The 60,330-nt window shown below is 30.8% G+C and overlaps 5 protein-coding genes across 5 annotated transcripts; 4 read left to right on the top strand and 1 right to left on the bottom strand.

Annotated features, from left to right (window-relative positions):
* Positions 1-6,085: 6,085 nt before the first annotated feature.
* Positions 6,086-11,670, top strand: LOC100808825 (WAT1-related protein At1g09380). The gene is made up of 7 exons (XM_014766886.3): positions 6,086-6,347; positions 7,935-7,997; positions 9,239-9,355; positions 9,449-9,680; positions 9,975-10,133; positions 10,569-10,720; positions 11,382-11,670. Exons 1-7 carry the CDS (start codon positions 6,118-6,120, stop codon positions 11,578-11,580), a joined length of 1,152 nt encoding a protein of 383 aa, XP_014622372.1. The 5' UTR covers positions 6,086-6,117; the 3' UTR covers positions 11,581-11,670.
* A 7,809-nt stretch (positions 11,671-19,479) lies between these two features.
* On the top strand, positions 19,480-23,456 carry LOC100778903 (protein NTM1-like 9). The gene is made up of 6 exons (XM_006596349.4): positions 19,480-19,907; positions 20,349-20,626; positions 21,299-21,604; positions 21,737-22,030; positions 22,245-22,619; positions 22,709-23,456. The coding sequence occupies exons 1-6, from the start codon at positions 19,706-19,708 to the stop codon at positions 23,024-23,026; spliced, it is 1,773 nt and encodes a 590-aa protein (XP_006596412.1). The 5' UTR covers positions 19,480-19,705; the 3' UTR covers positions 23,027-23,456.
* Positions 23,457-28,228: 4,772 nt separating this feature from the next.
* LOC100778363 (fructose-bisphosphate aldolase, cytoplasmic isozyme-like) lies at positions 28,229-31,263 on the bottom strand. The gene is made up of 3 exons (NM_001255438.3): positions 30,999-31,263; positions 30,008-30,235; positions 28,229-29,432 (listed from the first exon to the last, which is right to left on the bottom strand). Exons 1-3 carry the CDS (start codon positions 31,024-31,026, stop codon positions 28,612-28,614), a joined length of 1,077 nt encoding a protein of 358 aa, NP_001242367.2. The 5' UTR covers positions 31,027-31,263; the 3' UTR covers positions 28,229-28,611.
* A 6,495-nt stretch (positions 31,264-37,758) lies between these two features.
* Positions 37,759-38,094, top strand: LOC102666296 (uncharacterized). Its single transcript, XM_006596839.1, has one exon. It carries the CDS (start codon positions 37,759-37,761, stop codon positions 38,092-38,094), a length of 336 nt encoding a protein of 111 aa, XP_006596902.1.
* An 11,973-nt stretch (positions 38,095-50,067) lies between these two features.
* On the top strand, positions 50,068-53,211 carry LOC100779431 (heavy metal-associated isoprenylated plant protein 9). Its single transcript, XM_003544812.5, has 5 exons — positions 50,068-50,505; positions 50,637-50,829; positions 50,921-51,093; positions 51,306-51,396; positions 52,462-53,211. The coding sequence occupies exons 1-5, from the start codon at positions 50,485-50,487 to the stop codon at positions 52,941-52,943; spliced, it is 960 nt and encodes a 319-aa protein (XP_003544860.1). The 5' UTR covers positions 50,068-50,484; the 3' UTR covers positions 52,944-53,211.
* The last annotated feature ends 7,119 nt before the right edge of the window (positions 53,212-60,330 follow it).

Raw genomic sequence — 60,330 nt, forward strand, 5'->3', positions numbered from 1 at the left:
TTTGTTACAATTACTCAGCAATAGAGACAACTCGAGGCAACAATGTTTAACACAAGAAAGGTGTGAGACATTGACAAAAGAACGCTGTGATATGTCAGTCACTGGCATTAAACATGTGATTGTGCATCTTAGGCCATCTCCATTGGACGATGCTTGATGAGTTTCTTAGAATATATATTTTTTTAAAAATATTTTTTTGTCGTTGTTGAAGCAAGTAGTTTGCATTGTGAGTTTCTTAAGTTTTGGCCTGAGGATCTTATATAAGCAATCAATCTTCAAAGTTTTTTAAGAATAAAAAATAATTAAATATGCTCTAAGACACACAAAGTGAGTATAATAAGCTTTGACTATTAGAGATGTCTTTAGATAGTTTCTCTAGTGAATATTGGCATCTCGGGCTATCAAAAATATTTTCTCTCAATTTTAGCTTTACAACTTATGTCTAGACCCTCTCCAATGTCTCATTAAGTCTGCAAGGGTTGTTTGTCTTCATTATATTATTAGACATTAAACATACAAAAACATAACTATAAAAATATCCTTCTAGAAGTATAAAAACATAAATATGAAAAGGCCTTTTGGAAGTATAAATACATAATTTTGGATAGGTCTTCATGGAACAAGATCAAGTTTTACAAATTTCTTTTGGGCTGTTTCTCAGCTTAAGAGTCGTCCTATGTATGTTCATGTCTTTTGGGACGTAGAAAGCAAAAAAAGTAGATACAGGAAGTAAAAGCTCTAATCTTGTGTCCGAACCATAATTGACTCTTGGGTTTGGGGTATTGACCCGTTTGAAAAAAAAAATAAAAATTGAGCATTGCTATTGCCCTGACAGAATTGTTATTAACACTATCAAACCTTAGCAAATAACCATTTTATCCTTATGAGTTTTCCTGTCCTCCAACCTTTTTCCCTTCCTCGCTCAGTTCTCCATCATGACACCCACCATTTTCTTTCTTCTCTCACTATTTCCTTTCCCTCCATTTTTAATTGTAATCAAATTAATTATGATACAAATTAATATCATAAATTAATTTGATTACAGTTAATAAAGGTAATTTATATAATAATTAATCATATTACGTTTGTAAATGATAATTTCTAACTAATTAATTCAATTTTAATTAAAAAATTATATTGATTACTATTGAAAATGATAAACTATATCACAATTCATCTTGTTACTTTTAAAAAAGGTAACTTGTAATTAAAATTAATTAAATAGGAGTATAAAAAAGTGCACAACAAAAGAATGATTCCTTTGTGTATATTTTACAAAATATACTACAAAAATCATGTTTTCGTTATGTATTTTTTTGCACCCCTTCTATGCAGTGAAAACATGATTTGTTGTGTTATTTAATGACAAAAAAAAAATCAACCAAATCATAAGTTTGTTGTTGAGCAATACAATAAAATCATGATTTGTTTTGCATTTTTTTACACCCCTTTACACAAAAATATGATTTTGTTGTGTTATTTAGGGACCAGAAAAATGCACAACAAAATTGTGATTCCTTTGTTGAACATGTGTAGTGTGGGAGTGAAAAAACATATGTAGCGAAATCATGATTTTGGCATATAATACATAGTAGAGGTATGTTTCCATGAAAAACACAATTTTGGAAATAAAAAAATTACCCACCTAGGTAGTTTAAATAACAATTGTGGTAGTGAAAATACTAGTTCCCAATAAAATTTGATGTTTGTACCCTCTAAACCAATGAATGATTTTGTTGGTGAATAGACCGATAAATGTTTTACAAAAGAATAAAAATTTAACTTGTGAACTATAAATAGTTTTTCTTTAAGAAAAGCTATAGTGTAAATTTTTTTAAAATCTTCTGGATCAAATGAAAAAAATGGTAAATTAATAGGAATGTTCACAAGCATGGATCACCCATGAATTCAAGTTGATCCAAACTAATCAAAATAATTTGGATTGAGTATTTTTTGTGTTTCGATCAAATTCGACCCAATCCATTCAAGTTTGAATTGAGTTGGGTTTGACTCAAACACAAAAATATTCAATCCAACATGTTGAATTTTGGATTGAGTCACATGTTTTATATCTGAGTTGATTTGTATTAAATTATTATTATTATTATTATTATTTATTTTTATATATAACATATATAATATATATTTTTGGATTAAAAAAATCAATTACTATTATGTTTCAAGTTTTTGTGGTTCAAATATGTTTCAACAAAGAGGGTTGTAGAACATCTATTATGCTTTTCAATTTGATCCAAATTATTTTAGATTTAGTTGAATATTCAACATCACTATTCATTTGACTATTTAACAAATATAATATATATTTTTGAATTAAAAAAATCAATTACTATTATGTTTTAAGTTTTTGTGGTTCAAATATGTTTCAACAGAACTAGTTGTAGAACATCTATTATGCTTTTTAATTTGATTCAAATTATTTTAGATTTAGTTGAATATTCAACATCACTACTCATTAAACTATTTAAGAAACATTAAAATTGTAAAACTATATGTTATAATTTTAGTTTTTGGATTTTTTTGACTTAGTGGCTATGGTGCTCAGTTATTATATTACAAGTTTTAAACCATGTGCTAACATAGTATGTTAGTCTATTGGGTGAAGATGACAATAATATGATTCTTACTCATATCTTTTTTCCACTATTTGACTATATAATACATATAAGTAAATAATGGGTATTCAATTTTAAAAAAATAGTATATAAAATATTAAATTTTAAAAAATAACAAATAAATTTAAACACTTTAACTCATTGATGATCATACTCACATCTAATCACAAAAAGATATACTCATAAAAAGTCTCATATATATATATGCGCGGGTGTGGCAACTTGCTCACCAAAAGAAGAAAAAGATATAAACAGTAAATTTAATTTTTTTTACAACAATAATCTTTTTTTAACAACTATAGTTACCTTGATTTTAAGAAAATCTATCATTAATTCATTATTTCTGATTTTTTTTGGTGAAGATATTTTTTGGGTGCAGGTATCATGATTTCTGATTGGTTGTATATTGACAACATATAGAATTAATTGAACTCTTAAGAGTGAAAGAGAAAATCAACAAGTTGAATGAATTCAACAAACTAATTTGTAAGCCGTTTTACAAAACGGGCTTCTTACGAATTATACTTCCCGTACGTTCTAGATCATTGACCAATGAACATTTCTTTAATTAAATCATTAGCATAATTTGTTTTCTAATGGCTTTAACACAAACTACGTCAAACTCCTTTTTTCTGTAGGTTGTTATCATTTGAATATAAAAAAATAGCAAAAAATAAGAACATGTCAAATACAACCTATTCTAACGTATACCCGTGATGACAAATCATCACGTGCGGGTATAATAATATTGTTCAATCAGAAGCTCTGTGCTTCATCGTTAATACAAGGTAACATGCATTCCAACTATATGTTTTTTTTTTTCTTCCTTTCTTTCCCTTGTATTATAGGCTGCTGAAGATTTCGTTTTACATTTTAAAAAGGGTCCAATAAACCTTGGAGTTGCAGAGATTTGTATTCTGATTATTCAGTTTTCTATAGCTCTTTGAAGGTTCTATCAGAAAAGGTATCTCTCTAGTCTCTCTCCCTCTCAATTTATGTATCTTAATATAAACGTTGTTCATACGTATACAAGTTTTAATTTATTTTATTTTCATACACAGAAGTGACAGAACAAAGAGAGAAAAAATAACCAAATAATTATGTTTAAAAATGCAAAATGAAAAAACTCATTAATTAAGTTAGAGATTGTATTTTTTAACATTTTCTTTTTTGATTCCCCAGTTTGCTGCTTTAATTGATTTCATTAACTTGTTGTTTTAACATCTTTCTTAAATTTACTATAAATATAATTATCCTGCACATATGCGAATTTTTAAAAATGCAATTAATAAAGATATAGAGTTGTTACGCTACCCGATGAAATCTAAAGGTTTTGGAACTGAGCTAATAGTTAAATGAGCTCGAGAATGATAAGGGAGGGAGAGATCGAGAGTGAGAGAGACAATAAATTTCATGAAAAAAAAAATCTGAGATTACTCAGATTAGTGAAAAGTCTAAGGGTTTGTTATTCAGTTAGAACTCTAGCTCGTGGTTTGTTGTGGCATTAAACATAACATATATATTTGAAAATAATATTAAAAATCTGTTGGATGATAAAGAAAACCCACTGCCGAGTGTTTTCAGCAAAAATAATTTGTATTTTTAACCCTTTTTTTATTTGAAAAAAAAATGATAAAGTTTAAAATTATACCACAACTCATTAATTCGAACAAAAAATGAAGTTTTTTATATTGAAAATTTGTTCATCAACTAATTATGATGTTAAAATTTTGTCTTTATTCTTAATTTTCAAGTAATTTGTTTTAATTTAATAAATAATTTATCTGCTTGTCTTAATTATTATAGTAAAATATTTTTATATACTGAACAATCTTTTAAAACTTAAAATATTTTTTCTTTGTTTTATATAAGAAATACACTAATTTGACAGAAATTTGAATCCAAAAAGATTACGAGATATCTTAAATGAATGTCGTAAACATTCTTGCAAATAAACATAAATTGTATAAAAATGACAAAACACAAGTAACCTGTGCATTCTAAATATATGTTATGTATGTGTAGAAAATGATTTTTTTTTCTTAATTTGAACCTTGCCTATATATAAGTCATCCAATTAATCTAGCTATGAATATTAGTGTACATTAACCTACTCAAATAGCTGTACAAAATCCACTTAGAAGAAGCTACAGGACATAATCTTGAGTCCGAAGATTAGTGTTGGTAAATTTAAATTTCAAAGCACAAAATGCATGACACCCTTAATTCGAGAGACTTCTTTACATGTTGCCCTAGTAAATATGTATATAAGAGAGATAGCAACAACAAAGGAATATAGAATTGAAATAGTTTAACATCCCAAACACCAAGCTTAAAGAGTAAGCTTACTCTTTAACATGAATGAATTTTAGTAAGATATGATGTTTATGAACCCTCACCATATGGGTTGCAATTGTGCTATAAGTCTATATATATATTGGATTGTCTGACCAACCTTTTATGTTTAATATATTTTCACTATTATGTTAGTCGCTAGTTTATGCATAACATAATATGCTAAAATATTTTGAGTCTTTTTTTAACTTTAAGATTCTTCAAAGAGTGTTATCCATCGTGCATATATAGAAGTTCAACTTAACATTTTGTCTAATAAAATTCATTAAAGTATTTTCAATCTCTCTTTAACTTTAGGATTCTTCAAAGTGTGTTGTCTATCGTGAATAGATACGATTCAACATTTGTGTTGTTTCAACATGAAGATTTCATGTTGTCACATCATCATAGTTTAACTGAAAAGAGTATGAAAAAAAGCCAAAAAGAAATAGAAAAAAGAGGTAAGTCCAAATAGCTATTTAGCGTACCTCTTAATTCCTGCGTTGTTATCCTACATTCGGCCATAAAATTCAATACTGGCTCTAGATGCTAGCAAGACTTGTTTTCATCATCTTTCTTAACTTACCATGGTTTCTTCACACCTGAACTTTCTCACAAGATATTTGCTCAAATATTGACACTTCCTTATATAGAAGATATATATTAACTGCTAGCACTCGAACACGGCACCAACCTTATTACCTCACGAAATGTCCCAACCCAACTATTTAATTTAAAGCATATTCTTACTATTATTATCATGCCACAAATGGCATACAGTACAACATGTAACGGTGACAACCTGGGAGAAACCATTAGCAAGTTGACACATAGAGTTTCCTAACATGATGGTTTTGCTCAGATGTGTGGCATCTGTCACCATGTCCATTTCCCTTAGAAGTTTTCAAGTTAGCTTTTCTTCATTTATTTCCGCACTTCAGTTTTTAATTTCACTAGTGGTTTGTTATGTGTTTCACAATTCACATAGTTACATAAGTTGCCGATCGCCTAAACCGTTTCTTTATTCCTTTTATATACACACATATTTGTTAAGTATATATTTGTGTCTCTTGTGGTAAGAGATAATTTATAGAACTAGTTCACACCTTATTAATTTGCTTTATTTCTTTCTTTTCCTTAGAGAGAGACAATGAGTGACACAAATAGAGCAACGGAGGAGAAGAGCAAGAGAGGTTTAAAGGAATGGTTTAAATCATCTCAGGTTCTATTGAGCATGATATTAGTGCAAGTGTTTGTTACTGGATTGCAACTACTATCAAGGGTTGTATTAGTTCAAGGCTCTTTCATCTTTTCTCTCATTGCATATCGTTTTATTGTTGCTACCATTTGTGTTGCCCCCTTTGCACTTTACTTTGAAAGGTATGTTTTTCATTCTAGTTATTTGTTCCTCATAAAATTTGTTTCACTCTTAATTATTCAAAGTTTTAAGAAATGATTTGCGTGTAGCCGTAATTTAATACTCATGCGTCAATTGTGTTTGTTCAAAGTTTCTTTCAATGTCAAAGATTGTAATGAAATTACAATAATCTAGCATATATGTAATCTAATACTCAAGATTTCTAACTAGACATGGCAAGAAAACCCGTACCCGTGGGTATCCGTCCGAATCCGTCCCGACTTTGACGGGTAATACCCGAGTTGACCGGGTATGAGTTCGGGTTCGGGTTTTCCCCGATAACCAAAAGTCGGGTACGGGTACGGGTATGAGATTATTAGACTCGTCCCGACCTTAACTCCGAACCCGTCCCGCCACTTAAAATCTTTAGAATTTTTGCATAATTTAATCAAAAGATATATAATTTTTTATTTCTAGTTAATTTTATTTTAGAATTTTTACATAATTTAATATTATTTTCTGAACTATTTATGTACACACACGTTATAATAAATTTATTGATATATAAGTAGTTAAAAATAAATGTTTAACAATCAATTTAGTTTTTTCTAAAATCAAATTTTAATTATTTTTTTTACAAAAAAAAATATATTTTTCTAAATGGTGTGTGGAACGGGATTGGGGATACCCGATACCCGTCGGATACAGGGATGGGACCATAAACTCAAACCCGTCGGGTATCGGGTACGGATATGGGGATATGTTGAGGAGTCAGGGTAAGGGATTGGGAAGACAATACCCGTACCCGACCCGCCTCATTGCCATGTCTATTTCTAACATTATGTTTAACATAATTTTTTAATCTAAAATTTATTTTAAAATTATAATTCATAAGAGTTTTAAAAATAAAATAAAAGTTTTTATGATTTTTATTTTTTTCAAATAAAAGATTATTAGAAAGATAGTAAAGAGGAAATGATAGGAATTATTAAAGAGATAGGGGGAGAGACAAGAGAACAACACGAAAGAGTGAAAACATAGAGAGAAAGAGAAAGAGAAAAAAAAAAGATGATGGGGGACACATAGAGTGTGCACAGAAATAAGGGGAGTTAGATTTTTAAAATTTATTTTTACCTAATTTTATTAAAAAAAGTTCTTCATAAAAAATAAGTTACTTAGTTTTTAAAACCTTTCAGAATGTGTTTGCATTTTTTCTTTTTAAAAAGAAGAAATTTCAAAATAAATGAAGCCAAATTATCTTTGTTGATGTTATGTTCTCATATTAATTCTTCTAATACTTTATAATAATGTTAAATAAAAATATTTTTGTTAACATCAGTTTTGAAGATGATTTCAAACCATTAAAAATGTACTTTATTACATATATTTTTGTAGTTTTAATATGATAAATCTTCTTTCCTAATAATGTTTTCCCTTAGTTGCTTAAAACTAACTCTAAAGACTCAAGTTATAAATATAATCTTCTTTACTACAAATATAAATATAAATAAATTAATATCTTAACACATAAAAAATAATATTATATTCTTTTAACCACTCTTTTAATTCTTGATATTTTGACTTGGAAATCATTTTGGTTGTGAATGTAGAGGCCGCACAAAGGATTTTACTCCGAAGGTTTGGTTTTGGTTGTTCGTTAACGCATTGATGGGGTACACATTCTTTAATTTAGTTCCTCAAAATTGGATTAACCAAATATAGAAGCATTCATTTATAAATGACATTGTGCACTTTTGATCTTAGGAAAATATATAATACTAAGTGTTCTAAAATAAAAAGATTTTATAAAAAGAGAGAGAGAGGGAAAGTAACATTTAACATTTTTCATGGATTCATGTATTTTTAACTGTAATTTTTAATTATTTTTAAAAAAATTATTTACTAACTTTTTTTAACTAGTATCCTTAAAAGATTTCTTAACAATATCGTTATTTTTAAGTACAACGTAAAATGAACTTCTTGAAATGTGACTTTTTTGTAGAGGATTGAAATGTGACTTATGAGACTATATTTGACATGGCTATATATGTTGCAATGTATTGAAACTTAGTGAATTGGTTTGACTGTGATGGGAATAAAAGTCAGTGCCACATTCAAATTGACAAAATATGGATACTACAAAAAAAGAAAAAAATAATAATTAATTGCAAATCAAGTTTTGTTTGATCCTTTGGGTGTGAATTTGTACTATCAAATTTTATATATTTTTTACGAAACTTTACATAGATTTTCATGCAAAATCCTATCATCTACACTTGTTAGTAAATCTATTCTTTGTTATGTTGATAACAACCAATAAATGTTACTTTTTTAAGATGATGAGGCAAAAATAGATGATAATTGAGTCGGTTCAACCATAATATTACACATGCAACCAAAATAGAACCGTTTTTTTTTGTTTTTAAGTTGATGATAAAATAGATAGGTGTAGCTCTTCGTCTAAGAAACAAAAGAAATTACTACTACTTTTATCTCATATTACACACTAATTATTTATCATTTAAAAATATTAATTATTTTTCAAAGCTCACAATTTCATGGTCTATTTGCCTAACACTTGTGATTATCCCTTAGTTTGAATTCCTAAGATAAAAACTAAACATTCTCCCTAAACGACCTTACAAATGAATATTGTTAGCAAGAGCAACTCCATATGAGTTAAGTACTTTGTCTTCATTTTACTTTCAACTATCAATTAGTGTTCTATACTTAATAAATAGTGTGAACTACATGGAATTGTGATTTCAATACAGATACAACATAGGCATTATGACATTGTTTACCTTGAAAGGATTAAATCATATAACTTTTACAAGTGCTATAAAGTGGATATTTATAATAATTGATGGCTTGTTAATATGTTTTTCTAACAATGTGATGGCATCACATGCAGGATGACTTTGGCTCAAGGATTATTCTATTATGGTCTCAAAGACACTTCTGCTACTTATGCTGTCAACTTTCTCAACTTGGTTCCTATATGTACTTTCTTTACCTCTATCATATTCAGGTATCTAGAATTTATACCAGTTTATATGTATAAATCTAACAAATATTTCCTAGCATTATTGCATAACTAGCACTAGTTGATGAATCAATGTAGATTGGAGAAATTGGGGCTGCATACTTGGGCTGGTAGAGCTAAGTGTGGAGGGGCAATTTTGTGTGTTGGAGGAGCATTAGTTACCAGTATTTACAAAGGGAAGAAATTTTATCTTGGCCATCAGAGTCATCATGTTCAAACTGTTGCCACAGCACACGAAACTCACATGCTTCGGGGCACTTTTGTTTTGATTTGTAGCTGCTTCTCATACACAGCTTGGTTTCTTGTTCAAGTATGTATCCTATTCTTTCTTTAGTCTATTGTTTTATAACTTGCTTGAATGATCTGTTATTTTCATTTATAAGAGCATCTTCCCAGATAAACTTATATAATACTAATTAACAAAATCATGATGAATTGTGTTAACTATATCACATCATACATCTAATAAGAGTATAAGATGTGTAATTAAGTTTTTTCAGTTTACTTGCTAATAATTTTCTTCAATTTTGCAACAAAAAAAGGCTTTCATGTGATTATTAATTTATTATCCTTCTCAAATGACTATTTCCAATTTAATAAACAGGTCCAGTTGCTCAAAGTATTTCCACTAAGGTATACCGGAACAATGCTAGCATGCGTTTTGGCAGCAATTCAAGGAGGAATCATAGGTGTTTGCATAGATTCCAGTAAAGCTGCTTGGAAATTAGAGTGGAATCTACAACTGGTCACTATAGTGTACTCGGTAAGATACTCTCAATGCTTTCTAAAATATTTTCTCTTCAATTTAACATCAAATTATGTAATTTTTTTCAATACTTTTATATCAAACAATGACATGGCCCCAAAAAAAATTAATTAGTACCTCTCAAATTTCATCCTTATTAAGTTATGAAAACAGAGTGGTTAGTCCTTGATTCCGGGTCAAGAGATAGTTCAAATTCATCCAAAAAGTCTACCAGACAAATACATAAAAATTTCATTGCTAAGAAATTGCAATTTACAATAATAATTTCATTTATTTACTTTTAGAATAATTTGAAATGGACTAAATGCATCAAGATGTAGCTTAGTTTCTAGATTTGAAAGCCATCAACTATGATTTGATTTGACATTGAACTTTGATCGAGGAACATGAACACTCTAAAGTGATATTATAACAAGTGTTTTTTGTGTGTAGGGAGCACTGGCTACAGCTGCTACATTCACTATATTATCTTGGGCAATTACAATCAAAGGACCTAGTTATCCCCCAATGTTCAATCCCCTGGCTCTTATTTTTGTGGCCTTTTCAGAAGCTATCATACTTGGGGAACCATTAACCGTTGGAACGTATGAATATTTCTCCTTCTAAACATTATACTAATTTCAATGTTACATTATATTCTTACCCTATCTTGACATTCAGTTACCATCACACAATCACTTGGTCAACTTCATTAGGAACTAAGAAGGAACACCATTTATTCTTAACGTAAATTGGCTTTTCACAACTTATATTCAATTCCTTGAATGTTTTTGTGGGTTGCTTTCTAATTGGAATTGGAGTTTCATTTTGGTACTTTGTATAATAAAGATTTACAAAGATTACATATACTACAAAGGTGAAAGTCTAATTTTGATTAAATTATAATACTAAAAGTTCCTAATATGTAGAATAAGTACTAATCTAAGATAGCACCAATCCAACAATGAGTGAAGTCTAAAATAAATTTTAAGAAAAATATTTTATTTTAAATAAGATATTTATATATAATAAAATAATAAGAAAAATAAATAGAATAAAATATAAAATGAAATATAAAAATTTGAAATATCCATATCTCAATTTAAATACTAAAAATTTATTTATTTCTATTTTTGTCAACATATGAGACTTTTTTTCTTTATAAAAGTTAAGAACTTTTTTTATTGATGGATCTACAGTTTGAGGCTTAAAACTTGTTTAATTGTTTTATCCTTAAACTAATCCTAATCTAAAATCTACATGCAGGTTGCTAGGCATGGTTTTGATCATGGTGGGATTATACTCCTTTTTGTGGGGCAAAAACAATGAGACAATGCGTAGGGTTCAACAACTAGCATCTACAAAAATATCAAACATTACTAATTTGTCTATTCGGACAGAATCAATGACCACAATAGTGTCAAGTTCTTCACCTATGAATTCAGTAGGTCTAGCTAGAACTTGAAAAGTTTGACAAAAACTGAAAAAAAAATTACCATGCTAGAAGCTATTCTGTTTAATTTTTAAATTACCATGCTATCTTGAGCGGGAACCATTTCACTTTATTACTAATATGATGATAATTGATGACTTTGTTGAGCTGCATGGTATAATATATAACAAAACCGATCTTCAATAGATGTATATCTTTTGATCCAACTTAAGGCTAACAATAAAACCTTTTTTTCACAAACATGAAAAAGGAAACAACTGGAACTATAAAGAGAGTTGAAATATTACTATCTCATATCCAAATGGCATTTATCCAGTTAGTTGAACAAATTGCATAAATTATTATAAATTTTATGAAATTAAAGTTCAATTCTTACTATTAAAAATATTATTATAACAGAATTCATACCTTAATAACAAGAATAACACAAACTGATGTAGCACCAAAAATTCAAAATAATAGCAATTAGATTTTTTTTATTCCAATTTTTAAATTAGCGATTAATTTCTTGATGTACAAAGATTTGTTTGAAGAGGTCATAATCTCTTAACAAACATTCTTTCATACATACATGTGATATATTACTAAATAACAAAACATGTAAAAGCAAACTTATCCTAAAATTTAAGTTAGATCTCAATAAAACAAGCAAATCTTAACTAGCACCATGCAAACATCAATGTCACATCCCAAAGTTATTATAAGTAAAACAGATAAGTTATATTCTTCAACTAGTTACTAGCTTTTTATTAATTGAAAACATATTTCACGCTTAAATAAATAAACTTTTTTAGTATTTTTATTGTTTTTTTTAAATACTATTTGAAATAATATTTTTTAAAACACTAATTTATAACTTTTAGTTTTTTATATTTTGTTCCATTTATATTTATCAAATTTTTTTATTATCCTTTTTAAATAATTCATGGTTTATTATTTTTTTGTTTTATACTTTTCATCTACTTCAATAACTAATTTTATCGAACACTTATAATTTAGTAAGTTAATTTTTTAGTTAATTTTGCTAAACATAATCATACCATCATAGTTATTATAAGGGTAAAATATATTTTGGGTCCTTATACTTTTGATCAAATTTAAAATTGATCAATTAAGTATGTATAATTTAAAAAATGATTGTTTTAATCCTTATTTAATTCCTCAGTCATTCGTGTAAGGGGCTAAATTCACATGTTTTTCTAAAGTATTGGAGCCAAATTGATCAATTTGAAATTACAATGACTAAAATCAAGTTTGACCGAAAGCATAAAGACCAAAAATATATTTTACCTGGTTAAAAGTAGTGGAATACAACATAACAAGTAATTAATGGTGACAAACTTGGAGAAACCCGTGGCAGTGTGACACAGACTTTCCTGACATAATAGTTTTGCTCTAATGCCTGGCATCTGTCACCATGTCCATTTCCCTAGCCTTTGCAAACTTTCCTAAGCAGTCTACCATTTATCTCTACACTTGACTTTTTAATTTTTCATTCGTGTGGTGTGTATCACATAACTGCTTACATAAACTGTTGAGTCGGAATCATTTCCTTCATCTATGTCTATTTTAATATATTTCATGGTAAGAGACAACAAAGACAACAAGTTAACACTTATTTTCGTTCATTATTTCTTCAATTCTCCTTAGAATGATACAATTAGTCACACAGAGGGTGGAGCAATTGAGAGAAAGAGGATGAACACTTTGAAGGAATGGTTCATTTCTTCTCAACCTATATTGAGCATGGTGTTAATGCAACTTTTTGTAACTGGGTAGCAGCTTCTATCAAGGATTATCTTGGTTAAAGGCTTTCCTTGGTGCACTTATTACTTATCCTCATATTGTTGCCACTATTTGTGTTGTCCCCTTTGCACTCTACTTTACAAGGGTATAGGCTATTCATTCTTCTTGTTGTTTTACTCTTAAATATAGTTTGAAGTAAGAGCAAAGCAACAATATGATGATAAGTAGAGTGCAACGGGTAAAACTTATATACCCTTTCAAAGTAGAGGAAAAATGAATATGATAGATGCCATGCATTAAAGCAATGAAAGCAATGAATAACCCTTTCAAAGTAAGTTTAAACTCGTGCAATGTATATTTTTCTAAGGAGAAGATAAGAGATAATTGTTCGCTTGGTCTGCGATGCTAATCGACAAGTGCACCGAGTTGTGCAAGTAATATAAAATGGTAAGAATCGAGTATCGTATCCATATGGAACTTGTTTCACTCAAAAAATGTATGTTCAGTGAGCAAACATTTATACACAACCAAAAGTGAAGTAAATATCAAGTTGGGTTTTTGTGTGGAAATCTAGTTAACTATAAACTAAATATCTATGGTTTGAGAAATAAAAACAGTCAAGTGAAAAAGTGTTGGGTTATTCTACTGAATCTACCTTGGTGTTGCTATATATTTTTCTCTATTCAATGTTATCTTATTGTTCTTATGCTGAGAAATTATCCAAACCAAGATCCCTTGAGTGAATAGGCCTAACTCTATTTAAACCTCGTTCTTGATCCCTCAACAAACTCAGCCTAAAAGAGTTGCATTAAGTCTACATCATAATATGGACTAGATCGCTGCACTCCATTCTTAGACATACAATTTTCTAGCTTGTTCTATCAAGTTCTAAGGCTTTAAAGCACTTTCCAATGCTAAAAATCCTAACTATACATACAAATGGGTGATCAAGCCACAAGCATGTAAAAATAAGCTTGGATAGAAGCAATGAACACATAAAAACAACATTAAATAGATAGTGAAAGAAAATTACATCAAAGGTTCAACCAAGAGGTTTAGCCTTCCATTACAAGTAATGAGCTTTCAATACAAAGGGCAAATTTTGAGGGAAGAAAATGGCTAAGAATGGTTGAGGATGTCTCCTTCAACCTCTACAACCCTAATCTCACTCCTTTAACCTAGAGTCTCTTGGTGGTTTCATTTCTATCGCTCTAGCTTCTCCCTTGGCTCTGTTTTTCGACTATTGTCTTTACTTTCCGCCAACTTCAATGTTTTAAAAGCTCCTTGACGTTTCAAATTCTGAAGGCTCGCTTAGCGAGATGGCTCGCTAAGCGAAAGTAAGTGAATTTTGGCTTAGCGAGTTAGGCATGTTGAGCGCGAGAAGAGACAAACAACTCATTGGGTGAGCTTGCGGCGTGTTGAACGAGTACATATTTGACTGATCCTCTTCTAGGGTTCTCGGCATACTAAGTGAGTTGTGTGCCTCGCTTAGCGGATGTCACTCACTAAGCGCATATGTCTCGCTTAGCGAGACACCAGCTGCTTGAACCTTCTCTTTTTTTAGAATGAAATTGAAGTGGTTTCAACCTTAATTCACAAAATGAGAGTATTCACTATATAAAACCAAAATAAACATGAAAATATATACAATTCCTACAAAAAAAACCATAAATTGAGGGAAAGATGTTAATTTTATGTAACTATTCAATGCAAAAGTTAGTCGTAAATAACGACTAACAATAATGAAGCAAAATAAGTGCTAACTAGTCTTTGTTGTCTCTTATCACAAGAGAGACAAACATATTAACATATAGACATAGATGAAGGAAAATTTTATGGCTTGATAACTTATGTATGTAGTTATGTGATGCACACTGCACGAGTGAAAATTTAAAAAGTCAACTGTAGAAATAAATGATGGATAACTTAGGAAATTTCTCAAAGGGAAATGAATATGGTGAGAGACGCTATGCATTAGAACAAAACTATTATGCCAGGAAAGTTTGTGTCAAATTGTCATGGGTTTCTCCAAGTTTGTCACACTTGTAATAAGGATATAATATGTTTTTTTACTTATACTTTTGGTCAAACTTGATATTAGTCCTTAAAATTTCAAATGATCTATTTGATTGGAGTACTTTAAAAAAATGTAAATTTAGTTCTTATGTAATAATAATCAAGGAACCAAATAAGGATTAAAACAATTATTTTTTAAATTATATAGAAACCACATTGATTGATTTTAAATTTGACCAAAAGTATATGAATCAAAATTATATTTTACCTTAATAATAACAATGATACTATGTGTTTTACTTATAGTAATGTTGGGTTGGGTTGAAACATTTTTTATGTTTGGTGTCTGTTAAGCTTTACTTGTTTTGACTGAGGTCTCATTTAAATTTTAGGATAAGTTTGCTTTTACATATTTTTTTATTTAGTAATATATCGCATGTATGTAAGAATGTTTGTTAAGAGATTATGACATCTTTAACAAATTTTTATACATCAAGAAATTAATCTCTAATTTTAAAATATAGAGATAAGAAAAAAAATCTAGTTGCTATGGTGTTGAGTTTTAGGTGGTACATAAGTTTGTGTTATTTCTCTTGTTAAGTTCTCAATTTTACAATTGTAATATTTTTTTATTTATAAGAATTGAACTTGAATTTCAAAAAATTTATAACAATTCATGTTTATTGTTCATCCAAATGAGTTATGCACTCATTGGATATGAGATAGTAATATATCAACTCTCTTAATAATTTCAATTATTTTTTATGTTTGTGAAAAAGATTTTATTGTTAGGTCCTCTTGCGTGTAATCACTTTCGATCAATTTAAAAGGAATTATTATTTGTCGCGTAAGTTGACTCTTATTTTTGTGGTCTTTTCAAAAGCTATCATACTTGGCGAACCATTAACCGTTGGAACGTATGAATATTTCTCCTAACATTATGCCAATTTCAATGTTCCATTATATTCTTACCTTCTCTAGACATTCAACTACCATCACACAATTACTTGGTCGACTTCATTAGGAACTAGGATGGAACACCATTTAATCTTAAAATAGATTGAATCTTCTCAACTTATATTATTCAATTTCTTGAATGTTTTTGTGTGTTGCTTTATAATTGGAATTAGAGATTCATTTTGGTACTTTCTATAATAAAGATGTACAAATATTACATATGCTAAGGTGAAATTCTAATTTTGATTAAATTATAATACTAAAAGTTCCCAAGAAATCTCATCTAATTTTGTCCTCCTCAATAATCTGGCTTTGGTATTTCCTTATGATACACATAGAAAAATTATTCATTTAAAATAGCATCAATCCAACAATGAGTACGGTCTAAAATGAATTTGAAGAGAAAAAAATTATTTGAAATAAGATAGTTATATATAATAAAATAATAAGAAAAATAAACAGAATAAAATGTAAAAACTGAAATATAAAAATTTGAAATATTAAAAATCTATTTATTTCTATTTTTGTCAACAAAGTGAACATTCATGTGAAACATTTTTGCATTATAAAAATTAAAAACTTTTTTATTGATGGATTTAAAGTTAATTGTTTTATCCTTGAGCTGACCTTAATCTAAGATCTATTTGCAGGTTGCTAGGCATGATTTTGATCATGGTGGGATTATACTCCTTTTTGTGGGGAAAAAACAATGAGACAATATGCACAGTTCAACAACCAATTCTAGCAGCCGCAAAAATATCAAATGTAATTGATTTGTCCACTCAAGCAGAATCAATGACCACATTAATGACAAGTTCTTCACCTATGAATTTAGTAGTTTTAGAACCTGAAAAGTTTGACAAAAATGGAAAACAAAAGAAGATTGTATTGTAAAATTGATGGTTAGCTTTGGCCTTCATCGCAAAGTGGATAAAGTAGATTAAAATGTTTGACATATAAATTATCCTACTAAAATGCTTGAGATAAATAAAAAGTTATATAAGAAAGTCAAATTTCCTAATTTTTTTTTTATGTATATCTACTTATTTGTAATTCATAAATAGTCCTACAAAGGTTTGTATCAATTAACCTCTTTCTCAAATATTTTTAAAGTTGAATCAGGAGCTTTATGCGTGAAAGTATCCCTATGCATGTTTTTTATTCAATAGACTAGCTTGTTGACTTCTGGGCTAGAAAATGTCATCATAATTTACATATATGCATTCAAAATAGACTCTAAACGTAGAATAAGAGCACCCTAAATTTTTATTATTGAAAACCTTCTCAATTGAGTAAGGAAAAATCACATGATTAGTACTATTTTCAATTTATGAACAGGACTCTCACAAATTAACTCACTAATTTTCTCTCTTAAAAATTCTGAGGTTCTCTCTCACTTTTTCTCTCACAATTTTTTACAACAAACCATAAGGATGCTCTATACTTGATGCATCAAAAGTGAAGACGGAATAAGATTTTTTTATAGAACTATCCTTCTACACAAATTAATTCTATGAGGTTCTTTCCGTCATGAAAGTTTCAACGAATTTCCTCAGTAATCAGTTTTGAAACTTATCCTCCACTCTAATCTAAAAGTGAATCTCCCTCTTTCCCACTTAATTCACCTAGGATGAGTTCGGTTGTGTGAAAGATTAAAGAATAAAAGAAAATTAAAAAATATTTAAATTAAAATAATGGAAAAAAAAAATTAAGATTCACATTTTTTTTTATTTTTAAATTTACTCTTCTTTGAATATAATCCTTCCCCACAACCAAACAAGTACTTATATTATATCCAAGATAATTATAAATTTTTTTCCAGAACCTTTGTATTTTGTAGGGTTTTTGACCCTTGTCTAATTGGACAAATAGATTAAAGACATCTCATTTAACAATGTCACGTGTCAGGGTTTCAAAGAAAAGTTTTTAAATTGCAATGTAGTCTTTTATATTTTAAATTAATTATAACTAAATTGTGATCATTAACATTAATAAATAATTTTAGATGACTAACAGATATAATTAGGGTTTTTGTCAGAAAAATCCCAAAAATTGAATCCCTTGACTTCCCCTTTTTTGTTCCTACCTTCACTAAATTCAACACCCTTTGTATTCTTAAAAAAACAAACAAAAAACCAAACCCATTTATTCTTCCATTACGATGTTACTTTTTACCCGTGAGTGCGATTTTTTAATGCATCCTGCTAAAGCCTCTCATCGGGTTCCAACACTCTTGCTCCATCAATCTCTGCAACTTCACGAATTCCACGTACCCGCTGTCGTGTACATTGATTGTATAATTTTTAATTTATTTAGGGTTTTGGATTTGATTTTGCTTCGACACGTTTGGTTCGAGGGACATTTTCTTTTTTCCGAATCATTTCATATACAGTAGATGTCTATTACTGCGAAATCCTCACATTTCATTTTTGTCGGCTCACGTTTATTTGCAAGCCAAATCCCAATTTTCTTAAGTTCTTTATTTATTTTTATTATTTATTTTTCCACTATGGTATATAGGTCTTCATTTCAAATAGTTTGTTTTAAAACATTCATGCAGTTCACTACCTTTATATAAAGCAACTTATGTTAGTCAAACAACACATAATGCACTAAATAATCCTAAGCACTTTCCATCTAATGATATGTGGACTTATTTAGTTTGTGTGTGTTTTTGTTTTATCCATTCTTCCCTAGACATTAAGGCATAAGTATATATGTGTCTAACAATAATAAAAAAGATAGGCTATATTAGATAAGGTATTTTAATTAACTTTTTATTTTTTATTAATTGAAAAACTTATTTGATGGTTGAATAAACAAGTATTTTTATTATTTTTTGTGTGCATTGGTGTGGACGTTGTCGTTTTGCGTATGCTACAAATCTTTTCATCGTCGTTTATAGTAAAACTTCAAACGTCCCTTAGCACAGGTTCACACACTGGTAACTCGCACGATTCCTTACTCACCAAGTCATTTGCGATCCCCGATTAGCGCCACGTGTCACAATCTCTTTCGACGCTTGTTTTCCACCAACCCGCATTTCCCATTTTGCCCTCCCCCCACCATCTTCACACGTTCGACACGTCTGCTTCGGACACTGGCACAACCGTGTGATTCCGTCGAAAACCGAGGTTAAGAGCGGAAGCGCATGTACGAGGAATTTATAATCTTTTAAATTTCACAAACACTGTGTAACAAAAATACTAACACGCACCAACCACCCACCTTCTACTTTCTCAGCAACTTCCCTTTAACCCGTGACGAAAAACTCAAAAAGCAGCGAAAATCAAAATCCTCAGAATCCCTACGATTCCCCCACTTCGGTTTTCACCTTATTTATCTCAAAGATTTCTCCTTTCTCTCCTTTTTTCTCTCTTTGCCCTTCTGGGTGTTTTTGAAACGTGCTTAAACCGTGATGGGTGCTGTTGTGGAGTGCTACCCGCCGCCTCGCACGGCGGTGCTGTCCCTCAACACGCTGCCGTTAGGGTTCCGTTTCCGTCCCACCGATGAGGAGCTTATTGACTACTACCTGCGCTCGAAGATCAACGGAAATAGTGACGATGTTTGGGTTATTCGTGAGATTGATGTCTGCAAATGGGAGCCTTGGGACTTGCCTGGTATATTTTCTTACTTCTTCTCTTTGGAAATTTGATTTGAGGTTTTTGTGTAATTGGGAAAGTTTTAGTCTTTTGCTTTACTTATCTTCTTGGTACTGTTGATGAACTAGTTCTTCTCTCTTTTTAGGATGTTTCTTTTGAGCTAAACTTAAGTATTGTTATTGTTGTTCTATAATCAAAATCAGCATAATTATCTTGTTGATTAGAAGAGATTATAAAAAAGTGTTGGTTTTAATTGGAGATCAGACATTTATGGTAGTGTATTTAAGCTTTATCCTTATTTGGGGGGGGGGGGGGGGGGGGGGAAGGGAATTTTTAAATTTTTGAATTGTTGGATATGGAATTTGTGGTAAACAATGATGCGGAAGGTGGCTATGCTGTTTGATTTGCTTTTTTTTTTTTTTTAATTTGCTTGTTGGGTTTGGGGTGTGCTTGTTGTAGATTTGTCAGTGGTACGGAACAAGGATCCAGAGTGGTTCTTCTTCTGTCCGCAGGACCGGAAGTATCCAAACGGGCACAGGTTGAACCGAGCTACGAATCATGGCTATTGGAAGGCGACGGGGAAGGATCGAAAGATTAAGTCTGGCTCCACCTTGATTGGAATGAAGAAGACTCTTGTTTTCTATACCGGTCGTGCTCCCAAGGGGAAGAGGACCAATTGGGTTATGCATGAGTACAGGCCTACCTTGAAGGAGCTTGAAGGAACCAATCCTGGACAGGTCTAGTCTCATCTCCTACTTTTATTGTTTGGTATTTTTACTTTTGATCTTTGTTGTCATGGTGTTTTGGCACTGAATTGCTGTGAACTGTAATAGCCGTATCCTTTTTTTCCTAGCTGAAGTGTATAAGATGTTAAGCTGGTTTTTATCCCTCCATGTTTGATTTGATGAATGATGATTTACGTTTCTTCTTCTTGCTATTTGGTTAGAGACTTTGAGGTTTGGTTGATAGATGGATCAATTTACATATTTCAGCTAATAGATTTTTGCTTTAAAGATTTGTTTCTTGTCTTGTTTTTTTAAGTCCAAGGGTTGCTCTTTTACTACTTTTCTCATGGTTTTAATGTCCGTAAGAAGCTCTTGTTTGCTGACTTTGAGTCAAACCATATTGACTATTGTATCTAATATCTGTTTGAATTACTTCTACACCTAGTTATTTTGATTCTAAATGTTTTTGGCTTTCTTATGTTGCCTTTTTCTAGTTCAATGTACTATTATGCATTTCCATTACCTCTGGTTCAAGTGCTTGTAACCCTTAATGCAGTAGTACCTACAAGTCTATATATATTATTTATCATAAAGCTACTGCAATTTATGTTTATCTTAGATTAGAGTGTATGTGATGATGATGATGTGTTGCTGACTTTTAATTTGGTTGATTTGACATCACAGAATCCATATGTCCTTTGTCGATTATTTAAGAAACAAGATGAGAGTCTTGAAGCTTCAAACGGTGATGATGTGGAGCGGACTGCTTCAACTCCTACAACTGCCAATTACTGTCCCGACGAAATACAATCTGATTCAGCTCTGGTTCCAGCATCTTCCTCACAGGTTACTGAAGATGATAAGCCTCTACCAGTTATTTCCGAGAACTCCGAGGAAGCAATATCCAACATTATAACCCCTGGTGATATTCATAGTGACGAATGTGATGCTCCTGATGCACAATATCAAATTGTTGAACCAGTTGCAGAGGTTAGATTGGCTGATTTAGTTTCAATCTATGATTGCATTGTTCCTTTCTCTTGTTTTAACTCTCCCCCTAATTTGATTTCAAAACATTGAATTTGTTGATTCTGTAACTATACTTGATGTTGACTAATTCAGGAGGATCAGCTGTTGAGCGTGGACATATTTTATGACCCAACAAATCAGCAATTAGACGACAAATTGTTCTCCCCTGTCCATGCACATTTCCCAGCAGATTTTTATTATCAAGCTAACAATCAATCAGAACTTCAGTATGGTACAAGTGAGAATATTTCAGAATTTTTTGACTCTGTTGTTAATTGGGATTCATTCTCTTATGCTACCAGCAGTCTAGATCTGGGCTCATCCTTCCTTAATCCTAAGGACAATGGATCAGGCAGTGACTCAGATGTGGAAATGGCCAATATGCTGGTGAGTAATAGATCTGATCCCTTTTATCCTTTGGTCATTTTAGATTTCTTCCATCAAAATGACTTCTATTAGTTTTGAAACACCTAGTGGCATCTTCACCCTTTATTCATTCATGTTTTTATGTTAATTGCCCTCATCTAATATGACATATCAAATTGCAATTTTTGTTATATTTATTTAATGAGTTTATTATATCTTCTATTTTCTGCTGCAGCATCTGCAAGCATTACATGATTATCCTAAGGAGGCAGTTGAGGAGAAGTTCAATGTAGGATTATTTCAGAACAATCCCCAGATGGCTTTCTCAAATGATGGTCCTATGGGCCAAGTGCACAATGTGGCCAACTATTGTGAGCAACCAAGAAACTTTGATGCATTTGTTAATGGTGATACTGGAATCAGAATAAGGACTCGTCATGGAAGAAATGAACAGCCAAACATGAACATGATGATACAATCACAAGGTATTGCACCAAGGAGAATACGATTGGGAGTTGTTAGGCGTCCGCTTGGTTCTCAGGAGACAGCAAAAGATGGGAGTTGTGCTTGTGCCCCAGAAGACCATAACTCAAAAACCATCATTAGTGCGGTAATAAGTTTGCCTATCCAACTTATATATCTAATAACTCATAGATGTCACTGAATGTGTGCTGAGACTTTAGTGTTCCTATTTTGCAGGAGAAGAAAGCTTCAGAAAACCATGCTGCTGATGAGAGTTCCACTGTTTCTGATGAGAGTTCCACTGTTACTGATGATTCTGATGAACCAGAGGAGGCATCTCCCAAGTCAACTGACCCGAGAAAGATAAGTCAGCAACATGTTGCAACTGCAGAATCCATCTCGGGGTCGAAAGACCTTCTAGTGAGCAGAAGGGGCTGCTACACCTCAAAGGTTTCCTCTAATTGCGCCATGTGGTCTTATGTTCTTGCAGTTTCTGCAACTGTATTGGTCTCAGCAATACTCCTTGTTAATATATGGGCATATGTCAGATCTTAAACTGCTTACATGCAGTAGAAGATCATTGACTTGTTAAGGAGGCGTGTAGGATTGACTCGTTAGAGACTTGTTGATAACAATGTTGTGTATAATATATATGTGCATATGTATGTAGTAGTCATTGCAGAATATGGTAGCATAGCTGTCTAGTCTGATAGACATGTAGTGTTGCCGCAGTTAGATTCACAGTTTGACCGTTTCCCTTTTTGTTTTGAGGTTAAGGTTAGTTTTCTGTCTTGGTTAGTGGTGTTAACACGCAGTTACCCTGGGATTTTGACTGTCACTTTACCACTTGTGCTTTGTTCCCATGTGGTTTTGTTGTATCACTTTTTTGGCTATGTTAACTAGGGGAGGAGGATTCTGTGTAGCTTTTGTTAAACTGCAGACCATCTCAATGCTTAAAAGTTAAAATTTATTTTTTGTATGGAAATAAAGTATTAAAGGACATAGTTTGTTGAATGCTAGCAGTTAGATCACAACTACACCAGCAGCAGTTAATTTTCAACTCATGAGAATCTGGATCTATCTACGAAGTGTTTATTGATGTTATAATCCGTTACACCATGTCAAGTTGTTAACACATACATGTGTACAATTTGCGTACATCAAGTTGTTAAGGGTTGGACAATCAAGCAAGTCTCATACGGATTGGCTCAGACTTTAGGATTATACGATTTTTTAAGTTAATTATGTTATAAAATAATTAATGTTATTATTTGTAACACTTAAATTTTAAATGTATATTTAATGTGCATATAAATTTAAATGATAAATTTTATAATAATTAATTTTGATTTAATAATTAATTTGTTTACATATATAAATTATAAATAAAAATTATGTTTATTAACATAAATTTACTAATGTATTTTTTGATCTTATTATAATTAATTTTGATCTAATAATATATATTTTTACATATATAATTTTTAAATAAAAATAATAGGTTTCATAAAAATTCATATATGTAAACATATTAATTATTATATCAAAATTAATTGTCACAAAATTTATTATCTAAATTTACATATACATTAAAAATACATTAGAAATTTTAGTGATATTAATTATTTTATAATATAATTGACCTATTAGTTGAATTGGTTAGAATGTTACGATAATAATGTGAAAGTTACAAGGTTTGATTTTTGTTTGGACCATTAATTTGTAAAAAAAAAATTGAATTTTTTTTTAAATCATATGTGCCACTTACATACAGATTGTCTAATCCATATCAGTTTTAGGGAAAAATAAAATGGGAATCTCACAAGTTATGCTAGGTGTACCAGCAATTTGCATGGTGCGTGTAGCAACATCCGCAAAGTGATATTCACCAAAACTGGCCCAACTATAATGGAACAAATTGAATATAACTTCCGTATATCTAAGTGTTATATCCGAGGTAATTAAATGTTTCTATTATCGAGTAATTAAGCAATAATTAAAAAAATTTATAAGTGATTAAGTAATGTTATATTTTAAATCAATTTAAAAGATGATATTATACGGGAATGTTTGGTTAACTATTCAATTTTTTTATATTCTCAAAAATATTTAAAATATATGTTTGATTCATGTTATTTTTTCCTAAGAATATATGTTATATTACTAAAATATCTTTTTTTATATTAAAGATTTTGTTATATTTTATATCAACAACCAACTATATCATGAATTGATCTTGCATGACACCAATGTCGTGCATCATTCAAACATATATGAAATTAAATTCAAAATTAAAACACAATTAAAGATACTTTGCACATTGTACAAATTTCACTTAAAGGATAAGAAACAAACCTAGAAGAATCATAGAGGAAGATGTAAGCGAAATCTTGACTTACAATAGCAAGAATAATACAATTGGTAGGTAAATAAAAAAGTAGTGGGGTGGTGAATTTTAGTAGCAAAGATATAATAATATCCTTACACAATAAATTAGATTCCCATCACACAAGAATCCACATTCCCACCCTCATTCAATGGAAATCAAATCAATATAAAACAAAATGAATATGAAAATTTCATTTTCCTGGAAATAAAACATATTCGAGAATATTCTTTTATTATCTTTTAAAAAATATGGAAAAATATATTTTTATCTCCATATTCCTACGAATCCAACAATATTTCATGAAACAAACGCTCCCTATGCCTTGAATTGATATATATATATATATATATATATATATATATATATATATATATATATATATAAAGTAATTAAATGTTGATAATTAAATGTTTCTATTATTGATTAATTAAGTGATAAGTTAACATATTTATAAGAGATTAAGTAATGTTATATTTTAAATCAATTTAAAAGATCATATTATATGCCTGTATAATGCAAAATACTAATAAGAGTTTAATTAATAAATAAATATAAATCAAGTAAAATAAATATATATCAATTTGGAATATACTTTGGAATGTAATGTATCGAAGAATTTTATATAAGGCACGTTGTAAATAAGTCTAGTACTTTAATTTACAACAATGATTCAATATTCGTACATTTCACTTTTCCAATTCCTTATTGTATTGTACCTCTAAGACTTCCTTTTCTTGCTGTGAGGTTGAGTCAGTGGCAACGATATTTTTGTTTCATTCAATTTCATAAAATAATACCAAACTTGTCATCGAAAGTTTGGTATTATTTCTTTTCCACAGAGATTTGTCACCATGGTTCCTTCAACAAGTCAACAACAACAAAAAAAAGAAAGTATTTGTCGACTTCACACATCAAACTGATGATCCTCATAAATTAAAAACTTATTGAACGGGACAAAAAAAAAGTCACAACACAACTCTGAGCAAATACTAGAAACAAAATAAACAATTCAGATGTACCCATCAATTAATAACAAGCTACCTTTTAATTTTTAAAGCATCATTAACATATTATTAACCAAATAAATAAGGATAATGGCAACTTGTGAAAATGTTTTAGGAAAATTAATTAACCAAAGTCTTAATGTTAAAGCTTCTGCATAAGATCAAATACTTTGCAGTTGAACTTGACGTATGGTCGTGACTCACTGACTCGTGAATAGAAAACTACTGACAAAATATTCGTAATTTATATGTACAAGAAACCACCTTTATTAGCAAAGTGGACGCTGAATGTAGCTCTTTATGTCCATAGGTTTATGCACCTTATTTTTTTGTTTGGTGTACCCCTAAAATTTCTAATATCTCCTTACCCTTCTTTCCCCTGACAAATCCTACTCCCCAAACCTCCATTATCACTGCCCCCACCTCAACCTAACCACCCAACACCACCGCAACCACCCAATGCACCTCCACATTGCACCAAACCCACCACCACCCAAACATCCACCATCGTGTCGCATCACCTCCATATAATTCTGGATTGAATAACCCATAATACATTTATATTAGAGATTACTCAATCTAAAACTATATAAGGGTGGTGTGACACAATGGTGGATTTTAGTGTGGCACAAAGGATCGTGGGTCATAGTGGTGTGTGTGGTGATGGTGGGTGATTGGATAGTGGTGCGATGGTGAGATTGGGTGGTTCAAGTGGTGTTTGGGTGCAATGATGGTGTATAGTGGAGTGGCGTGGTCATGGAGGTTTGGGTGAGAGATAGTTGGGGTTTGCTTGGGAGAGGAAAGTTAAGAAGAGGATATTAGAAATTTTGGGGGTGCACCATGAAAAAAATTAGATGCATAAAAACATTGCCCAAAATTCAATAGCAACTAATCTAGGATCCATTGGACCAAAGGAGTAAAGACCTAGCAGTTGTGATCCATGTTCTAGAATCACTATGGTTTCAAATGTTCATGAAACACATGACATAATTGAGTGTTATTTTTTTAATTTAAAATTTTTAATTATATGTCACATAAAGATTAATTGAATCATAGATACATAGTTGTGAAATCCGATTTGGTCTGATCGATAGGACCGGTCCGATCGGGACCCGGTGGCATAATCAGGCCGATTTTGTTATTGGACCTTCATTCATGTGACTCGAGATGGTCCAACCAAACCTGATTGGTTTTGTGGAAACTCGACGACCCTCCGATTTTAAAAACACGAACTGGGTTGTGCATGTTAAAAAATAATAAGGGGAGTGCAAAAAGTTTATCTGTACTCCTTGTGTTTATTGGGAACTGGATTCTAACTCATTTTTTATTATTAAAAATTGAATTTATGTTTTAGTTTAGGTAATTACTATTTACACTCTCTTTATTACTAATACATTTCACTTATGTTATCGACTTTAATACTTCAATTGTTATTTTAAATTTTTTAGAATATGAAATTATAGATAAATTTTTTTAATCAAATAATGTTAGTTATATAATATATACATATATAATTTTAAAATTTTTAATATAGACTGTGTTAAACCAAACTAATTATTAACCCATTGGATCATTGACACACTACCTTGTTCAGATCAATCATCATCACAACTATGCATAGATATATCAAAACCATGAAATAATTTATTTTTATTGCTGGGTCACTTCATCATGGGATCTTTGTAGGCAGTTTCCAATATTTTATGAATAGATAAACTCTTTTTTTGGTTTTAACAAGTTAAATCTGTTATCAAGAAGTAGATTACTAAATATGGTCCATTTTAATCTAATATTCAAATCATTATCAAAGGGCATGCTCATGCTTGGGAAAGGGTTTAGAAAAACCAAAATCCAACGGATTTGGACGCGTACGGATTTTTTTTCCACAATATGTTTCGATCGCTATTTAGCTTGCTTATACAATCTTGGGTTACAAATGAGCTTCTTTGATTTGCCACGTTACTCCTTCAAGATGAATCTCATAAAAATATTTCCCATTCTTATAAGTTTAATTTTTTCCAAAAGAAAAGTTTGTAGCTGATTCATTCATGTAACTTCTCAAGGTCATAAAAACATTTCTCATAAAAGTCTGGTCAGCTGCCATATAGAAAAATAATAAAGATACATATATAATTTGATTATTTAAAAATACCATCTAATTTCTGTTCTTAAAATTGGTTGTGAATTGATTCTCAAGATCATGGAAAGAATTGATACACAAATCATTGCTTTATTTCGTCAGGATAGCTCCTCCCATCTACTGCAGCCATAATATACGGTCATTCAACTACAGCTCAAGACAACCGTTTTTTCTTTGAAGTGAAAAACCAAAATTTAATGACTCAGTAGGAAATTTTTCTGAATGCCATTGATAATTGCATATATTTATTTTTAGGAAACTTATCAGCAACGTTTATCTAAAATTTTGTAACAAATAATTTAGAGAAAATATCACATACATATAAATATGAAAACACAAAGAAAGATAATTGCAAAATAAACACAAAGCCTCGTTAACAGCAAGGTGGTGGTGTCTATCAAGAAAACAAAGTTACATCCCCTCCCCTGTTTGCACAGGTTTGACCAATACACCGAATTACTAAAATTGATATGAAGGAACACTAGGAAAAACAAAAAGCAAAATTCCAAACGATTATTATTCTGGGAAGAGTCGAAGCACAATACTCATTAACAAGAAAATTCGGTTGTACCCATAAAATACCGATTCCTACCCGCACTTAGATTGATCAGTACTTGTAGTCCTCAACATGGAGGCTCTCTGAGGCACCATCAGCAAGCTTTGAGTTACCCTTGTAGGTTCCCAGAGTTGCCTCTGAGTTAGCCTTGGCTCTTACCAAAAGGGCTTCCTGAGCCTTCTTCACATTCTCCTCTTTTCCACTCCATGCCTTAAGGGTGCTCTGTTGAAGTGCCCTTCCAAAGGAGAAAGAGAGTGACCATGGCTTCTTTCCATTGACCTGGTTAATGGCATTGAGGTTAACGGATGCCTCCTCCTCACTCTGCCCACCAGACAAGAAAACGATAGCAGGAACTGCAGCAGGCACGGTTCTCTGAAGGGCTCTAACAGTGTGCTCCGCAACCACCTGAGGGGAAACCTTAGCAGAATTGGATCCGGGGGTGACCATGTTTGGCTTCAATAGGGTACCCTCAAGAAGGACGTGGTGATCATTCAAAGCCTTGTAGCATGCTGCAAGGACACGCTCGGTGACGGCAGCACACTTGTGAATGTCATGAGATCCATCAACAAGGATCTCAGGCTCAACAATGGGAACCAGGCCATTCTCCTGGCATATGACAGCGTATCTGGCCAAGCCATAGGCATTCTCATGGATAGCCAGCTCAGATGGCTCGTTGGGACCAATCTTCAGCACAGCACGCCACTTGGCAAAACGTGCACCGGCTTCATAGTACTTGGCGCAACGCTGACCAAGGCCATCTAGACCCTGAGTGGTGGTTTCTCCATTAGTGCCAGCAAGCTCAACTGTGCCCTTGTCAACCTTGATGCCAGGAAGAACACCAGCCTCCTTCAAGACTTCCACAAAGGGCTTGCCTGCATAGAATCCATTCAAACCATTGTCAGTGTAACAGCAATGCCAATATCATCCATCTTCATTCATACAAAGACAACCACACGAGTAAAAGCATATTGGCAACCCCAAGAGGATAAGAACATAACTTAGATAAGGTGTTGTTATCTGATCAAAATTAGAGATTCACCTTGAATACACATCTTTATTATGCAGATTACTGAGGTGAAACTCCAATTCTGATCAGAGAATTAAATGGATTACTATAGTGAAGCTTTTGACTGGAGAATTGCACCAACAACATTCAAAGAATCCAAGTTTGGCACAAAGGAAAATTAAAGCGGGAAAAAACCATGTTGGCAAACATGGTTTTAAAAAAGAATATGTAGACGCAAATTTTAAGTCAAAAACCCCAATTGCAATAACACCTGCTTCATTAGGATGCAAATTTCTACAATATCAAGAATCACCATGCAGTGACCACAATTTAAAACCTAGATCAACATAATATTAATCAATGCATGTTCAAACCCAATGATGCAATGCTCATCGATTTATGATTCAAACCAATTAAGATACTCAAAACTGTTGAGAGTACCTGCAGCTGTGCTCTGGTAGAGAGTTTCCTCAAAGAGGATGACACCACTGAGATATTTAAGAGCACCGGGAGCGGTGAAAAGCAGCTCCCTAAGAGCACGCCTGTTGGATTCAACATTCTCTACACTGATGCTGGCCAAACGCTTGCCAATTGTCCCTGTTGACTCATCAGCAGCAAGAATACCCTTTCCAGGAGTGCCAATGTAAGCAGCATTGACAATAAGCTCATCTGCAAGCAAAAACATTAATTAACACCAGCACACAAAACATTAACCACACCACAATTCCAAAACTTACAAAAATTAAACAGGATAAAACATAGCGAAACCCAAATTATGAAAACATATATTGGTAACAGGTCGAATCTTCATTAGTCAAACAAGGTTAAAAGCAGCTTAAGATAAAGCAACATCAATCCTGATGAAAAATTCTATAACTAAAAACAAAAACGAATAATCAATCAATTTGATCCATCAAGTATATCACCTTATCTCCTAAATAGTCCTTAAACTAATGGGATTATATAAGTAGTCCCTAAAGGATTAGAAACCATGCGACAGTCCTTCAAGATTTGAAAAATTCATCAAATTAATCTCCCGATGTTAGCAAAATACATCAACACGGGGACTAAACTCGAGGATATTCAACACTTTCAGGAACTGCTTACATAATTTCATTAAATCAAGGACTATTTAAGAAAGAGAGTGATACTTCATGGACTAAATTGATGATTTGAACAAAAACCCTTGAAGAGCACATGGACAAACAGTCAAAAACTAGTTTTTTTCATAAAGTTTTCCATAGAAAGCCAGATCTGAATCTCTCAGATCTAAATCACCACAAACAAATTCAAATTCAAATTGATTCAAACAAACATAACAAAGAAAGCCGGAACAGCAGATAAAAAAAGAAACACTGAGATCCAGAAAGACACGATACGATTACTACAAGATAGATCAAAGCATGAGAGAGAGAGAGAGGGAGAGAATTACCATGGTACTTGCCCTTGAAGTGAGACATGATCGAGGAAGAAGACGGTGAAGTTGGTGGGAGAAGAAAAAGGGGTAGGTTGGACTTGAGAGGTTGGAAGAAAGTGAACAAGTGAAAAGAGAGTAGAGTAGGGTTTACATATATATAGTGATAGTGATAATGATGTTGCGTTGAGGCGGCGACAACAGAGAAAAAAGACGTGGGTCTTAGGATGCGCACTCGCGAAGCGTCGACCTGGGTTATGGTTCGGTTTTGGGTGCGTGTCTCTGTGGACTGCCGTTGGAATATTTTGTGACCTAATTTGGATGGCGGTTTCAGTTTTGGTTGATTCAACGGCCCGTCTTTATTGGGCCCAACGCCATCCTTAGTCTCATCAATGCAAAGCCCACCGTCCACTTGTCTTCTAGTTTGATTCCGTACGCCAACAAAGTGAAAAGTCATGCAATGTCTGCTTCTTTTCAATAAAGTTTTGCTTTTAATATAATATTAATATATTTTCTTAATTGCAATATAAAAGTGTCCACTTAACTTTTTCGCAATTGTTATTTTCACAACTCCCCCTTTTTATACTAACTAATACACTTCTTGTATCATTATTTTCCCAAACTAGCCTGCAAAACACATTCCCTCCCCTTTTCACATAACTCTTTCCTACAAACACACGGTTGCAGATAGCCTGCCCAAGCATGGTTTATCCATTAGTGGTGGTATTGTTTTCTTCAATTCAGCAACAAAAATAAAAAAAACTCCAGCCAATGTGGTAATCCAAAGAATAACCACTACACTTTTTTTTTTTTTTTGTGGAATAACATCAAATGAATTCAATTTTGTATGTAATCTACAAGGGCATCAATTTAGAGTTTGATAAAGGTATCAGACACTTAATTTGTGAATATGATTCCTTGACTGCTATTCAATTTATTATAAAAGGTGTTCATATCACTCATGTGAATGTTGTTGTGGTTGGGAGTAATACGGGATGATAGTTGGCTGATTTTTACTTCATGCCCCTATTAGAGTGATTATTCTCTCTTGTTCTCTCTCTCTCCACTTTTTCTTTCTCTCTCAACAAAAACTTGTTCATTAGAATATGACCATTGTTCATACCAAGTTTACCTACTAACCAATTTGGTCTTCTCCTTAGTTTGAAGTTAATGTAATCCTTGATCTTTTTCTTCTGTGTATGGTGGGAGTACCTGATAATTATTGTGCATGTTTTGTTTTTGTATTAAATTTGAATAACAATTATCATAATTTTTTTTCATTTATTGCTTATTTTGTTCTCAATAAGTTAGAATTTAATGTTTTTTAGATTTTTTTAGCTTATTGAAGTTAATTTTAGTAAATTCTATTAGTTTTAGTTGTGTTTTGTAGAATTTCGTGTACCAACAAGGAAGAAAGCATTTTTTTTAGTTGACGAAGAAGTGCGCTTAGCATGCCAAATTGAGCTTAGCGTGTGTATAAGGCAGCTTGGAAGGCTATGTTGCAAGCATATGAAGGTTGCTAGAAGGAGATCTAAAGTTTGGTGAGTGCTTAGCTAATTGTTTTCACTGTCACTAATTTGGGCTAAGCGTGCAACAACTTAACACGGATCCCAAGCTAAGCGTGCAAACCTTTTTTAGAGTGCATTTTGGAGTGAGAAGTTTAGAAAGGAGTAAAATTTTTAGGGTAATAGATTCAGAGAGTTTAGAAACAAGAATATATTAGGTACTTTTGTTGTTAACTCCTTGGCAAGTGTACCGATTTGTTTAAGTAGTAATTTAAACGGTAAGACCGAGTGTTGAGTTCATAAGGACTTTGGTTGTACTCAGAGTTCATATATATTTAATTCTTAAGCAATTAATGAATCAAATTAAATCTTGTTCAGTGATGACACATAAATATAAATTTGACATAAATTAAACTACAAAGCAAAGAATGTGCAAGGGCGAGTAAACAAACGCTCGGAGCCGTGAAGTGACGTTGAGGCAGAGTTATGTGACGTGTTGGAAGCTCAGCCTACCAAAACTACTCTTGATGCAATCGCTATTGATTTTTCTCCATTTAATATTAAAATGATTATTACCCACATCCACTAACCTACTCTAACCATGATCCCTCAAGTGAGAGAGCCTAAATCACTTAATATCACTTCTAATCTTTTACGAGTTATATCAAATCATTTGCATTACGAGCAGAGATACATAAATCAGGCTAAGCAATACCATTTTATCCCTAGATATGGATCACCTGGATGTTTTTTTCCAAGTTCTTAGAATATGAACATTTTTCAATGCCTAAATCCTAAAACACTACATGAACATAGATGATCAGACCACAAACATGATAATAAGCACAAAAAAGAATATTAATATCAACAAAATTAAATAAATAATTAGAATCATTACACCAAGAGAGTTTGGTTTGCAGAGCTCCCAACAATGGTAGTTTTAGTTTCTCATTGTCACGAGAAGCTTACAAATACACAAGGTAAAATGGAATGAAATGGATCGGTCAATGCTCTAGAGAGTGATTTTTCTCCAAAAGCTCCATTGGTTGCTTTTTCCCTCATTTAAGTTGTAGGCTAAGTTAAGGGATGAATGAATTTTCCTTTCAAAAATATCTTTCCACTTGTTATTAGTTTGGAACCGCCATTATGCACTTAGCACAATGCTTGCACTAAGTGCGCATGTCCAGTTAGATTAAGTGATGACCATATTCTAAGTCGTAGGGTGCGTGCTTGCACGTGACAACTGACTTCTAAGATGGTTTCTTGTGCTAAGCGGGCTTCTTAGGCTAAGTGGTCATAATGCACTAAGCGAGGCTGTCACGCTAAGTGTGACACTCCGGTTCTTCAATCCTCTTCTAAACCTCTATTGTATCTTTACAAAACATACAACCAAAATTACTATAAATTGATTAACTTTAGCATCTTCTGGATAACAACTCAGAAAAAGCTAAGTTCTTATTGTTTTGTCACAAAAGAAGCAATAAAAGAGAAGAAAAGTAGATAATTGCTATGTGATTTCAATATCTAAGGATGGAATGATGTTGTCTAGCCTTTTATAAACCTTTTCTCTTAATCAAACCACCAGATTTAACTTGCTAAGAGATTAGGATTAGAATCAAGTTATTTAGACTCTTTCACATGAGGAATTATGGTTAAAGTGGATTAGTTGGTTAAGGTAATAGACAAAATAAAATTGATTGGTGAAAAATCATCATTGTTACATCAAGAGTTCATTTGGTAGGTCAAACATACATTCATACAAAATCTAATCTCATCTTATCTTGCACCTAAAGTGTTTGTGCTTTTGTCCCTTTGAATGTTGTATTATTTTTACGTCTTTGCTTAATCCTAGAATTTAAATCTCTATGTATGTTTTTAAAAATCACTTAACTTTTCTCATTCAATTTCTTAGAATTTGGTTTACATGAACTACTTAGCATAAATAAAGTCCATGTGGATATAAAACTCGATCTTATCATTTATTACTACTTATGCAATTTGGTTCACTTGCTAGTCAGTTAACAATGCTTGCAAAAGGACTCTGCAATCAAGTCAATTAGGTTCGAGGTGCTTATCTGTTTAGGATGAGTTAATTCTTACATTTCTTCCTTGGTTCTTTCTATATGTATTAAGAGAGGAATGGTTAAGATGAAGAGATAACCTTTTTCTCATTGTAGAGATTGTGCTTGATCGTGTATGAATGTGGGACACCTATCTAGATGGAGGATGTTGGTTTGATTATATACTGAGCTCTTGTTTGACTTTGTTAAGTATATGCCGAGTTCCTGACCATACGGTACAACCACTACTACAACGCTAACGTCATCATGATCACTATGTAAGACCCCTTGAAAATACTTTCTGATTTCCCTTCCTCTTCTTCTTCTTATGGGAAGGAGATGAGGGGAGTGTGTTTAGTATGGGCTATATTGGGGATTTAAAAGTGAGAAGGGGGAGTGCTTTAGTACAAAAAGGGAGGGGAATAAACAATTACCCACATTTTTAGCATAGATTTAAGGTAGAAGAACAAAGAAATTTAGGCCTTCTATGCCTTCCCAAGATGAAAAAAATAGAGAAATGTTTTTTTTTAAGAAAATGAATATGATAAGTGTTGATGTAGCCTAGATGCATTCGACTATAAAAGTGTAATTTGTTTACCCTTAGCCTACAACTTGGGTTTTATGCCTATCTTTCCCTCCTCCACGTAACAATTATCTAGGCATTCATTTCTCTATCAAACACCATGATTGTTATCCTAAAATCTATGAGTGATTGTTACAACAAGTAAAATTACAGGTATTAGGGGAGAATCGATCGGTCAATCATCGATTGTCATGGGGACACTACAAAGTGCCGAGGGATTGGTCGACAGATGTTAGTCGTCATTTACGACTAACTTTTGTATAGAAAAGTTTTATAAAATGTATATCTTTTTCCCAATTTATGGTTCTTTTTGTAGGATTATAAATATTTTCTTGTTTAATTTAATCTTTGCTCAGTAGATACTCTTCACATAGAAATTAATATATTTTCAACTTCAATTTCAGGTAAAAGGAGGTAAATTAGGAGGGTGTAGCAGCTGGTGTCTCGCTAAGTGAGGCCAGTGCGCTTAGCGAGTATCATTCGCTAAGTGAAGCATCAACTCGATTAGCGAGTCAAAGGAATCTTGAAGGGAATCTGCCACGCATGCACGTGCCTAATGCGCCATCAGCTCGCCCAACGAGTCGTTTGTCTCTTCTGGCGCTTAGCACGCCTGACTTGCTAAGCCAAAATTCACTTACTCGCGCTTAGCATGAAAATGGCGCTAAGTGTGTCTTCGAGGTCAGAAAGCCCTTTTTAAGACTGGAGTTGGAAATAGAGAAGAGGAAGAGTGACAGAAACAGAAAGAGAAAGCACAAAACAGAGCAAGGAAGCAAAAAATCTCAGCTTTCAAGAGAATCTTATGCTTAGGAGTAATTTCTAGGTTTCTAGAGGTGGAGGAAACATCCCCACCACTGTGTAATCTGCAATTTTCTCTCAAAACTCCCCTTTTTGTAGCTAAAAGGTGCTGCCTTGTGATGGAAGGCTAAACCCTCTGTTGGGGAATTCTACTGAATCTTGATGTAAATTCTTAACTATCTATTTAATGTTGTTTTGTTATGTTTACTGTTTCTATCTGCATTTAATTCTTGCATGCTTTTGGTCTGATCACCCATTTGTGTGTAATGTTAGGATTTTTAGCATTGAGAAATGTTTTGAATCCTTAGAATTGGATAGAGCAGGACTAGATAACTGTATTGTCTGGGCACGGAGTGCAGGGACTCTGGTTTTTATTATGTTGTGACCTTAATGTTGTTCTGTTAGGCGGAGTTTGACGAGGGATCCGAGAATGAAGTTTAATTAAAATTAGCCCATGCATGAGAGACATCGATATTTGGGATAATTGTCCTCAACATAGAACACAGGATCAACATTAGATAGAGAAAAACCCTTAATTGCATCAAGTAATTCAGTAGGAGGACCCAACATTTTTAATTATATGTTTAACTCACGCATGCTCATACCTTTTGTAGTTAGAAATTAGAATAGAGAACAAAATAGCTTTTATTCATAATTATTGTTTTTACACAAATGTCTGCTCATTGAATGATAACTTCACTAAATGAAACAAGTTCCTTGAGTTCAATATTCGGTTTACACTTGCCGAGCGTCGGTACGAACAACAGACAACTAATACAATACAATACATAGTCCCTCAGTTTCAAGTGCATAAGCACGAAAAGGCTTAAAGTTATAGGGTCGATCGAAAGAATTGGTCAGCACACGACCAAGATAATTGATAGGAAACACAATCCCTTTAAATAAAATAAGTGAGTCGATCGACACATGACTGACATGGTATAATAAGCAATATGATAATAAAAAAAAGGAAAAATATACGTATATTATTACTTCCAATAAATACATATGGTCTCTACCCAATACAATATACATTCATCGTTACCAAATTTACCAACCATGTGTTTCTATGCACAATGCATTGAAATAAATCGAAAGAAGAAAAGGGCTATGAATTCATTTTTGAACACATTTCTTTAAACACACTTTCTATGTCTAGTTAAAATTTGTGGAAAATTATAAAATCATAAAATATGATCCACAAAATTTTTTCATTTACAATAAATTTTAGTTAATAAGTGAGAATGCATTCCTATAAAAAAGAAAGAAAAAAAAATGCATTCAAAAGTGTGTGAGAGTGTATTGTTAACATTTCTCTTAAAAAAAATAAGGAAATTGAAATAAGATATATATATATATATATATATATATATATATATATATATATATATATATATATATAATTTTATTTATTTGACAAAATATTAGAAGAGTGATTTTTAGACTCATTAGAAATACTTCTTCCAAATTGGTATAGAATGAGGGAAATGATTTATATTTTTCTCAATTTTTTTTTATTTTTGAAAAATAATTTTATTTTAAGAAAAACTAATTTAGTACAAAATACATTTGTAAAAAAATTATATACTTTATTCATTTATTTATTTCCATTTTATTTTTCACTCCTCTCCGAGTATGAAGAGAAGTTTTTCTATTTTTTCCTATTTTTATCCATTTAAATGATACATTTTTCACTCTTTATTTTTTATTTTTAGATTCCCTATTATTTTCTTATTTCTTTCATGCTTATTTCACTCTGTATCCAAATAAAGCATAAAAGTGCATTCATGGTCCATGTTTCAATTGGTGTATGAAAGGCACCATCTTTATTGTTCATGGTAGCTGTCTTGGTAATCCTCATGAGGGCCAATGGATCACATGTTTTTATGGTTACATTGGGGATAAAAGATATCTTGTATGCTGAACTTATTGCCATGTTGCAAGGCCTATCCACTGCTTGGAACATTAACTCGGCCAAGGTTGTTTGTTTTTCAGATTCTAAACATGCTGTTGACTTTGTCAACGATGCCAATTCAGTGTTTCATCATTATGCAGCTGTTATCAGTAACATCATGGACCTCCTTAATAGATTGTGGCAGGCTATAATCCATTCTCTGTGTGAAAGAAATCAAGTTGCAGATTTCTTGGCCAAGACGAGGGCTAAAGGGTGATGATCAGCTTCTATTTTGCAGCTTCTGTTAGCTGATAATCTTGGGGTGGTTTTCCCCCATGTATAGTTTCCTTTCTGTTTTCCCCTTTTCTTTGCTGTTACCACAAAAAAAAAGTGGTGTATGAAAGTTTGACATATTTATTTCTTTGTGATAATTTTATCACAGAAATTGTTGAACTAAGTTTAGCAATGACTATGGGTGAAGTCAGGATTTTGGTTTAAGGACGTCAAGAGCATGTGTTAATGTAAAGAATCTTTTATCATATTATAATGTATGTAATAAATTTATATATAATTATCATTTTTATAATAAAAAAAATATTAATTTCATCTTAAAAGTGTGATGTGTTAAGTTGTTAATTTAATCTCTCCAAATAATAAAAATTCAAAAAGATCACTGATGAAGGGATGCTCATAATTTAGTTATTTAAATAACTATAACCATAATTAACTTTGTATAATTGGTTATTATTTTTAAAAATTAGTTATATAACCATTTATAAATACAATTAGTTGTATAACAAGTTATATCAAAAACTGATTATGGATAAATAAAACTAACTTATTTAAAATAATTAGTTCGATCAAATTATTTATAGTTTTATAACTACTTTTATATAAATAGTTATTATTAGTTGTGGTTATGTTTTTAAAAAACTAGTTTTTAACACCCCTACCTAAAAGTATAACCATCACTTATTTTAGTTCAAAATTCAAACAGTCTTATAACTTAAGTGACAATATTAACATATTTTTAAAATCTAAAATAGCAATAAGTCAATAAGTAATTAAGTATAGGTATTAAAGTGGCAATATAGAGACTTTTAAAAACCTTTTTTAAATCTTATTATTTTCAGGGACCTTTCGAAAATAAAATAGTTCATTTTGCCATTTTAATTAAATAGAAAAGTCAACCTTTTGAAAAATATCAAACAAAATATACAATAATAATTGACCTAATATATATATATATATGGTCTGTAAAAAAAAATCAGCACCTATGTGTATTATTTTCTTATTTGACTCAAACCTGATCATCAAGTACATATGAGAAATTTAAAGGGTGCATTCTTGGGTTCTAACAATTTTTTTATAACAATTGTTAATCTTCAATAATTATTAAATATATATCTTTTTTAATTTTTTAATTAAATTTATTTAAATACTCTCATTCCTTACTCTTCTCCTATTTTCTCATCTCACTATGGAACAAAGAGCAAAAATAGGTTTTAAAAAATGAAAATGAATTACTTATATTTTTTTTTTCCTGAGATAAGGGGGCAAAACGCCCAAACAAAGAGACAATCGTAATGAAACATGGCACTGGTTAAAGAATCGGCTGTCAAGCTACTTGAAAAGAATATAATGCCTGAATCCATCGTTATCCCGTGTTTAGCAAAGGAATTAGCTGCCTAGTATGTCTCTCTAAATTATAATTATGTGAGCAAGATCCACTTGCTTATCCACTAGCATGATGACTTAGACAACCATCCATTAGCAATTGAATGACAGTTTTGGAATCAGATTCAACTAGTAACCTTGAAAGATTTGGAAGTTCGCCTAATCCCCCTAAGATCCCAATTAGTAATTAATAATTATAATACAACACTAAACAAACTTTTTTGGAGACAGATTTGAGAGAGGTCTGAGAGGAAAAGGAGAATATTTAAACAAATTTAATAACAAAAAATAGAAAAGAAAAATATATTTAATAAATATGGAAGACATGTTTAACAATTATTTTTATTTATTTATTTGGTAATGAAAGCTAGGGGTGTAAGTGGAGGCGGGTCAAACTTAAATTGATCCAAAACAACTCAAACAGATTGGATTGAATATTTTTTATTTTTGGGTTAGAACTGAACCAATCAAACCCATTAAGTTTTGGGTTGGGTCACGACTTTTAATATCTGAACTCACTGACCCGGTCCGTTAACCTATTAATTTGTATTAAATTATTATTATTATTATTATTATTATTATTTGTAATATATAATATAATTTTTAAATTTTTGAAAAATCAAATACTATTGACTATTGATCTCATAAACTTATCGATCTAAATTGAGTAAGTATCATCGCATCTTTAACCTTCAGGATCAAAGCGGCAATGACTTTATTGATTGAAGTCACTTTAAATGAGCTTCTAAAAATATTTGGAATCTATATACAAAGAGTAGGTATCGTAATGTCCCATTGGTTTTGATAGAAAAAAAAGTTTGAAACTCATCCTCACTATGTTCATTAAAACTCCTTATCTCGAATATGATATGTTTAATTTCCCATCTTCAATAGATAGATAGATATGAGTCAATGGAATGGAGTGAAGTATGACATCATCACAAAATTTTATTTTTAATAAAATATCTAACAAGAAATAGTTGTATTTGATTCATTTAATAAAAAACTTAGTTCATAAAAATATTGCATTTAAAAAAAATACAAAACTAAATGTTTTGACCTATAGACCCAACCCTAAATTGTTTAGGTTTGGGTTGGATTTCATTTTTTTTCCGTAGAAAATCAATCCAAACCAACCCATTCAAATTTGATTGAATTGGATTATGGGTTTAACCAAACTCAACCCAAACTGACCCGTTTATATCCTTAATGAAAACCCTGCTTTGGCAACAAGGAACCATACTGTTAACTTATTGACAAGTACACCAAATTATTCCAAGTAATAAAGTAAAATGAAAGTTCAAGTGTCGAGTCCACAGAGACTTTGTTTGTACTTAGATTGGTGTATACCCAATTTTCAAGTAATTAATGAATTGGTTTAAAGATTTGTGAAAAGGACAGTAAAATAAATTGACATAAAATTAAACTAATTATGCAAGGGAAGAAAAACAAACTCTTGAAATGTAGGTTGATTCAAAATGTGAATATGTTGGGGCGTAGCCTACCAAAACTACTCTCGATATAATTTTTATAAATTTTTTTCTATTTAATATTATCCCAATTATCACCTACATTTACTCATATACTCTAATCATGATCCCTCAAGTGAAAGAGTCTAATTTACCTAATCCCTTAAGAGAATAAACTAGTTAAATTGCACTATAAATAGAGATGTATAAAACAGGCTAAACAATGTCATTCTATCCCTAAATATGAATCATTTAGATGTTCTTTTCCAGTTCTTAGGAGATAAACATTTCTCAATGCCTAAATCCTAAAACACATACATGAATATGGGTGATCAAACCACAATTAATGAAATTTAGCACATAAAAGAGATAGTGAAATACAAATAATATTAAATAGATAATAAGAAAAATTACATCATGAGCGTTTGGTTGCTAGGCTCCCAACAACGGGAGATTTAGCCTCTCATTGTCATGAGAGGCTTTACAATTGCAAGAGGGTGACGGGAAGAGAAAAGGAATGGAGAAGGGGGAAGGAATGGCTCTTAATGGTTGATTCCCCCTATTCTTGCATGAATCCTAGCCTTTGCTCTCTATGGGAAGCTCTAATTTTATGGATATTCTATGTCTTTTTCCTTTGCTTCCTTCTCTTTTTATAGGATTATTTAACTTAAATTTTACGCAACCTCGCGCTAAACGCGACTATCGCACTGAGTGAGTGAGGTGGTGGTCACATGCTTAGCGCGCAACTTGCGCTAAGTGCACCTTCATCTATCAGGCTTCTCCATGTGACTCCTTTGCGCTAAGTGAGTGTTGCCCGTTGAGCGACTGTGTCGCGTTGAGCATGTATGGTGTACTGAGCGAGAGTCTTCAGATCTTCAACTTCTCTTCCAAGCTTTACTTTGTGTTTTTGCAGTCAATATAACACCAAAGCACTATAAATCCATCAATTTAAACACCTACTCGACAAAGATTTGAATGATGTTATTATCAAAGAGGAAAATTAATGACATAAATATGTAGCTCATGTGAAATGAAGTTATAACGAAAATATAAGACAAACTAAACCTGAAATTTGAAATAGAGCATTTCAATAGTCAAGCAAACCATTCTTTTGAACACACAATGATCGACTTGCATTGCAATTCTTCCTGAAAGTTGATTTTCTTCCAATTTTTTTCAAGGAAGGATAAGTGAACAATTTATACATGTTTTCATTTTAAAATAAATTAAAAGAACCATAATTTTAAGAAGTTAACAAAAAAAAAATTATGTGCACCTGGTTGTTGATATAGCTGGAAATCTTTTTTAAATATCTTCCAAAATTTGATTACTCTATGTGATCATGGCCTAAGGTCTTTCCTTTTTAAAACTCTGTCTATGCCTATGTGAAACTGCCATTTGGATGAAATGCTGCAACCTTAAATTGACTTGAAGAGTTATCAAATTACTTCTGTCAAAAGTGGACTGCATTAAACATAATCTCATACTCTATGTTAAATATGAGGCCACTCCCTGGCATGCATCAAGACAACCAAAGGAATGCGTCAATTCATTTCAGACAGTGTTTGAGGAGCTACACATGACCTATGTTGAGTGCTATTACTATCAACAGGTGAATTTAATAAACATCTCTGCTTGTTTGGGTGGTTGGCTCATCTATATAGTTTCATCTTCCCATGATTTATAAAAAATCAATTTTGGTGTGGCCATAAAATCAGTTCTCTATGGATATTCATCAAGTTTCATTTGTTCTGATATTCATAGCAAGATTATATTTCTTTGAATTTATGAGAGAACACATAAAGCAACTTGAGAAATATAGTTTCATCTTCCCATGATTTATAAAAAATCAATTTTGGTGTGGCCATAAAATCAGTTCTCTATGGATATTCATCAAGTTACATTTGTCCTGATATTTCATAGCAAGATTGTATTTCTTTCAATTTATGAGAAAACACATAAAGCAACTTGAGAAATAATCTGAAGTCACCCATGAGTGGTGTACAGTGTGCTTTTAATCACCATACATGCAGCCAGCTGCAATTTTCTGTTATTGGCTTATTGCATTCTATCCCCCCCCCCGCTTTTAATAATATATTTTCTTCTTCTGCATCCTTAATTTTGTATTAAAAGTGAAGCAATTGGCTTTGTCATCGTGGGATTACATTTCAGCTATATATGAAGATTCCAGTGAGTTTAATGCATGTCTAATTGTCTTTGAATTGAATTGTGATTCTCAAACACCTCCTTAATCTTTGCTTGCTTATTTTAGCTACTTTAGTTTTCTTTTTAATTGTCTAGATTTTATTAGCTCATTTGGGCTGTTAGTATTTCTGAAAATACACAGTTGACTGAGTGGTTTTGTTCTATATATTTGGTTTAGCATGTGTACTTACGAAATAACTAGACATAGACTCAGAAATTCTTGAAATTTTTTGAGGAAAAAAGATCAATGATATTCAGAGATAATAAAACAACATAGATGGTAAAACTGTATTAGTATGGATCTAGAAAGAAGTAGAACTTCTCATTGTTCATAATAAAGAGTCAATTTTCATATTTTCATCTTCAAGTTCAAATTGAGTGTCTACATATATTAAGCGTTGAAAATATGTCTAGATATCTTTAATTTGAAAATGAATAGTGAATTTAGATAAATAAAATAATTCTTATCATTTACATATATTAAGATCCAAGGTAGAGCGTTGAAAATATGTCTAGATATCTTTAATTTAGATAAATAAAATAATTCTTATCATTTACATATGTTAACCCGAGGTAGAGCGTTAAAAATATGTCTTACTTTAATTTAAAAAAGAATAGTGAATTTAGATAAATAAAATAATCTTATTCTTAGCATTTACTACATTTAAAGATATTATTAAATTGTTTTTAAGATTAGGATGCTATTAGTATTTGAATTTTGTATTACACTTAATCTATATATATATATAGAGTCTAAGAGTAGAAGTTTATCAAGCTCATCAGCAAAATATATCTCCACTTCTTTCGAAAAATAATTTTTCTACCGAGAATCCCAACAATTTGTTGATAAATAAGAAGGGGAAGGACAGGAACAATTTGAATTTTGTACAATGAAAATTATCAAAAGAATATATTTCTAAACTCTATAGATATGAAATGTCATTCACTGGTCTAGGAAAAGCTAGATTGACTGAAGTTGAAAGAAAAAAATGAGAAGACAACAAAGGAGAAGATATTGGGAATAGTTTAGATTTGTTGACATTAATCTGTAAGATATTGTTGCAAATTTCGTGGCTGGAAAAAGTATTACAATAAGATGACACTAATGGCATCATCGATCTGAAGTAATCATTGTCAATAATTCTTGAAACAGAACATATTGAAACCCAGTGAACTTTTTTTTTTTTTTTTCTAGATACACATGCAACACATTGTACTGGAATTCAAATTATTTATTCAGAATATACTTATATTTTTGCTGAATTGAATAAAGATTGTAAATGGCCATTAAAAGGGTAAAATCATTAAAAGAAATAATATTGTGATACTCCTTTTCCCCATATATAGTGATTGAAACTACTGCAGGAAATAGAAACCTAATACTACACAAATTCACATATCACAGTAATCAAATTACATAAGTGCTAAAAAAAGAAGATTAATCAAATACTTAATACTGATGTGCAATTCGATTCAATCCTTCAACATAAATTGATTTTCCTTTTTCCTTTTGTGAATGATAATATGTCCAAGGGTAGTAAGTGTTATAATTAGTTACTCAAGAGCCATAAATTGAACCTGCAATCCAATCATAATGCCATTAGAGGGACAAACTGCAAGTTATGTGAATAACTTTCAATATCATAATACATGGAAAGTGGAAAAAATCAATATTAAGCTGCTGAATTGTCAATTCCACAGTCTGCATTTTAATTTTTATAAATATAAATAGATAGATTGCAAATTACTTAAACAAGAGACAGAAGACCACAGATGCTATGCATGCATATGTTGATATGAAAGAAGAATACTTCACATTGAGATGATGAAATTTTACAACTACATGTGGAAAATGTGAAGGCAGTGAAGAAAGTAATTGCACATGAAGACTTCTTTGCATTTCACCAACATCTGATTCCTGGAATATTGTTTAGCATTGATATCAAAAATGAGAAAGTGGGATCTAGTCACTCCCCTTTTATTTCTTCTCATAAGATCTGGATTGCGTATTGCTGTTGCTGAGTTCATTTTAGATGAATATTAATACCCTGCTGTTTGTTAAGTACATTTTATCTCATTATATCAATTGCTGCACGAATTGAAGGTTCTATGGATGAGATAGATGTAGATGTTTCCTTATAAAATTGCATATTAGGTCTAATAATGTAAAATGTTGGTTAGTTATACGCTTTTAGAACTGCTGTGACTCACATCCCCGTGCCCTACCACACAGTCATATATCAATTTGACTCTTATGGATTCTTTTTGCCCCAGTCAAGATACATCAATGTGAGACATTCTTGAAATGTAGACCATATTGAATGAACTCTAAGACAAGGAAGGTTCTGTTCCCTCATCAATGTCATATGACAAACTATTATACTCATTACATAGAGCGTGCCATGTCTTTCTCTCTTCATGCTTAATTTTCAGTATCTAATAGTATTTGAAATTTCGTAGAGTCTACTATTTATGTTTAATGAATATATGACATTCGCTGTACTAAAACATTATGAAAAAGTATAAATCAGCAACCAATTCATAGGGAAAATATTAATTGCTAAATAATATACTTCATTCCTTCATAAATGAAACAATGAAATGTGATTCAGTATCTAGACTATATATCCCTTCTGTTTTTTCTTTGGTTGGCAGTGAGTGTATTGTAAAGAACTAACAAGTTGGCTGCCAACTATCAATAATCCTTTCATGTTCCGTTAAATTCTTCAATAATGTTATATGTTTCTTACATTTCTTGTGTAATAATATGATGGGTCAGTACCCATGTCTTCAATTATACATTGTTCAATGATTTGTACCTTACCTCAATTTTTTGGGTCGTTGAGATTTCTGTCATATAATCATGGAGATCTTCGCTTCAAAAGCAATTCAAAGTTCACATGCCAAAAACTAAGGAGAGAAAAAAAAACGATTAAAGGAAGAAAATCTCCATCAGAGAACCAGCAGTTTCAGACATTTGCATGTTTAGTGGGGCCAACACAAATAGGTAGGTAGGTATATTTCATGTTCTGCATTGCTCTGTAATATAATGACAGGCACCTACCTTTTCTTGCTTTGTGATGTAATGCAAGAATTTTGTAAATTTTTAACCTACTATGAAAGATCTCAATGGTAATAAGTACCAGAATTCAATAGCTCAATAGGAAATTTCCAATTGGTTATTTACTCATTTTGATTTCTATAGTTTCGTAAACTTTACCCTTAATCCCTGCACTTAAAAAACATATGTATTAGTTTTAGTCCTTGTCATAACTTAACGTTGGAAACAGTGGATGACCTAGTGCTATATGGTTTTGAGGTGTGTTGTGTTATACTTTTTAGTCCTTATACTTACATAATCTTTATGTTTTTTCCCCTATATTTAGAGACTTGTTGCATCTTTTTAATCTCGTTTCATAAAACGATGCAATAAGTTCTCAACACTACAAGGAGGGCCAACACCTTTCGTTACTCGCAGGTTATCTCATCTTGTTTAAGAAGCGTGTATGAACTTTGCAACCTGAGTATCTCCAATTTAAAGGATCAATTTGGATTAATTGATTTAAGAGTTTTTAAAAGAAATAGAACTTGCAAATTAAAACGAGGAGGAATTTGCTGATGAGGAAAACGAAAAGAAGGAAACATATATGGGAGAGGGTAAGAAGGACCAAAGGGGAGAGGAGACGTGTTGATTGGAACTAAAACATTAAAAAAATTACTTGTATATGTGGGGATTAAAACGTAAGATTGTACAAATATAGGGACAAAACATAGAAATAGTGCATAAATTGTGTAGTGCAAGTATAGAGACTAGATTGTAAAATATAATACACATCAACACCACATCAATGCCAGGTGTTCACTATTAATGGTTTTAATTTTTCTTTAACTGTGAGGACCAAACTGAAACTGAAAGTGTTTATATATATATATAGGAAATAAGATAAATGGATTTTAAGTATAAGAATTAAAAGATAAATTTGTGTAATTATCGGAACTAAACAAGTAATTAAACATTTCCAATTTTATAATTCGTTGAGGGTCAAAACAAAGGTTCCGATAGGGATAGATGGTTTATTTACTTATTATATACGTAGTAGTTTAAATTTTAATGAAAAAGAAAAAGGGGAATTAAGATTGTTCAGAATTGATTGATCAAAAACTGATGGCTACAATTCCATGATGTCCATTGTCCCTTGAGGCTGACCTTAAACCATATCCTTTCTTAATCATTCTGCCTTGTTCCTTTTTAAGTGAAATAACAGAGTGGACACATGGAGTTCTCCCCTTTGGTGAATGTTTCATCACAAGCTGAGTAAGTGTTGACTATAAAGCAAATATTCTGTTAAGCAAATGACAAGACGCCAAGAGTCACAAAATCATATCATAAATCCATAATGCAATTATGAATTGTAATATGCATTAAATATATTTTCTTCACCAATAAAGAGAGTAGGTGGTTGGGTATAATAGCTTTACCGATCAAGCTAAGCAACCATCTAGATTCTTCTTAACCGGCCAAAGCTAACAATAGAAGGGTCCTTACCCTTAATTAGGATCCATCAATCCTAGTTAATATCAAAGGGTTGCAATCCATTTTGGTTGGACATTGCTTATGTTGTTTGGTAGAATTTATTAATCCTTCAGATTTTGTGGTTGAGATCTTTTGCCAAATTAACCATAGGGGAGTAAAAGTAGCCTTTATAGTGCACAAAGATGAGCCATCTCCACGCGGTACATACTACTACATATACCTAGTAAGTTGAAGCACTTCTTTCTTCGTTGTCCCAAAAGGAAGCGATAATCTAGTCAAAAACTTTTTCCATTAAGCTGTTGAGAACAACCCAGTTTAGAAAAGATGGTTTTCATCTTTCCTTGTAAAAGGAATGAGGAAATTACCAAACCTAACCATCCACAATTTAGCATAGTTTGGTAAGGACACAATTTTTAATGTTCAATGGCAAGCTTGCCCGTCACTTTTAGGTATATAGTATTTTCTTACCACGTGCAATAGAAGAAAAACGGATTGATTGGTAAGACAAGATGAAAAAAGAAAAATGAATTTCACAATCCAAACTCCTATGGCAGCAGGAAATGAAAAAGATATGTAACAGACAATGCTTTGTCATTGAAAAACTAGAAAGATCATAACAATCCACGTGGAGAGATAAACTTTATTGGACTAGTTTTAATACACGCAAAATGTAAAAGAGGTTCTCTGATCCCCATGTGTCATCCATCCCAATCACATTTCATGAAAATGAGAAATGCGTTGCTTAAGCTCTAATTTGTGTCCAAGCAAATGTATCAGCTAAGTTCATCTTAACTTTTGAGAAATCACAATATTGTATCTGTGACCACATTCACGACATCTGGCTTATTTGATTGATCTATGCATGATCAAACTCATTAATCTATGCATGGTCAAACTCATGTATAAATCGAAGGAAAAGTATTTAATATCAAATAAACCATCAATTTCTTAATATAATTTTACATTATCATATGATTATAAATTAACACTACATATTGCCCTGATTATACATTAACACTATATATTAATAAGTTTATTAATTCTTACAAAATTATCTTAAAAATCATTAATAATAATTTATGATTTAATGACAATATATCATCATTAAATTAAAAAATATATAAATAATTTTTTAAGTATTAAAAATTATGCCAAATAATTTCTTAAATACCAAAAAATATTTTAAATTAGTCTATGCCTTCCTAGACAGTAAAATATATTAGTCGGAGAAATTTTTGTCAATGAATCATAAGAAATAAATTTTAACATCACACTTTAACTCAAAACCTTAAGATTGATATTTATTGATTTTATCTTCATTTATATGATATTTAACCTTTTTATTTTTATTCAATATAAAATTCCAACTCACATTTATATTTGAGTAATATTCAATAGTTTCAATTATTTATATAATTTTATTATTTTAATATTTCAAGAAAGGGTAACAGTTGATGAAAATTGATAATTTATTCATAATTACAACGTATCTGTTTCGGCTATGTCTAATCATCTGAGTGGATGTTTACACCAACTTATGCTTAACTAGGATAAATAAACATGAAAAATTTATGTGCACTATTCTTTCATTGATTGGACAAACTGTTGTCATCTTTGCGGTATGCAATTCATCTATAAATAAATGTTTAATCTAATCTTTAATAAATCTAAATGACACACTTTGTCTTTCATGAAAGTATCTTAATTTGAACTTAGGTAAAACCAAAAAAATTTAAATTATAAGCTAGCTTTAAACATGCTTGATGCTTAATGGGGGGAGAACGATCACTCAGCAACAAAAGAGAACAAAATTTATTTTATTTTTCTGAGATAAACAATGAGCCAAAGGTTTAAAATGGCTGCAGTTATGTTGTTAGCGTGTAAAGTTTCTCCATAATATTCAATTACTCAAACGTACTCTCTAAAATAAACAAGTTAAATCTCTTCTTGGACTGATTCCAAATACCTGTTAACTGCAGCATATAACCTGTACTAACTTCCCAATTTAAGAGTAATCTAACAAACAGTATTAAGAATTTTATAATGCAAATAGACAGAAAGAATCTTACTCCCACATGGTTAATTATTTTAGCTTAGGTGGTGCATTGTAATTTGCTATGTAATATAGTAATTCTGTAATAATTACAGTACATAGAAAAAGGCCAAGAGTAAGTTAATTAGATTTTAGAATAGGGGCTGACACTATAGATCCACACCTAGGTAGGTCTCCAGGTTGTGCTGATGAGGTCCTACACTTACACATATGCCATGCATGTCTGACAGAATGACACTTCACCACCATGAAAAATCTAGCAGTCGGTGGATAATGGAAGTATTATAATTTTTTTATTTTTCAAATTAAGCTACTTTTTTTCCTCTCTCTCTTTCTATTTTCTTTTTCTTTCTCTCTCTTCCCCAACTTGGCCTAACTATTAATTCCCCCTTCCCACACTATAAATCTGCTGAGCCTGCTCCACTGATTCACCCCTTCTACCTTCACAACCTTGAAGATTGAAAAGAATTCTGAAAAGAAATATTAAACTAAGAGGTTCCCTTTTTGCAGTTAGTGGCACTGCATGTGATAAGGAATCACTCAGTTTAACTTTATATATGCGTATCACCCCTCGGTCATCTATCATATACCCCTTCTCCTTCCCTCCTTATAACATCACTGATTTCTCAGCACTTGCTAAATCCCTCTCCATCTTTTGCATGTCCAAGAACTTTTTTCCAAATTCAGAATAACAATTTGGCATTTCATCAGTCTCCATTCATAGGACAAATGGGTGAGGAAGCAAAACAGGTGATGTAACATTTCTGTTGGCATTGTGATTTCCTAGTGATATTTTTTGTTTTTCTTGCTGAGAGTGTTATAACTTGGTCTGCATTGGTTCTAGCACTTATTAGGTGTGTTTCTTCTTTTGTATTGTGTAGGAACAAGTACAACCGGTGGCTGAAGCCAAGCCTGAGGAGAAGAAAGAAGAGATGGCAGAGGAAAAGAAGGAAGAAAAGCCAGAAGAAGAGAAGAAGAAAGAGCCTAAACCACCTTCCCCATGTGTGCTGTTTGTGGACTTGCATTGTGTGGGATGTGCCAAGAAAATTGAGAGATACATTATGAAAATGAGAGGTTCAAATCTGTTACATAATCTCTTTCCTTTTTCTACTAAATGTCATACAAGCATGTGCACTCATTTTGTTTTGTATTTATCTTCTAACAGGAGTTGAAGGAGTGGTAATTGACATGGCTAAGAATGAAGTGACCATAAAGGGTATAGTGGAGCCTCAAGCAATCTGCAACGCAATCACCAAGAAAACTAAGAGAAGAGCAAGTGTTATATCTCCGTTGCCTGAAGCAGAAGGAGAACCTATACCTGAAGTTGTCAATTCTCAGGTATCACAATAATTTTCCTCTTTAATTTCTTGTTGAGACCAAAAATAAACAAATAAAAGCTATTTATTACATATTTGGTTTCACGTTTCAGATGTGATTTTCAGAATTTTAGCTTTCGCATCTCAAATGTGATTCTTCCATCTTAACAAGTTTCTAAACACACTATTATATATAAAAAGTTAATTAACAAAAGAGAATTGTTGGTGTTCCAGGTTAGTGGACCAGTTACTGTGGAACTTAATGTAAACATGCACTGTGAGGCCTGTGCTGAGCAACTCAAGAGGAAGATACTACAAATGAGAGGTACCATTTTTCTCTATTGATTTCAAATTTTCAATATGATATGGGTTCATTGTTGGTTGTAATGGAGAAAGGACAGGTGAATAAGGAAAGGGAAAGAAGTACAAAGCTACTTTCTTAACGAATAAATTTTGTAATGCCAAATAGAGTTTTGTGAATGCGACAAATCAACCTCATGAGTCATTTTACAACAAAGTATTAGAAAGAGGTCCCCATAGAGGATGAATCATCACTCCTGAATTTGGGTATATTCATGCTTTCATGCATTGTATCCATCAGATTGCCAAATCAGCAGCACTTGATGCTGGACCCCATAAACGTGGCACTTTTTGTGAAGATTGGTAGGTGATGTTATACATGGCCCCATGGTTCATGTCGAGATAGCACCTCAAATTTTTTAAATAAAAAATAAAAAGTGATGAATTAACTTTGACTATTACACGAGTACAAGTTAGAAAAGAAATCTAGAATTAAAAACCATTCACCTAACAAAATTTCTTCTTCACACTTTTTTTTTTATGGCCCTGTACTTGTCATGCCTTCAAAATCAAATTGTCCACTTAGCCTCACCCTTTTGTCTTTGAGCTAAACGTAGAGGACAAAATAGTGCGGTAGTGTATTGGATCCTTTCTTGTAGAGGAGATGATCATCTTAAAGAGGGAATGATACAAGAAAAGAAAAGCACAAAAGAAGGATCACTACAAATGGTTAAAGATTCATTAGTCATATGACTTTAACAGGCATACATTCTTAGTTAAAAAGATTAATAGTTAGTTAAAAAAATTATACCATTAACCAATCAAAAATAAATAATTCTTGGTATTACTTAACCTATCATATATGATCTATATGATTGTTAATTTCTAAATAGTAAATATATGATAGAGTGAAAAACATTTATACTTTCAATATGTATCATTTATTTTGGTTATATTTTCCTTTGTGTCTTTTTTTTCTTCCTAAGAGGACCATATCATATCCTATTACCTAAGAATAGGAAAGGAACAAACTTCTGGTAATTCCATCTTCATATGTAATTAATGTGAAAACCTGTGCTGATTAATGTAGGAGTTCAAACAACAATGACAGAGTTTAGCACAGGGAAGGTTCTTGTGACAGGAACCATGGATGCAAACAAGCTAGTGGATTATGTATATAGACGCACCAAAAAGCAAGCCAAGATAGTTCCCCAGCCAGAACCTGAACCAGAAAAGAAAGAAGAGAGCAAAGAAGCTGAAAAACCTGCAGAAGAAGAGAATAAACCAGAAGAGAAGAAAGAAGAGGAGAAGCCACCAGAGGAACCAAAGAAAGAAGAGGGTGGTGAGGGTGGTGAAGGTGGTGGTGAGAACAAAGAAGAAAAGGGTGGTGAAGAAGGCAAAGAAGAAGCCAAAAAAGAAGACAATGTGGTGGTGGTGGCTAATAACATTGACGACGAAGGCTTGAAGAGAATGATGTACTATTACCAGTACCCTCCACTTTATGTCATTGAAAGAATACCACCTCCACAACTCTTCAGTGATGAAAATCCTAATGCATGCTGCATTACATGAACTCATCATCATAGGAATGAGAAAAAGGTTCAAAGTTGTTTGTAAGTACCACCAATATGGAAATTTTTTATATTGAGTTGGGTTGGTGGAATGGGAGAAGGTGTCAAATGAAATGGAATCATATGATAATAAGTTGATTGATGATATATCGTTCTGTCTTTTTTATGTATGTACGATATATTATTATTACAAATAGTAACACATCATCATTGTACAAATGCTCGTGAAATATATAAGTATCTCCAAGTTTTTTTTTCTTTCTTTAAAATATTTTTTTCTTCTCTGTTTGGTTATAAGTAATTTAATTGAATTGATGTTAATAAATTTATAGATTGGTGATTGGCTTATGATTATGAAAGTGAGATTGGATGACATGAGACAGCAGTACTAAAACCTTCACTAACTTTATGTTTTATTGATTGATTGCTGAAATAATTTAATTATATTAAATTACAAGAGAAATTAAATTTAAGTGTTTAAATGAATTAATTAATTAATGAGTTAGTGATGTTGAGTATGTGTTTTAAATGTATTAGTGAGTTTTTGGGGTGTTTGAGAGGGATAGGCTTTTGAATTATGAGAGAGGAATAAATGTGTTTAGAGAAGCCAAGGTGTAAATAGAGAAATAGAAGAGTCAAAAATCTCTCAAAATCCTCACATTTCAAAAACTTCTCTTAAAAGAAATCTTTCATTTTCACTCACATTCTCCTCTCTAAGAAACCCCACCATTAGAGAAACCTTAAGCTTTGGTGTTGTAAAAAAAGGAGTTTCTTTCTCTTTCCTTTAGTGTTTATTGACTGTCCCTATGTGAGGTAATCTTTTCATCTTTCTCTCTTTGAGTTCATTTTCATTTTTCTATAACACCTATGAACTTTCATGGAAAAGCTTGATTTTTGGGGTTTCTAATTTCATTTTTGGTGGCTTTGGGTTAGTTGATACACCCATAATATGTAGCTACTATCATAATGAAGAAAAACTCTTCCTTTGGACCTAAAGTTGACTTATTTCTTCCATTCTCCGCAAAATCACATTTTGTGTTTGAATAGGTAAGAGAAGTTTAACCCATCTTTAAAATTCTATGTTTTGTGTGTTTAATCATTGTTTTGAGTTAAAATGCGTTTTACTTCATTATTTAGGTTAGACATTGAAATATTTGAGTTGAAATTCATGTTGGGGTCCATTAAAGGAGATTTGACAGTAAAAACGCAAACTTGCATGTCGCACTTAAGCGCAACTAGAGTGGCGCTTAAGCATGACTAGGGAGTTGGCCACAGGAATTGGCGCTTAAGCGCACTCTTTGTTGCACTTAAGTGAGAGTTGTCAAAAAGGAAAAAGGGGTCACACTTAAGCGCAAAATTGGTTGTGCTTAAGCATGAGTGCTTGTTAAATTTTCTTTCATGCATTTTAATTGAACTTCAATCTTAAATGTTTTGATGTGTTCGTGAATTTTAAAATGAAATGGATATTGAACTGATTTCTTGTTATTTCTCATACAATTCACATTCATATATTGAGATTTGGTGATTGATCATGAGCACTTGTGGTGTAAAAAGTCTCATGAGGTGTAGATGAACTATATGAGAGTTCATGGATAGTGAGAATGATATAAATGATGACTTGATGTGAAATTTAACAAGATATGGATGATGAATTGAGGATATGTTGAATGACATATGTTTGATGGATTGAATTAATATAGAATGGACTGAATTGTTGACGAAATGAATTATATTGATGATGGTGGATGAATATAATGATGAGGTGATATAATGTTTAATCATAACATATATGCATTTATGAATGGCATTACATATGAGTAGACTCATAAGTTGAAGGTGTTTGGTGGGCCTTTAACCTAGTATTGGAGATTGTCAGTGGTGGCTAACAAGAATAAGCCTATAGAATGGATGGGTGGATGAATCCCTAGATAGGTTAAGGTCTTTGTAAGCCTTACCAAGGTAAAACACTACCCACACTCATCATTTTCAATAAAATCACACTTCCTCCGTAGGGTTAATTCGAGTCTCCCAGAATTATCAAGGTGTGACTATGTTAAGGGATGTGCTAGGATAGATCGCTCAAAGGTAAAATCTTTTTGGAGTAAAGAATCAGCATGACATAAATAATAGTTAAACATATGCATTAATAATTGTGATTAGAAAATGATGTGTTACTTGATGAGTGGTATAACTACTTTGTTAACGAAAGTGCGAAGAATTTTCTATATATCTTTGAAATGATGATCTTATGCTATTTCAAACTATATGAGATTTTTTTTAAATGAACTTACCTTTGCATTTTTTATTGAACTATGATGATCGTATCATTTGACAAATGAGCAAATTATGATGTAACTTTTAAGGAACATGTTACTCATGGTTAATGTGGAATTGGTAGTGGGCTTAGGATCGAGATCTAACCATCGTTCATTTATTTATGTGTTATCTTAGTGGAGACCGGCTTAATGTTTGATATGATTATGGATTTTTTTTGTATTTATTCATTTAATGAGACCCTTGAGATTTGTTTATGATGTTTTGATGATGTAGTGCTTTGGGACATACGAACATTTATGTTTTATGACATAAGGACCTTTTATGGATGAGAATTATATGACATGTTTGTATTAATGAAAAATTTATATTTATTTTTATTAATTAAACTAATTCAAGAGTTTTATAAGAAGTAAAAGTGAAACTTTTTGCATTAATCTCTTAATGTTGTATGTAATGACATCCAAGAACTTTACATCTTCTAATAAAAAAAAACTACTTACCTTTTTTTTAACAGCCCCATAACTTTTTAATTGGCTAAACTCAAAATAGGAATGTTATATATTTAACACATTATTTAATATTTATTATTAGTTAAAATTATTAAAATTCGTTAAATAATGTTACTTATTAATAAAAAAGTAAAATTTAATTAATTTTGTGAGTTTTAATAATTATTACACTACTTATATTTTTTGATTATGTAGTTTTTGTCATATTTTCAAGTATTTGGTATAAATCATTACACTACCTAATAACATTGGGTATAAACATAATAAAACAATTTTTATATAAGGAGCTCTTAAAAAAAACTTTATATATATAGTGAAATCAGCAAGTCTATTTTTTTTAGATAACAATTTTTAATTAGTATAAAAAATATTTTACTTCTAACTTATAAAAAATTTATAGTTAATACTCTTTTTAATAATTTTAAGTATTTTTTAAATCATTTAAAATATAAAAATATATTTCAATCGAATGATTAATTAAGGAAAATTAATATTAATTTAAATATATAATACTAACGTTATTACTTGTGTCGTGAATAAAAATTATCTTAATAATTTAGTCATTTAATTTTTAGTAAAAAAATTTAAATAATATATTTTATTATTTGATATATATACATTATTATTAGATGAAAAATAATAGTAACATTTCAAAATTAATATAAAATTAATATTTTAAATATAAATAATATAAAAATTAATATTTCAAAATTCAACTTTGTTTTATATTTTTATATTAATTCTAAAATGTTAATATTTTGTCTTATTTTAAAATTTCACAATATTAATTTTCTTAATTAATTAAAATATATTTTTAAATAGTTTAAAAAATATTTACATTTTTGTAAATAATATTAAACATAAAAATATTTATAGTTCCCTTTCAGAAACTAGACATGTATATGCAGGAAGGATTTAAGAAGTGACAAGCGTAAATTTCAGATTTTCCCTCTCATTTTATTTTTTTATTTTAAAAATAGTATAAACTCTAACTTTTATTTTTTAAAAAAAAAACTGTAGTATAATACTTTATATTTTAATTATATGTTAAAATTTATTTACTTTTGTTCTCTCTCTTAAATTTTATTCACGGGAAGGGTTAAAAAGTCATCTTAATTATTTGGATACAATATATATATATATATATATATATATATATATATAAACACTCAAAAAAATTGTTATATGACAGACAAGATTTCGTGTGAATTATGATGGAGAAATGTACATATTTTTTAAAATTTACACATTTGTCAAATAATGATTTAGAAATAATTTGATAAATCATATATCTAACTAATTAATAATTTCTCCAACTACTGAAGCCTAACGAGACACAAAAATTCTCCATGTGCTCTGTGAGGAAGATAATTATTATGTTCTACTACCACTGCGGTTAGACTATTTGTTGTTTTTCACTGTAGTTATATATTCAATAATGTAGTTGATGTAACACGTATTATTGAAGATTAAGGAAAGATTCTTGTATAAACTTAACTTGTCGTAGATTGAGCCAACAAATAATAGACATTCATCATTCAAACATAAAATAGTTGTAGGCAATTTATAAAAATCATGTGATTTATGAGATTTATGTTTGTTAGTAACGTATCGTATTTGTGAATCCAAAATATGTAAAATGTATAAAACGTCTTATTTTATAAGCACCTCATAATTTCTCTAAAACAATCCACATGGTTGGCTATATACGTTGAAGCCACGACAATTGCTTGTGATTTGTGTCTTATTTCCTATATGCTATTTTGTCTCTAATATATTATTAACTACGTTACCTTCCTTGGATTCTTAAACGGGGAAAACATTGATGAGAATTGAAAGCTGGTTGCTGAAGAACAGAAACACATCAAAAACAGAAATTATTCTTACCAATTTTCATGGAAGTGCTTCAAATAGGCTCTAAACCTTATTAAATTATTAAAGGTTAAAATATATTTTAAAATAATAGCTATAGTCTCTAAAAAAAATTAAAATTGTACACTTTATTTTTATATTTATTAAAAGTGATGTAATTTCAATATTTATTATAGACTAAAAATACGTATCTTCTTTAAATGCAAGGATTCAAAGGGTATAACTTTTTTATAAAAAAAAAATCATTTCAAAATATTTTGGAAAATAAAAATATATTTTATCCATTTTCCATTTGGACGTTAGTTAAAATAAAAAGAGGTGGTGGTGCGATGATTTGGAAAGAGACTTCAAAGAATGCACAAGACTCTAATTTTTCTTGTCGTCTACAGTATAAAACTAGCTACCTACTTATATTGACTGTATTGAGATAGTTTTACAGCTCCTTAGTAAGAATAAAATAAGGTTGCCAACTTGTTTTATGTAGTCACTTCTTAATCTTAAATACTTTTCTTGTGATCTAAAGTATGTAACCTATATCATTATCCTATCTAGATGATGTTTAATAAAATTAAGTAAGAAAATAGTTGAAAGTTAAAAAATTAGTTGATAATTAAAAAGTTAGTTTAAAGGTTTTAATTACTTATTTAGTCTCTATAGATTCTTAATAGAGTTAAAGTATTTTAACGTCAAAGATTTTTTTGGGAATTAAATCGTAAATTTCAAGGATTAAAAACTTCATTGACTAAAAGGGATAAGTTTAAAAATTATAGGAACTAATGATTAATTAAATCCTTATCAAAATTATAAGTACCAGTAAAATTAATTATTGAAATAGCTGAAAAATGTAAAATGAAATAAAAATAATAAAATCATGAATTATTTTAAAAAAATAATAAGAAAATTAAATAAATGTATTGAGAATAACAATAAAAAAAATATAAAAAATTACAAACTAACATTTTTAAAAATATTACTTCAAATAGTATTTTTAAAATTATTAAAAATTACTAAAAAAATTTGTTTACTAAACATTCAAACAAACTTTTCAAATAATAAAAAAAATAAAACTAATTAAAATGTTTTGTCAAAATTATTAACATAAAGCAATTCTATACCATACAGAACATTCTCAATTATTACATAAACATACTTATTTATATCTTCAACCGTAATTATTATTTCAAATTTGGGCATGTTACACATTGTATATGTTTAAAGAGTAAGATGAGTATATATATATATATTATTGGTGAAATGCACATTATATTATGTATAAAAAATTTGACCTAAAGGCTAAAATAAGAAAATTTGTAATGCTTATATAATAAAATTGATAAAAAAATCAGACATTATTTTCGCTTAAAAACCATATATTTGTGTTTAATAAAAATATAATTAACATTACAAGATGTGAAAAATGTATTGAAAAATGAAATATTTTCCTTTAAATGAATTTGGAAGAATCCATATATAAGATATTGTAGCTATATATATTTACTAACAAAATAAATTATTTTTAGAGTTTAATAATTATATACTAATAATGTAAAAATAGTTTACCTTAACAAATTATTATTTATGTGATTTTTAAGGTAATTATTCAAAAAGTTAATAAGCTAATAAATCTATGATTATATGATTTGTAAAATTATTTTACACTTCGAGCCCATAGCTCTTTTTCTCTTATTTTTAATTAATATAAAAGTTCTCCTTCTCATGATTTCCATTCTTCACTTCTTGGTGGTTGGACCAAATTTACAGGCCAGTGTTAGCATAAATATCGATCATAGATAGACTTTGTGAAATTCTTCTTTATAGATTATTTTAATTAATTAATACAGTTCTCTGTTTTAGAGTCATTTTTGTTGTTTTGAATGCTTTCTCCCAATTAAGACTTGCTAAGAATGATGCATGTATAAATATGATGAGTTAGTCATATGTTTATGCTCAGATTTTTTCAGTTAAAATTATTATATTTTGCTTAGATTTCAATCTTTATCCCCGATGGATCGAATCTCATGTAGCTGCATAAGTGTGCACATGGAGATAATAAGTTTAACGGATTTCTATGTTAAGGAAGTGGGTGGAGTCTATTTAACTAAAATTTGAACTTCCAATATACATGTTTTATTGTGGAATCAGGGTGATATACATAGGATAAACATAAAGGGATTCAACTCTCTAACTATTATTACCATCAATTAAAAACCCTTTTGAAAATTGTAAACGTAGTAATAGTAAATTCCACAAAATTTTGTTAATGATTTTTTAAAATAAGTATATATTATTGGTGTATTTTATAAGATAATGTCTAATTATAAGTTGTTAATGTATTCATACTAAGAAAATAAGTATATATATATATATATATATATATATATATATATATATATATATATATATATATTGATAATTTTATTGTCCAAAATATAATAATAAAATAACATAATAAACATGAAAAAAATAAGACACTGAACATAGATCAAAACATAAGAAGACAAAAAAAATGAAAAAGAAAGAAAACACAAAAATAGAAGAAAAATTAAATTCTAAAGTCATTTGTGTATTAATCTAAATATTAACAAAACAATTAATCGGATTAGTTCGAATAAAAGAAAATAAATCTAATAACTGCATCGATTATAATTGTTTAGTCAGAATTCGAAGAGAAAAATAATTAGCCAAATTACTAACAGAATCAATAAGAAAAAATAAAATAAGTAAATATGG

The sequence above is a fragment of the Glycine max genome, chromosome 14 (assembly GCF_000004515.6).
Source record: "Glycine max cultivar Williams 82 chromosome 14, Glycine_max_v4.0, whole genome shotgun sequence".
Taxonomy (NCBI): domain Eukaryota; kingdom Viridiplantae; phylum Streptophyta; class Magnoliopsida; order Fabales; family Fabaceae; genus Glycine; species Glycine max.

What these genes read in the sequence shown, in the direction of transcription:
- LOC100779431 (XM_003544812.5), top strand. Translation starts at nt 50,485, where the DNA reads ATGGGTGAGGAAGCAAAACAG. An exon ending in TGGGTGAGGAAGCAAAACAG is followed by an intron (nt 50,506 to 50,636) that starts GTGATGTAACAT and finishes TGTATTGTGTAG; the next exon opens with GAACAAGTACAACCGGTGGC. An exon ending in CTGAAGTTGTCAATTCTCAG is followed by an intron (nt 51,094 to 51,305) that starts GTATCACAATAA and finishes TTGGTGTTCCAG; the next exon opens with GTTAGTGGACCAGTTACTGT.
- LOC100808825 (XM_014766886.3), top strand. Translation starts at nt 6,118, where the DNA reads ATGAGTGACACAAATAGAGCAACGGAGGAGAAGAGCAAGAGAGGTTTA. An exon ending in TTTACCTCTATCATATTCAG is followed by an intron (nt 9,356 to 9,448) that starts GTATCTAGAATT and finishes GAATCAATGTAG; the next exon opens with ATTGGAGAAATTGGGGCTGC. An exon ending in GAACCATTAACCGTTGGAAC is followed by an intron (nt 10,721 to 11,381) that starts GTATGAATATTT and finishes ATCTACATGCAG; the next exon opens with GTTGCTAGGCATGGTTTTGA.
- LOC100778903 (XM_006596349.4), top strand. Translation starts at nt 19,706, where the DNA reads ATGGGTGCTGTTGTGGAGTGCTACCCGCCGCCTCGCACGGCGGTGCTG. An exon ending in AAGGAACCAATCCTGGACAG is followed by an intron (nt 20,627 to 21,298) that starts GTCTAGTCTCAT and finishes TTGACATCACAG; the next exon opens with AATCCATATGTCCTTTGTCG. An exon ending in TTGTTGAACCAGTTGCAGAG is followed by an intron (nt 21,605 to 21,736) that starts GTTAGATTGGCT and finishes TGACTAATTCAG; the next exon opens with GAGGATCAGCTGTTGAGCGT.
- LOC102666296 (XM_006596839.1), top strand. Translation starts at nt 37,759, where the DNA reads ATGGTAGCTGTCTTGGTAATCCTCATGAGGGCCAATGGATCACATGTT.
- LOC100778363 (NM_001255438.3), bottom strand. Translation starts at nt 31,026, where the DNA reads ATGTCTCACTTCAAGGGCAAGTACCATG. An exon ending in CTTCAAGGGCAAGTACCATG is followed by an intron (nt 30,236 to 30,998) that starts GTAATTCTCTCC and finishes TTTTGCTTGCAG; the next exon opens with ATGAGCTTATTGTCAATGCT. An exon ending in CTACCAGAGCACAGCTGCAG is followed by an intron (nt 29,433 to 30,007) that starts GTACTCTCAACA and finishes GATTCTATGCAG; the next exon opens with GCAAGCCCTTTGTGGAAGTC.